Source organism: Telopea speciosissima, chromosome 1, assembly GCF_018873765.1.
Source record: "Telopea speciosissima isolate NSW1024214 ecotype Mountain lineage chromosome 1, Tspe_v1, whole genome shotgun sequence".
Classification (NCBI taxonomy): Eukaryota; Viridiplantae; Streptophyta; class Magnoliopsida; order Proteales; family Proteaceae; genus Telopea; species Telopea speciosissima.
Window position 1 is genome coordinate 83,574,275 of NC_057916.1, and position 72,089 is coordinate 83,646,363.

At 41.7% G+C, this 72,089-nt stretch overlaps 3 protein-coding genes, 1 long non-coding RNA gene and 1 pseudogene across 4 annotated transcripts in view; all 5 read left to right on the forward strand.

Annotated features, from left to right (window-relative positions):
• LOC122648615 (silicon efflux transporter LSI2) overlaps positions 1-15 on the forward strand; it is an 8,621-nt gene extending 8,606 nt beyond the window's left edge. The window contains exon 3 of the mRNA XM_043841826.1: positions 1-15. This exon is cut by the window's left edge and continues 264 nt beyond it. The gene's annotated coding sequence lies outside the window, so the exon portion shown is untranslated.
• Positions 16-8,242: 8,227 nt separating this feature from the next.
• On the forward strand, positions 8,243-20,571 carry LOC122646645 (cytochrome P450 86A2-like). Its single transcript, XM_043840241.1, has 2 exons — positions 8,243-9,792; positions 20,537-20,571. The coding sequence occupies exons 1-2, from the start codon at positions 8,243-8,245 to the stop codon at positions 20,553-20,555; spliced, it is 1,569 nt and encodes a 522-aa protein (XP_043696176.1). The 3' UTR covers positions 20,556-20,571.
• A 10,055-nt stretch (positions 20,572-30,626) lies between these two features.
• LOC122655750 (splicing regulatory glutamine/lysine-rich protein 1-like) lies at positions 30,627-31,265 on the forward strand. Its single transcript, XM_043850067.1, has one exon. The coding sequence runs from the start codon at positions 30,627-30,629 to the stop codon at positions 31,263-31,265; it is 639 nt and encodes a 212-aa protein (XP_043706002.1).
• Positions 31,266-34,610: 3,345 nt separating this feature from the next.
• Positions 34,611-50,395, forward strand: LOC122655766 (annotated as a pseudogene).
• A 3,100-nt stretch (positions 50,396-53,495) lies between these two features.
• Positions 53,496-53,799, forward strand: LOC122648085. The gene is made up of 2 exons (XR_006331021.1): positions 53,496-53,576; positions 53,761-53,799. It is a non-coding gene; the product is annotated as an uncharacterized LOC122648085 (long non-coding RNA).
• The last annotated feature ends 18,290 nt before the right edge of the window (positions 53,800-72,089 follow it).

Genomic DNA, 72,089 nt, shown 5'->3' on the forward strand with positions numbered 1-72,089 from the left:
GTCAGTAACTATTGGGGAAAATTTAATGTTATGCAGATGGTAACCGCAAGGTGAATCAATGATTTTCTGTCCAAAAGTCTATTAAGATAAATTCTGTAATTATTTCCACGATTCAATAAAAAAAAAAGCGGAAAATGTTTGTGTGTGGGGGGGGGGGGGGGGGAGAACAGGAGAAAGGCCCGCCCCATCCCCATGAAAGGCGGAGCTCCCCCTCGAGATGCCAGCGGGTGGCTCTCTCATTGGTTGCCGCACGTGCATTGGATTGGGTGGGTCAAATTCAGATGCTCATTGGTGGAATCCCGGCTATCCTTGTGAATTGGTTCCTAAGACATTGAAGAGGAGAGTGTAAGGAAACAGTGGTTGAGATCAAACAAAAGGGTTATGAAAAAGGACAGCTAAGAAGTTGGCCACTTAAATTAGCCACGAGAAGTTGGCAAGATCTTACTGTCCAAACCAGGGATTGTAAACTCGGAATCGGCCGAGGCCTTTCGATCTATTCGAAATGGCCTATCCATGAACAGATTTTAGGGTTATGGCAGATTAAGGCCGATAACTAACTGAGCTGATTCAGCCCAATTCTGAACTGAATCAGAATCAACTGGACCCAACCCAGAACTCAATTTCGGGTTTTTTTTATCCCTGGTCCAAACAAAGAGTATTTGGCTGTATGTACTGAAAAATATGGTTTCCCCGGCATCTTTTCCAGACATGATTTGTGAGCAGAGAAGGGCTCCGGATAATCTGTGATTGGTTGTCAATGGTGGGGTTTTTATCCTTTTTTGAGTGAAGCAATAGAGTCTATGTAATGATCATGATTTGAAAAAATGGGAACAGCAAAAAGGCGGAGTCTTACGGTATGGGTCTTAAACGGTAAAAAATTACAAGCGGACGGTCAATTAAAATGGTTAAAAAAATAGAACATGGTAAAAAATGGAAAGCAAACGGTGGTACGGGTTTTAAACGTTTATATTTCAAAAAAACAGTAAAAAAAAATGGCACTATTCTCATTTAAATTGAGGAATTTTTATTTGAAATACATGCTTCTATTTTCGGTATCTATGCATTGATCTACCTTGAGTTGAATGTGATATCATGAAAAATGTAGCCTTTCAAGTCATCTTTACGTCGGTGAAAGAATTAGGCCGATTAGATTTCAGGAAAGAGATATGGTCAGTTAAGTCCAAAGTCTAAAAAAAGGCAAAAAAAAAAAAAAAAAAAAGGAATGTATTTTAAACGCGTTTAAAACGGGAATGCTTGTCGTTTGCAGTTTGCCGTTTTTAACTGTATGTATTGTGGTAAAACACGTTTTTGCTCACTCTTCATGTTGTCTAAGGGGCATTAGTTCGTGGGTTTGGCCATTTGACTTAGGTCTATGTGTAATACAATGGGGTCTTTTTAAGCAGTGTGCTAATATGTCAATACAAAAGGTAGGTTTGGTTCACCGAAATATAAGTCTCTCTTTTCAAACGGGTTTCAATAACCTTCTCACAAAATTTCATAATATGACTTATTATCTTTATGCTTCTATAGTTATTACAACTTTGGATATTACATTCATTTTTGTAGATCAGAATTACAATGTTTTTCTTCCATTCATCTGGCATCTGTATTGTGTTCATAGTCCTATTAGACAGATTGATTAATCAATAAACCCCACAGCCTCCTAGAGCTTTCCACACTTCTACTGGAATCTCATCTAGGCTTTGTGTACGTCTTGCTTGATTTCATCTTTTTTACGGCTTTTTTAATTTTCACCTCATTAACCTTTTGTACGTATCTATGACGTGAGGTGTCTTGTTGAACTGAGGCTCTTTCCGTTTTTTTATGGGATGATGCCAATGGAAAGGTATTTTACAGAATGTAAACTCCTTGTAATTTTTTTTATTAAATTATAATATAATCTCCCTTTTACCCCCCCCCTCCCCCAAAAAAAAGGTGTCTTGTGGAATACTGCTCTCTCTCTCTCTCTCTCTCTCTCTCTCTCTCTCTCTCTCATAGTAGGAGAATCGATCAATTGCAATTAAAAACATATTCAATCATTTACCAAAAAATAACAAAAACATATTCAATCATAATTAACACAATGGTCGTCTAGTCACAGTCACACGTGCAAACACACACTGCTTATATGCAAAACTGAACCATCCAATGGAAATCCTCCACCTCCCTAACCAATTGTATAATTAAACTTCCTTAAAATTGTCAACATTGGCGGAAAAAAAACTTGTAAACAGTAGCAAATTAAATAGCCTCAATATCAGATTTTCTAAATCTTCAATTCTATGCCTGGTTGTCCTCACTCTTCATGTTGTCTAAGGGGTATTAGCGCATGGGTTTGGCCGTTTGAGTTAGGTGCATTTGAATATGTCAATACAAAGGGTAGGCCTATTAATTGCCCTCCCCGCCCCCCCCCTAAAAAAAAAAAAATAATAAATAAATAAAAATAAAACACACACAGTAGAAATCTGTTCAGGCCATCTATTATTACCTGCATGAAGGTATTAATCAAAACCAATCTTTTGTCATTGGATATTTAAAAAAATTAATTCATTTATATTTCACTATGATTATCATAAAAGTTACATTAATCTGAAAATTAATCTATTTCAAGATGATGATGTAAACTACATATCAATTAAATTTAATGTTAACCAAATTGGTAAGTTGATAACTGATCCAGTCACGTGGAATAGGGCACCTGTTAACAATCTCATTGAACAATAAGGGTGGGAGTTACCGATGAATCTAAAGTCCAATCATAATATCACATCACCATTGGTAAAGAAATCCTTATTGTTTTTTTAAACTTAAAGAGTTTCTTTTGCTCATTTTCTTTGGCAAAGCCTCCAAAAATTAATTTAGTGCCTACATGATAACACTTTTGTTTCTCTATTTCTCTGTTTTTTTTGTTCCTGGGAATAAAAAAACTAAGAGAAATCCGTTTGTTAATATTAGTTCATTTTTTTGATTCTGGGAATGAACCGAGACAAAAAAATTACTGAGAAATAGGAAAAATAAGCTCCAATTTGAAGCTTCTTTGTCCCATAAATTAAAGGAAGAAATAAGGGGGGAGAAGGGGAGTTGCTCTTTAATGAGCACATGCTTAATTTGATGGGCAAAACAGTAATTTCATGTTCAAAATAAAACACCACCTTCAATGCACCACCACCACCACCACCATTGATGCTGCCACCACCTCCACCATTGCCACCACCATCGCCACCAACACCACCTCCACCACTAGCTCCACCACTGCCACCTCCACTACCACCACCACCGCCACAGCCACCGCCGCCGCCACCACCACCACCACCACCACCACCACCACCATCACCATCGACGCCGCCACCACCTCCACCACTATAGATACCGCCACCACTACTACCACCTCTACCACCACCATCGGCACCACCTCCACAACCACCTCTGCCACTGCTACCACTACCTCCACCGCCACCGCCACCGTCGTTACGTCCACCACCACCAATTTTTTGGGTATTTAATGACATTTTTTAAATTTTATAGAAGTTCTAGAAACAGAAATGATTTTGCATAACAAACGCGTTTCTGTTTCTTTTCTGGCCAAGAAATAGAAATTATTATATGTTACCAAAAGAATTTTTTTGCTCAGAAATATGGCCCAATAACAGAAATACAGAAAGTCATTTTTGGAATAGAATCGTGTCCCAAAAACAGAAGTGTTATCATGCAGGCCCTTAGCAACTAGTTGAATGCATGGTTAACATTATTAAGGGTGTCAAAAATGAATCGGAACTAAAAATTGGATCCGAAACTAACTTTTTAAAATCGAAAGGAATCAATGCAAAAATAATCGGTTTGGTTTTGGGTTTTACTATTAAACTTCGATTCGGTTCAGTTTTGAACTAGAAAACTATCGGTTGTTTAGATTAACGAACCGATAAATCGAAAAGCAGTAAGCTAATAAACAGAATAAAAATCGAATCAAACCTTGGTTAGACCAATCCAAAACCATTACATCCGTAAAACTCTTTGATTTTGATGGTTTGGATTTATGGTGTGTTTATATGGTGTTGAACATGTTAATGATTTTGTTAATTTCATCAAAATGCTATTATAGAACTTATGGAATCGAACTCAAACTAAAACTGAATTTAAATCAGTAACAAAACCGAATAACCATAATCAAAATAGATAACTTCAACCGTATACAAACTAGATAAGTTGAACATTCAGTTTCAATTTGAAAAATTGGAACAACATAGTCTTCGGTTCGTTTTATACTTAATTCATCGTGAACCAAAGTGAAACAAACCATTTGATCCGAACCAAATCAATAAACACACTTAAACACGAGGGCTCGTTGGGGATTTGCTTTATCAGTTTTTAATGGGGTCGTTTGAGGTGTCGGTCTCCTCTCCATTGAGGAATCCGCCCAATGAGGCATCCGATGGCTGGGCTAACTGGCACTAAGGGTGTCAATCGGTGCGGTTCTGGTTATTTGGTTCAGTTGCGGTGTGGTTTACTTCTTGATAAGATGAAATTAAAACGGAACCGGATAGGAATCAGCCAAAATCAGAATCGTTTTGCATGTGGTCTGGTGTTACCGGTTTCTATTTGGTTTTCGTTATCTGATTCACAACCGGTTTACATGCGATTTGTGTGTCGGTTTTGAGAAACAATAATAAAGAAAACATCAGTTTTTAAGACCTTTATATTCTTGTGTTTCCCCATTCTCTCCCGGTGTCTTTCACTCATCATATTTCCTATGCCTATGTGATTAAAAAAAAACTTCTTATCTTCACCCGTTCTTCTTTTCCTTTGCTATTCTTTGTTTTATCATTTTTTTTTCTTCTCCGCTTTTATATGATAAACAAACTATTTCTTCTATTATAAAGTAGGGTTTTGTTAATCCATTTTAACATCATTTTCAATTAATATATGAACAAATATAATATATAGTTAACCCAAGACATTTTACTTATTTTATGTTTCAAGTATGATGCAATAATTGTTGTTTATTAAATTAACTATTATGTTATTAATTAATCCAACTGATGCATAGGCTAGTATTCGAGTAAGAGGTATCGTTTTCTATTCGGTTTAGAACCGTGGTTTGCGATGCAAATTGAAACCGAACAGGGAAAAGAACCTATAAAATCAAAATCAGATCATTTTTATACTTGTGCGGTTCAGTTTGATCATAAACGGTCGGTTCTGGTTCCGGTATCATTTTGACAGCCTTAACTGGTACATATCCCGGCAGTCAGCCCAACTGTTGGATGCCTCCTTGGGCACAACCTGGGCGGCAGGCTCATTAGAGAGGAGTTAGATCTTTGTTCGAGACTCAATCTGAACGAATTATTATCCTCCCAAGTGCAGTGCACTGCCTAGTGCACCTCATGCCGGGATGTGTGTCAGTCACCCAACCGTCAGATGCCTCATTGGGAACTCCCTGAGTGGCAGACTCATTGGATAGGAGCCGAATCCTCGTTTGAGACCCAATCTAAATAAGTTTTTATCCTCTCAAGTGCGATGCCCTGCCCACTGCACCTCACTTGTGTATCTGCCGGTGACCCAACTTGAACCCAAGTCGTTGTCTTTCCTTTTTTCCTTTTTCTGGGTGGAGGTTGAGGAAGACTTTACTGTGGTTGGTTGTTGGCTTTCCTTGCATTTAGATCAGGGTACTCCGTAGTTCAAAACTAGGGGGGGGGGGGGGGGGTTTTCCAGTTTGCCTTGTCTTTTGAGAATTAAACTCTCAAACTTGAAAGAAAATGAAAAACAATAACTGTTTTCATCAAATAAGACTGGATGGTCAATGGGTTTTTGGGCAGGATAGGATTTATATTATGTTATTTTTTTTTTCTTTTCTGTTCATAAATCTCTCTGTAATGTTCTTCTCACTTGCTATCTTTCAGGTTGACTCATTCTTCTTAATAAATTTTCTTAGTAGCGCTCAACTAATCAAGCTACGCGCACCTATCAATAATCATCCCATGAGTAGGTCTTTTTGAGTTTTTTTTTTTTTCTTAACACAAATCATGCTTTTGTGACTACAAAAGCCCTTAATAAACTGAAAGTTTAAGAAATGTGAATCATGGCGTGAAGAAAGTGAGAAACAGTTAACCCAAATATGGTTTTGTTTAAGGTTATCAATTTAGAATTGGAATTGACAATCGAAATCAAAATTAGTTGTTTAAAACCAAACTAAATCAAATAAAAAAAATTCGATTTGGTTAGTTGGAAAAACAGGTTTTCTGATTCAATTTGTCTTTCAGAAAAACTTGATGACTCAGTTTTGTCAAATCCGATCAAAATGAGTCATGTTTTTTTAATATAATAAATATGTATAAATTAATAAAAATAAAAAGATACATAAAATATATGGGAGAACACCCAAAAAAAAAAGAAGGGGGATCACGTATCCATTAATTTTGAGTTTATACGATTGAATCAGAGAAGGGAATCAAGGAGTTAAGGGTTTCTTATTGTGAGAATACGGATTTACTATTTTACTTAACTCAGATTCTAAGTGAACCGGTTTTGTAATTAAAAAACAAACGACTAAACTAGCCAAGTTTGTCATGACTTAGATAAAAATATTGAGTCTTATTTGACTCGGACGATTTATGACCTAGCCTCGTCATTTTTCAATCTGGCCTAATCTACATGACTCTTGACCAGATTTTCTAAAATTTTGACTCGATTCGAGTGACTCGCCCCAATCAAAACTCGGTTTTCTAACTATGACTACTTTTAGTATTGGAAATTGAAATTTCATTCGATTACGTATGGCTTAGACTAAAATCGGAGTTGGGCTCACGTTCACGTACGTGTGAGTGTAAGAGAACAACTCCTAACTATTCAGATGGAATCCATCTATATATGTGGGTTCCACAAAGTGGATTCCATCTGTACAGCTGAGAGTTGTTCTCGTACGCTCACGTACGTAAACGTGAGCTGGACTCATTGATTTGAAGAGACCAAATGAAGTACAATCCTAATAAATCTAAACCAAATGAAACCTAGCCACTGCAAGTTCTAGAGAGGGACATAATGCCCGCAGCCCTACCCTTGCTTTCATAGAGAAACTATTTCCAGACTCAAACCCGTGACTATTTGATCATAATGAAGCAACCTTACCGATGCACCAAGTAAAACATAATTGATTCGGTTTGATTTGAATTATTCGATTTCAGTTCGATTGGATTTATACATATTTTAAACTGAACCGAATCGATCGATATTAGTCTTAATTTGTGGATTCAAACTTGAGACATGAGTACATTAGAAGGCATAAAATATCTTGGAATAATTTACTTGAATTATAACTAATTAAGATTAGAACTTAGAAGGTGATTATTAGATACTTAACTAAATTCTTTTATCGTTGGTGGGTCGTTCACCGAACCGTAATCTGAAGACCTGATTGGTATTTGAACGAAATCATGCATATTCTGCAATACTTATTCTTTTCCCATTTTACTCATACTTTAATGGAATACTGGTGACCCATTTCATTCATTTATTTCCCTTTCTTCATTAAATGCGTGGATTTAAGATGACTTCCTTGTCCTGCAAAAATAGGTGAGCAAGCTTTCCACATGAAAGATGATGGAAAAGGGAAGGAGGGAGGGAGAAAGAAAGAAAGAGAATTAATTGTATGGTTTATAAAGTAAGGTTAAGAGCTTAAACCTTTTTCTTTTGTGGAGATCTTAGCAGCTGGTTTACCTTAAATTCTCAACAACCTCTGAAGGCATTTAATGGTGGGTCTCATCGATGGTTAGAAAACGAAAAGGAAAGAGAGTAGAAATATGGTGCAATCCAAGAACTTCCTGTCCTCATTAATTGTCTCTGCTTTCACCTATAAATCTCTCTATTTTCTGTACTACTCTCAGTCTCAGATTTCCCATTTCCATCTTACGTTTCCTTATAACAATATTCCTCACCCCTTACCCAGTACCCACCTGGGTTCTTTCTTCTTCTAGCTATCACCCTTGTCTGCAACAACTCATTTGCACCTAAATTAAACTTAATTCATTATCTGGGTTTTCATCTTGAGCGGAAGCTGAAAAGCTTGAAAGCTTCTTCTTTCAAGTTCGAAGATCTTAAAGTTATGGGTAGATTTCGACATTGAAGACCCAGTTAAGGAATTCGATCTCCATCTCCTCCACTGTAGATCAATCAAGCTTTCCGGGGAGGGGAAGACGGAAGAAGTTTTGAGTTTTGGTTGTGTGGGATCCACTTTTTTTCTGATCACCCAATGGAGACATCAACAGCTCTACTACTACTCTTGCTTTCCATTGCCGCGTATTTCCTGTGGTTCATCTTCATCTCGCGTTCGTTGAGGGGCCCACGCGTGTGGCCTTTATTAGGTAGTCTGCCGGGGCTGATTGAGAACTGCGACCGCATGCACGATTGGATCGCCGATAATCTCCGCGCTTGTGGTGGCACGTACCAAACCTGCACTTGCCCTATCCCTTTCCTGGCGCGAAAACAAGGTTTGGTCACTGTCACGTGTGATCCCAAGAATCTTGAGCACATATTAAAGACACGCTTCGACAATTACCCAAAGGGCCCCACCTGGCAAGCTGCGTTCCATGATCTACTTGGCGAAGGCATCTTTAACTCCGATGGCGACACGTGGCTATTTCAGAGGAAGACCGCCGCGCTTGAGTTCACCACCCGAACACTACGACAAGCCATGGGTCGGTGGGTGAACCGAGCCATCAAGCTCCGGTTCTGCCCAATCCTTAAAACGGCCCAAGTGGAATCGAAGACCGTGGATCTTCAAGACCTACTCCTCCGATTAACCTTCGATAACATATGCGGACTAGCTTTCGGTAAGGACCCTCAGACCCTGTCACCCGGTCTACCCGAGAACCGGTTCGCATCGGCATTCGATGGAGCCACCGAGGCCACCTTGCAGCGGTTCATCTTGCCCCGAGTCATATGGAAGATGAAGAAATGGCTTCGGTTGGGCCAGGAAGTCATCCTGAGCCAGAGTTTACAACACGTGGACAGGTACCTATTCGATGTCATCGAGACACGTAAGCTGGAGCTGCAGCAGAATCTCGGGACCGGAGGGAAGGGTAACCCACACGACGACCTGCTGTCCAGGTTCATGAAGAAGAAAGAATCCTACTCGGACACTTTTCTCCAACACGTGGCACTCAACTTCATCCTAGCTGGACGAGACACATCATCAGTGGCACTGAGCTGGTTCTTCTGGTTGCTGACGATGAACCCGAAAGTGGAGGAGAAGATCTTGCGTGAGATCTGCACGGTTCTGATGGAGACACGTGGCGATGACACGTCGAAGTGGTTGGAGGACCCGTTGGTGTTCGACGAGGTTGACCGGCTTGTTTACCTGAAAGCAGCGTTGTCGGAAACCCTCCGGTTGTACCCGTCGGTCCCCCAAGACTCGAAGCACGTGGTTAAAGACGACGTGTTACCGGACGGCACATTCGTACCGGCTGGTTCGGCGATCACTTACTCGATATACGCTGTGGGGAGAATGGAGTGGACGTGGGGCGAAGACTGCATGGAATTCCGACCGGAGAGGTGGTTGTCGCCGGACGAGAAGAGTTACGAAGCGAAGGATCAGTTCAAGTACGTGTCATTCAATGCGGGACCCAGGATCTGTTTAGGGAAGGACTTGGCTTATCTTCAAATGAAGTCCATCGCTTCCGCGGTGTTGCTCAGGCACCGGCTCACGTTAGCACCAGGGCACCGTGTAGAGCAGAAGATGTCGTTAACTCTGTTCATGAAGAAAGGGTTGATGGTAAACGTGCACCATAGGGATCTCATGGCCATTGCAGCTGCAATTCGAAAGGAGAGGGAAGGAGCACCTGCCGTGGTCGTTGCCGATGCTTACTTATAACTTGAGAGGGAGGGAGGGAGAAACGCTGACTTCCCCATATAAAGTGTATTGCTAGACTTAATACCCTTTTTTCTGTATTGGTTCATCAGTCAATAAACAACATGAGAGAGAGAGAGAGAGAGATGGGTGATGGTGTTTTCAATTGGAATTTGAACTGGGTAGGTGCAGAGGAGGAACTTTGGGAGTATTATTTGATGGTTGTATTCCGTTCAAGCTGAAGGTGAACTTTTATGGATTTAAGACCAGCACTGCTTTTCGGAGCTCAATGTTAGGAGATGAAAAAAAAACATAAGGGAGGAAGCGGGCATGGAAGAAGAAGAAGCCGTTGAGGAGGGGGAGGAGGAAGAAGCATCGTCTTCAAATTCTGTACTGCTAAAACCCTGACTGGAAAAAATCCTTAAGATTCGCTCCCCTCTATACTCGCCTAACCGCTCTCCCCTCCGAATTGCGAGAAGACCAAACCCTTTTTCGCTTCCATCATCAATGTCACTTCAACTCCTTCGAAGCTGAGGAGGTGGTTCTTCTCATCCATCAACGAAAGCCCTCATCCTGTTCCCGAGACCAGGTTAACCCAACCACTGTTAATATTCAACTTCGAAGCCTTCGAAGTTGAATTTTAGGTTTAACCACATCTTTATTCTCATTTGAAATTCTCTCATTTCATGTTTATACATCTCTGTAACCGATTTATTCCCCCTCCAAATATTTCTTCCTTATCTGAATCTTATAATATTTGTTTATTTTTACTCCAATTTTGGTTGATTCTAGCTGCTGTCATTCGACATCTGGATCACAAAAAAGTTGCACATGATCCCCAAATTAAATCTGATATTGTTCGGATTGCTAACCCTTTGGCTCGACAACTCAGAACACGAGCCGTAGTCTCTGAAATTGGGATTATCAGTGATCTATGCAGGCATTTGAGGAAGTCTATTCAGGGAATCGTTATCACCTCCAATTCCTGCCCGCTCCAATTCCCTCCAATCCCTCACATAGGAGCAATAATGACCACCTTACCCACTGCCCAAGGTGGGGTAGGGTGGTCATTTCTGCTCCTATGTGGGGATTGGAGGGAATTGGAGGTGATAAAAATTCCTATTCTGGTAATAGTTGAATACAGCAAGAGCCAAACTTGAACATTTCACTCCCGACCTTCATTGAAGACCGCTTATTGGAAATTGCTAAATGAATAAGTGCTATGCATATTCATTGCATGTTGTGACCAAAATAAGGCTGGAGCTGTGTCCGTATAACAATGATTAACATCTATTTAGCTAGAATAATGAAGAAGCTTAATTCTATTAATGTGGTAAGCTAGGGTGCTTCTAACAATGTTTTGGGCTGGAGGTCATGGGTAAGAGATTCCTTGACAATATGTAACATTTTAGAGAAACCAGGGGGGTAGATGGCTGCATCAAGTGTATCATTCTTGGGATTCCCAACTTCCACTAATGATTCGGTGGACTCCCTAGGCAAGGATGGATTTTTTATTATTTATTATTATTGTTATTATGATCCGAGTTTTCATCGTTATTCCTATAAGAAAAACTGCTGTTATCAGTCTGTTTCCTCTTCTTTAATAAACTCACTAGTACTTTAAAGCAACAGCCGATCACTGGTTTACTCAGTATTCTTTTTCTTATTAAAAGAATTATATGCCATATGTTTGCCTATTGTATTAGGTCTCAATAGCAGCTCTATGTGAAATTTTATTTTCCAATGCTCTCTATAAGCTCTGAAGCATGATGGAACTTTTCAATTCTTTCTTTCTAATATTAATTCTGTGTTATAGTTCTCTTTATGTATGTCCATAAATAAAGATTGGTGAAAGTTTGCTGCTCAAGGATGATACCCAATCTAACTGTTATAGTTCTCTTTATAATTATGAGCAGAACTCTCAACGAAGAACGACGGTACGACTCCTACCATAGAAGATGATTGTGACCGCCCCCTTCCTTGCTTCATGAAATTATTTCTTTTGTTTTTGTGTTTGTTTGTTTTTGTCTTTTTAGGTAGTTACTACTGATTGCTGGATGCACTGTTCTGCCGTATATTGCTGATTTCTGGTACACTCCTTCCTTTATCCATGTTTTTATTCTTTTGCATGCATTGAGGACACTGCATACTTTAAGTGTGTGTGTGTGGGGGGGGGGTGTGAGACCGATTGACATATTTTTATTTTTTGGCTTTTGGTAAGTGTTACATGTCTCTCTATTACTTTGATGCGAAACGTGGGAGAAAGAGACTTAGGAACCCTAATTTGAAGTAATGAAAACCCTGTTGGGAAGACAGTAGCTAGTATGTACCCTAAGGTGGCTTTTGGTAAGTGTTACATGTCTCTCTGTTACTTTGATGCGAAACGTGGGAGAAAGAGACTTAGGAACCCTAATCTAAAGTAATGAAAACCCTGTTGAGAAGACAGTAGCTAGTATGTATCCTAAGGTGGGTTTTGACTCAGACAACCCATCTTATCGAAGGGACAGACCACTTGGTTGTCTTGTGTTTCTTTGAGCTTTTGGTTAGGAGTTGAGACCAAGTTTAGTTTTGGCGTGACATAAAAAAAAAACAAAAATAAAATAAAATAAAAGTAAGAGTTGAAATCCATAGAGCTAGACAGGGCACTCAGCCTCAGGAAGCGAGGTGACTTGATCGACACTCCCTGGGGTGAAACCTCTGAAAAAATAAAATAAAAGTAAGAGTTGAATTCCTTGGAGCTAGACAGGGCACTCCGCCTCAGGAAGCGAGGTGACTTGATCGACACTCCTTGGGGTGAAACCTCTGAAAAAGAGCTCTAGCATCACTATCCATGTGGATATATGTAAGAAACAAAGCTACCAAGTAGCTCGGGTGTCTTGTGTAGTGACCCTGTATAGCATTTGAGGAACAGTAGTGGAGTAACAAAAGGGAGTTCATTGTTATGAAAAATAGAAGTAAGAGTTGAATTCCTTGGAGCTAGACAGGGCACTCCGCCTCAGGAAGCGAGGTGACTTGATCGACACTCCTTGGGGTGAAACCTTTGAAAAAGAGCTCTAGCATCACTATCCATGTGGATATATGTAAGAAACAAAGCTACCAAGTAGCTCGGGTGTCTTGTGTAGTGACCCTGCATGGCATTTGAGGAACAGTAGTGGAGTAACAAATGGAGTTCATTTAAAAAAAAAAAAAAAAAAAAAAGGAAGAAATGTCATTGCCTTGGTACAATTGTATGGTAAAAAATGCTCCGAAGCCTCAAGTCCTTGGTGCCCTCGACGTCATGAGTGGTCTTACCTCAAGTAAGGTGGTGTTTGGAAGATATGGGGAGATTCCCTAATTAGGATGTATACCTGTTGCTAGAATCAATATTGGGTACTAATTGCTTAAGTGTGGGGGTACCTTTGTCTTTTTGATCCTAAGTAGAACATCTTAGTTTCGGGTTTGTTGTGTGTTTCTAACCCATTGTCAAAATTTAAACTTGCAATCATGAATTTTGTGTGTATATTCCCTGCGAACACTCACGAGACAAAACTCGTCCACTAGGGGTAACCTAATGGTTTAAAAGCTTGTTGCGCATGCTAAGTGAAAACCGTGATTCCTACGAAAGTGAGTTAGGATTTTTGTTTTCTTTATTTTCTTTTTGCTCGAGGACTAGCAAAATCTAAGTGTGGGGGTATTTGATGAGCACATTTATGTGTGAAATTATCCCATTTAATTCTGCATTTTTATCTGCTTAAAATGGAGCTATTCGGGTACTTTTCTGTAATTTCAAGGTACAAGAGTATTTTCAGCATATGGGAAGAAGTTTCACTGAAGACCCAAGGGATGGCCTAACTGTAATTTTTGAAAATTGGGAAATTTTCAGAAGATATCCGATATTGGGCTCATATCGTCCGGAATATTAATTGAAGCAACTTTAATTCTCATATTGGTTCCATCCGGGGCCAGGATGGAGAGATATGTTTAAAACGAGAATTTGGATCAAATTTGGTATTTAGATTAAATTCTCTTTCTTTCTCTCTTCCTCTCTCATCCCACTTCGGTTTCTAATCCTTCCTAAATCCCATCTCTTTTAAAAATCCCTCTCTTAAATTTTGGTGCCGTTGCCGGGGAACCGAAGCACGGTTGCTAAGATTGATTGAGTTGTTTTGTGTTACTTTGTTTTACCTTTAATTTCATAATTCCAGAATTTTTATTTTTAAGTACTTTATTAGGTTAATTTGAGTATACCTAACGTTCTCTTTGTTTGTGCAAGAAGCCAAGTAGATCGAGCAGGACAAGCTGTCCATTTGGTTTACTTCTAATTCCTAAACTTTATGTAATTAGGGTTATTTTATATAATTTTTTTTTATTCCAGCATTAGATTGGGTGTTTAGGTTTAATTTTAATTCCCGCAGCTCTTAAGATCATATGTGTAACCGTTCATCGGGGGCAGCACGTGGAATTGCGCAACCGCCAACACCAAGTAAGTATTTTTGTTAGTTTTAAATAAGTTAATTGTTTACTTTTTAGTTCTGATTTTTACTGTTTTTTTATTTATTGAGTTATTAAGTTTTAATTTTTGTTTAATTTGCACGTTCAACTTGTGTTGTATTTTATGCATGGTCGGCGTTCTTTGCACCCGAACCTGACTTCCCTTGACCTAGAAATAGAGCGATCTGTGGATTTTATTATTGTTATTATTATTATTATGATTCGAGTTTTCATTGTTATTCCTATCAGAAAAACTGTTGTTATCAGTCTGTTTCCTCTTCTTTAATAAACTTTCTAGTACTTTAAAGTAACAGCCGATCACTGGTTTATTCAGTATTCTTTTTCTTTTTAAAAGAATTTTATGCCATACGTTTGCCTATTATATTAGGTCTCAATAGCAGCTTTATGTGAAATTTTATTTTCCAATGCTCTCTATAAGCTCTGAAGCATGATGGAACTGTTCAATTCTTTCTTTCTAATATTAATTATGTACTCTATCAGGTATCTCGAACAAAGGTGCTCAAAAGAGTTGGCTTCTTCTAAATTGGTAATGCTCGACCACTGTTTGATTTGATGGCATTGACACTGGAGAAGCTTCCATCCATGGGTTCTGTTGCGAAAGCAACTGTTGGGTCATTGTAGATTCTGGCGCGTGTAATTTCTTTATCATCTGTGACCTTGCATTCACAACAGTTATGAATTTGATCACCTTTTTTATTTTCGTCTTAATTTGGTGTGTTTTATTTCGGCCGACTCACAATGAATTTCTCTTTGATAACAATATTTTTTTAAACTGAACTGGGTGCTGGACCATTTTGTTTTGGGGGTTTGCAGTCCTGGTCAATTAAGAAGGGATAGAATTTTGCTAGATACAAGAGTCCTTATGAACAGTATTTATAAGCAAATTGTCTTTTAGATCTACTAATATTTTGAGGAACCAAGTTGATTGCATCTTTTGCAACCAATAAATTATTATATTCTATAACTCATCAAATTTTGGGGATTTTCTTCTGAAATATATGCTACAAGAAAGAATTTCTGCGTGTGTTGAGGGGCGGCATGGTTGCTCATATCTTGTGTCTAGGGCTGGCATTCCAAGACTTCACACTCTTGTTAGATTTTTGACATGTTTACTCATATTGATGCACATTTGAGGTAGTGTGGGTGTGTATGCGGACTGTATTTAGTTCTAGGAGATCATTGAGTTTGATATGTGTCCAACTGCTAACATTTTCTGTGTCTAACGCACGCGAACACATGTAATGGTAGTTACATAGGATCAACAGTTTGTAAACCCTTAGCAAGTTATGATGAAAGCATACACATTCATTTATATTTGCTAGTCTGATAATCAAGTCTCTCTACTTGTGGATATACTTCCAATTTAAGCTTCTGTTTGTACCTGTCAAAATTTTGGCTATATTAAATTTAATTGGGTTCCTCAATCATGAATTTCTTTTGATTGAAGTATTTATACTTTGTGCAGATTGTGCATGCCACATTGGATAACTGCGAGCCAGTTATAAATCTTGTAGATGATGGTGAAAGGGGGAGCCAGATCACAATTGGGTTGATGAAGTAATTAGATGTGAAGCAAGGGGTGGTGTGGGTGTTGGCAGTGATCTCAGCCTGAGCTACCATAGGCGGGCTCCTCAAACATGTATTTCTTTTGATTGAAGGATTTATACTTTGCGCGGATTGTGCATGCCACACTGGATAATTGCGAACCAGATATAAATTTTGTAGATGATGGTGAAAGGGGGAGCCAGATCACAATTCACAATTGGGTTGATGAAGTAGTTAGATGTGAAGTAAGGGGTGGTGTGGGTGTTGGCAGTGATCTCAGCCTGAGCTACCTTAGGCTAAGACGAGAAAAAAAAGATTGCACTCTTTTGACTCGGTAATAATGAGCAACCATACATGTTTAACTCCAAAAATGAGGTCCTTCAGTATCATATTCTTGATTTATTATGCATTTTTCTGATGGAACTTTTTCTTTCCATTCCTCCAAAGATAAAAAAAAATAATGTAGTCGGCTGTCGTTAATACATTAGTTTACTTGCACAACAGAGAAGAGATTGAAAATAAAAAAATATGGGCTCAAATTATTGTCCAGAAAATAGTAGAATTGGCCAAGGAGTGTACGACAATGCACCAGGTTTGAGATCCAATGTTTGCTTACTTTGATAATGGGAAGCACTGGGTTCCTCGGTAGGCGTTAGCTATGGTTGTTTTGTCTGATATGTGCTACTTTGTGGATACTGCAGGTATTTTGGTGCCATTTCTATTCTCTCTCTCTCGCTAAAACTGCTTTTTAATTATACTTGATGTGAGATATTGATGTTTTTTTGCCAGTTGGATTATGTAGCTAGAAGCTGAATTCTATTAATGTGGTCAGCTAGGGTGCTTCTAGCAGTGTTTTAGGCCGGAGGTCATGGGTAAGAGATTCCTGACAATATGTAACATTTTAGAGAAACCGGGGGGGGGGGGGGGAGTAGACGGCTGCATCAAGTGTATCATTCTTAGGATTCCCAACTTCCACTAATGATTCGGTGGACTCCCTAGGCAAGGATGGATTTTTTTATTTATTATTATTGTTATTATGATCCGAGTTTTCATTGTTATTCCTATCAGAAAAACTGTTGTTATCAGTATGTTTCCTCTTCTTTAATAAACTCACTAGTACTGTAAAGCAACAGCCGATCACTGGTTTACTCAGTATTCTTTTTCTTATTAAAAGAATAATATGCCATATGTTTGCCTATTATATTAGGTCTCAATAGCAGCTCTATGTGAAATTTTATTTTCCAATGCTCTCTATAACCTTTGAAGCATGATGGAACTTTTCAATTCTTTCTTTCTAATATTAATTCTGTGTGTTATAGTTCTCTTTATGTATGTGCATAAATAAAGATTGGTGAAAGTTTGCTGCTCAAGGATGATACCCAATCTAACTGTTATAGTTCTCTTTACAATTCTGAGCAGAACTCTCAACGAAGAACGACGGCACGACTCCAACCATAGAAGATGATCGTGACCGCCCCCTTCCTTGCTTCATGAAATTATTTCTTTTGTTTTTGTGTTTGTTTGTTTTTGTCTTTTTAGGTAGCTGCTACTGATTGCTGGATGCACTGTTCTGCCGTATATTGCTGATTTCTTGTACACTCCTTCCCTTATCCTTGTTTTTATTCTTTTGCATGCATTGAGGACACTGCATACTTTAAGTGTGGGGAGGTGTGAGACCGATTGACAGATTTTTATTTGTTGGCTTTTGGTAAGTGTTACATGTCTCTCTGTTACTTTAATGCGAAACGCGGGAGAAAGAGACTTAGGAACCCTAATCTGAAGTAATGAAAGCCCTGTTGAGAGGACAGTAGCTAGTATGTATCCTAAGGTGGGTTTTGACTCAGACAATAAGAGCCCCATCTTGACGAAGGGACAGACCACTTGGCTGTCTTGTGTTTCTTTGAGCTTTTGGTTAGGAGCTGAGACCAAGTTTAGTTTTGGCGTGACATAAAAAAAATAAAAATAAAAATAAAATAAAATAAAATAAAATAAAAGTAAGAGTTGAATTCTTTGGAGCTAGACAAGGTACTCCGCCTCAGGAAGCGAGGTGACTTGATCGACACTCCTTGGGGTGAAACCTCTGGAAAAAAAAATAAAAGTAAGAGTTGAATTCCTTGGAGCTAGGCAGGGCACTCCGCCTCAGGAAGCAAGGTGACTTGATCGACACTCCTTGGGGTGAAACCTCTGAAAAAGAGCTCTGGCATCACTATCCATGTGGATATATGTAAGAAACAAAGCTACCAAGTAGCTCTGGTGTCTTGTGTAGTGACCCTGCATGGCATTTGAGGAACAGTAGTGGAGTAACAAATGGAGTTCATTGTTTTGAAAAATAGAAGTAAGAGTTGAATTCCTTGGAGCTAGACAGGGCACTCCGCCTCAGGAAGCGAGGTGACTTGATCGACACTCCTTGGGGTGAAACCTTTGAAAAAGAGCTCTAGCATCACTATCCATGTGGATATATGTAAGAAACAAAGCTACCAAGTAGCTCGGGTGTCTTGTGTAGTGACCCTGCATGGCATTTGAGGAACAGTAGTGGAGTAATAAATGGAGTTCATTGTTTTGAAAAATAAAAGTAAGAGTTGAAGTCCTTGCAGCTAGACAGGGCACTCCGCCTCAGGAAGCGAGGTGACTTGATCGATACTCCTTGGGGTGAAACCTCTGAAAAAAAAAATAAAAGTAAGAGTTGAATTCTTTGGGGCTAGACAGGGCACTCCGCCTCAGGAAGCGAGGTGACTTGATCGACACTCCTTGGGGTGAAACCTCTGGAAAAAAAAAATAAAAGTAAGAGTTGAGTTCCTTGGGGCTAGACAGGGCACTCCGCCTCAGGAAGCGAGGTGACTTGATCGACACTTCTTGGGGTGAAACCTCTGAAAAAGAGCTCTAGCACCACTATCCATGTGGATATATGTAAGAAACAAAGCTACCAAGTAGCTCGGGTGTCTTGTGTAGTGACCCTGCATGGCATTTGAGGAACAGTAGTGGAGTAACAATTGGAGTTCATTGTTTTGAAAAATAAAAGTAAGAGTTGAATTCCTTGGAGCTAGACAGGGCACTCCGCCTCAGGAAGCGAGGTGACTTGATCGACACTCCTTGGGGTGAAACCTCTGAAAAAAATAAATAAAAGTAAGAGTTGAATTCCTTGGGGCTAGACAGGGCACTCCGCCTCAGGAAGCGAGGTGACTTGAGCGACACTCCTTAGGGTGAAACCTCTGGAAAAAAAAAATAAAAGTAAGAGTTGAATTCCTTGGGGCTAGACAGGGCACTCCGCCTCAGGAAGCGAGGTGACTTGATCGACACTCCTTAGGGTGAAACCTCTGGAAAAAAAAAATTAAAAGTAAGAGTTGAATTCCTTGAGGCTAGACAGGGCACTCCGGCTCAGGAAGCGAGGTGACTTGATCGACACTCCTTGGGGTGAAACCTCTGAAAAAGAGCTCTAGCATCACTATCCATGTGGATATATGTAAGAAACAAAGCTACCAAGAGGCTCGGGTGTCTTGTGTAGTGACCCTGCATGGCATTTAAGGAACAGTAGTGGAGTAACAAATGGAGTTCATTGTTTTGAAAAAAAAAAAAAAAAGAAGGAAGAAATGTCATATCCTTGGTACAATTGTATTGTAAAAAATGCTCCGAAGCCTAAAGTCCTTGGTGCCCTTGACGTCATGAGTGGTGTTACCTTAAGTATGGCGGTGTTTGGAAGATATGGGAAGATTCCCTAATTAGGATGTATACCTGTTGCTAGAATTAATATTGGGTACTAAGAGCTTAAGTGGGGGGGTACCTTTGTCTTCTTGAACCTAAGTAGAAATCTTAGTTTCGGGTTTGATGTGCTTCTTACCCATTGTCAAAATTTAAACTTGCAATCATGAATTGTGTGTATATTCCCTGCAAACACTCACGAGACAAAACTCGTCCACTCGGGGTAACCTAAGGGTTTAAAAGCTTGTTGCACATGCTAAGTGAAAACCGTGATTCCTACGAAAGTGAGTTAGGATTTTTGTTTTCTTTATTTTCTTTTTGCTCGAGGACTAGCAAAATCTAAGTGTGGGGGTATTTGATGAGCACATTTATGTGTGAAATTATCAAATTTAATTCTGCATTTTTATCTGCTTAGAATGGAGCTATTCGGGTACTTTTCTGTATTTTCAGGGTACAAGGGCATTTTCGACATATGGGAAGAAGTTTCACTGAAGACCCAAGGGCATAACTATAATTTCACAAAATTGGAAAATTTTCAGAAGATATCCGATATTAGGCTCATGTCGTCCGGAATATTAATTGGAGCAACTTTAATTCTCATATTGGGTCCATTCGAGGCCAGGATGGAGAGATATGTTTAAAACGAGAATTTGGATCAAATTTGATATTTTAATTAAATTCTCTTTCTTTCTCTCTTCCTCTCTCATCCCACTACGGTTTCTGATCCTTCCTAAATCCCATCTCTTTTAAAAATCCCTCTCTTAAATTTTGGGGTCGTTGCCGGGGAACCGAGGCACAGTTGCTAAGATTGATTGAGTTGTTTTGTGTTACTTTGTTTTAGCTTTAATTTCATAATTCCGGAATTTTTATTTTTAAGTACTTTATTAGGTTAATTTGAGTATACCTAACGTTCTCTTTGTTTGTGCAGGAAGCCGAGTAGATCGAGCAGGACAAGCTGTCCGTTTGGTTTACTTCTACTTCCTAGACTTTATGTAATTAGGGTTATTTTATGTAATTTTTTTTTTATTCCAGCATTAGATTTGGTGTTTAAGTTTAATTTTAATTCCCCCAGCCCCTTAAGGTCATATGTGTAACCGTTCATCGGGGGCAGCATGTGGAATTGCGCAACCTCCTACACCAGGTAGGTATTTTCGATAGTTATAAATTAGTTAATTGTTTACTTTTTAGTTCTGATTTTTACTTTTTTTGTTTTTATTGAGTTATTACGTTTTAATTTCTGTTTAATTAGCATGTTCAACTTGTGTTGTGTTTTATGCGTGGTCGGCGTTCTTTGCACCCCAACTTGACTTCCCTTGACCTAGAAATAGAGTGATCTGTGGATTTTATTATTGTTATTATTATTATTATGATCCGAGTTTTCATTGTTATTCCCATCAGAAAAACTGATGTTATCAGTCTGTTTCCTCTTCTTTAATAAACTTACTAGTACTTTAAAGTAACAGCCGATCACTGGTTTACTCAGTATTCTTTTTCTTATTAAAAGAATTTTATGCCATACGTTTGCCTATTATATTAGGTCTCAATAGCAGCTTTATGTGAAATTTTATTTTCCAATGCTCTCCATAAGCTCTGATGGATGATGGAACTGTTCAATTCTTTCTTTCTAATATTAATTATGTGTTGTAGTTTTCTTTATGTATGATTTGAGAGCAAGTTAAGAGCAAATTATTCTATATTTTTGCAATTGACAGGTTGGAACAGCTGTGTTCTAAAGGGTGCAGTTATTGCTTGTGAAAATTTCAGAGCTTGAAGCCAGGTAGATCATATTGTGAATTAAGTAACTGGGTTGAACCTTCTGTAGGACTTCGTGTTTGCTTGGCCAAATGGACCAAGAATCCGAATTATATTGTTGCTTTCCTTTTCCTTTGTTGTAGGATGATTAATCCAATTGATGAGGTAGCCGAGGTAAGGTTGAAATATATGCAGGTAAGTGCCTGAGTAAGGTTAGTTCTGAGCTCTTCTGAATTGAAAGGTACCACATGATTTTGTGATAGAAATACTGACTTTACCAGATAATAAAGAGAGAGAGAGTATATACGTTTTCCTATCTATTTTGTAGGGTTGTCAATTTGGATGTCTTGTATCCTTCTTTGAGATAGACGCATCTATCTTCTTGTTATATGATGTTATAAAATCAGAGTAGTCCTACTTATCTAATTAACATCCAGGATAATGATGTCTTGCTGTGTAATTTTGTAGAAGGGTGCTCCAAATGAACAGAAAATTGTTAAATTGTGTGAATATGCTGCCAAGAACCCCTCTGAATTCCGAAGGTACTCCCTTCTTTCTACCTAATTTAACCTTCTTTCGTTATTTGCGTAACAATGGCTTCTAGTTGGTGGTTATTTTGGTTTCCTTTTCTTTGCTGTAGATTGCCAGGTATCTCGAACAAAGGTGCTCAAAAGAGTTGGCTTCTTATAAATTGGTAATGCTCGACCACTGTTTGATTTGATGGCAATGACACTGGAGAAGCTTCCATCTATGGGTTCTATTGTGAAGGCAATTGTTGTGTCATTGTAGATTCTGGCGCATGTAATTTCTTTATCATCTGTGACCTTGCATTCACAATAGGTATGAATTTGATCACCTTTTTTATTTTCGTCTTAATTTGGTGTGCTTTATTTCGGCCGACTCACAATGAATTTCTCTTTGATAACAATATTTTTTTAAACTGAACTGGGTGCTGGACCATTTTGTTCTGGTGGTTTGCAGTCTTGGTCAATTAAGAAGGGATAGAATTTTGCTACATACAAGAGTCCTTAAGAAAAATATTTTATAAGCAAATTATCTCTTAGATCTACTAATATTTTGAGGAACCAAGTTGGTTGCATCTTTTGCAACCAATAAATTATTATATTCTATAACTCATCAAATTTTGGGGATTTTCTTCTGAAATATATGCTACAAGAAAGAATTTCTGCGTGTGTTGAGGGGCGGCATGGTTGCTCATATCTTGTGTCTAGGGCTGGCATTCCAAGACTTCACACTCTTGTTAGATTTTTGACATGTTTACTCATATTGATGCACATTTGACATAGTGTGGGTGTGTCTGCGGACTGTATTTAGTTCTAGGAGATCATTGAGTTTGATATGTGTCCATCTACTAACATTATCTGTGTCTAACGCACTCGAACACATGTAATGGTAGTTACATAGGATCAACAGTTTGGGTTATATTAAATTTAATTGGGTTCCTCAATCATGAATTTCTTTTGATTGAAGTATTTATACATTGTGCAGATTGTGCATGCCACACTGGATAACTGCGAGGCAGTTGTAAATCTTGTAGATGATGGTGAAAGGGGGAGCCAGATCACAATTGGGTTGATGAAGTAGTTAGATGTGAAGCAAGGGGTGGTGTGGATGTTGGCAGTGATCTCAGCCTGAGCTACCTTAGGCTAAGACGAGAAAAAAAAGATTGCACTCTATTGACTCGGTAATAATGAGCAACCATACATGTTTAACTCCAAAAATGAGGTCCTTCAGTATCATATTCTTGATTTATTATGCATTTTTCTGATGGAACTTTTTTCTTTCCATTCCTCCAAAGATAAAAAAAAATAATGTAGTCGACTGTCGTTAATACATTGGTTTACTTGCACAACAGAGAAGAGATTGAAAATAAAAAAATATGGGCTCAAATTTGTGTCCAGAAAATAGTAGAATTGGCCAAGGAGAGTACGACAATGCACCAGGTTTGAGATCCAATGTTCGCTTACTTTTATAATGGGAAGCATTGGGTTCCTCGGTAGGCGTTAGCTATGGTTGTTTTGTCTGATCTGTGCTACTCTGTGGACACTGCAGGTATTTTGGTGCCGTTTCTATTCTCTCTCTCGCTAAAGCTGCTTTTTCATTATACTTGATGTGAGATATTGATGTTTTTTTACCAGTTGGATGATGTAGCTAGAAGCTTAATTCTATTAATGTGGTAAGCTAGGGTGCTTCTAACAATATTTTAGGCTGGAGGTCCATGGGTAAGAGATTCCTTGACAATATGTAACATTTTAGAGAAACCAGGGGGGTAGATGGCTGCATCAAGTGTATCATTCTTGGGATTCCCAACTTCCACTAATGATTCGGTGGACTCCCTAGGCAAGGATGGATTTTTTATTATTTATAATTATTGTTATTATGATCCAAGTTTTCATCGTTATTCCTATCAGAAAAACTGTTGTTATCAGTCTGTTTCCTCTTTGTTAATAAACTCACTAGTACTTTAAAGCAACAACCGATCACTGGTTTACTCAGTATTTTTTTTCTTATTAAAAGAATTGTATGCCATATGTTTGCCTATTATATTAGGTCCCAATAGTAGCTCTATGTGAAATTTTATTTTCCAATGCTCTCTATAAGCTCTGAAGCATGATGGAACTTTTCAATTCTTTCTTTCTAATATTAATTTAGTGTTATAGTTCTCTTTATGTATGTCCATAAATAAAGATTGGTGAATGATTGGTGAAAGTTTGCTGCTCAAGGATGATACCCAATCTAACAATTATAGTTCTCTTTATAGTTCTCTTTATAATTCTGAGTAGAACTCTCAACGAAGAACGACGGCACGACCCCAACCATAGAAGATGATCGTGACCGCCCCCTTCCTTGCTTCATGAAATTATTTCTTTTGTTTGTGTGTTTGTTTGTTTTTCGTCTTTTTAGGTAGATGCTACTGATTGCTGCATGCACTGTTCTACCGTATATTGCTGATTTCTGGTACACTCCTTCCCTTATCCCTGTTTTTATTCTTTTGCATGCATTGAGGACACTGCATACTTTAAGTGTGGGGGGGTGTGTGAGACCGCTTGACATATTTTTATTTTTTGGCTTTTGGTAAGTGTTACATGTCTCTCTGTTAGTTTGATGCGAAACGTGGGAGAAAGAGACTTAGGAATCCTAATCTGAAGTAATGAAAACCCTGTTGAGAGGACAGTAGCTAGTATGTATCCTAAGGTGGGTTTTGACTCAGACAATAGGAGCCCCATCTTGTCGAAGGGACAGACCACTTGACTGTCTTGTGTTTCTTTGAGCTTTTTGTTAGGAGCTGAGACCAAGTTTAGTTTTGGCGTGACATGAAAAAAAATAAAATAAAATAAAATAAAAGTAAGAGTTGAATTCCTTGGAGCTAGACAGGGCACTCCGCCTCAGGAAGTGAGGTGAGTTGATCGACACTCCTTGGGGTGAAACCTCTAAAAAACAAAATAAAAGTAAGAGTTGAATTCCTTGGAGCTAGACAAGGCACTCCGCCTCAGGAAGCGAGGTGACTTGATCGACACTCCTTGGGGTGAAACCTCCGGAAAAAAAAAAAAGTAGGAGTTGAATTCCTTGGAGCTAGACAGGGCACTCCGCCTCAGGAAGCGAGGTGACTTGATCTACACTCCTTGGGGTAAAACCTCTGGAAAAAAAAAAAACAAGTAAGTGTTGAATTCCTTGGGGCTAGACAGGGTACTACGCCTCAGGAAGCGAGGTGACTTGATCGACACTCCTTGGGGTGAAACCTTTGATAAAGAGCTCTAGCATCACTATCCATGTGGATATATGTAGGAAACAAAGCTACCAAGTAGCTCGGGTGTCTTATGTAGTGACCCTGCATAGCATTTGAGGAACAGTAGTGGAGTCACAAATGGAGTTCATTGTTTTGAAAAAAAAAAGAGGAAAAAATGTCATTGCCTTGGTGCAATTGTATGGTAACAAATGCTCTGTAGCCTAAAGTCCTTGGTGCCCTCGACGTCATAAGTGGTCTTACCTTAAGTAAGGTGGTGTTTGGAAGATATGGGGAGATTCCCTAATTAGGATGTATACCTGTTGCTAGAATCAATATTGGGTACTATGAGCTTAAGTGTGGGGGTACCTTTGTCTTCTTGATCCTAAGTAGAACATCTTAGTTTCGGGTTTGGTGTGTGCTTTTTACCCATTGTCAAAATTTAAACTTGCAATAATGAATTTTGTGTGCATATTCCCTGCAAACACTCACGAGACAAAACTCGTCCACTAGGGGTAACCTAAGGGTTTAAAAGTTTGTTGCACATGCTAAGTGCAACCGTGGTTCCTACGAATGTGAATTAGGATTTTTGTTTTCTTTATTTTCATTTTGCTCGAGGACTTGCGAAATCTAAGTGTGGGGGTATTTGATGAGCAAATTTATGTGTGAAAGTATCCCATTTAATTCTGCATTTTTATCTGCTTAGGATGGAGCGATTCCGGTACTTTTCTGTATTTTCAGGGTACAACGGTATTTTCGGCATATGGGAAGAAGTTTCATTGAAGACCCAAGGGCATAACTGTAATTTCAGATAATTGGGAAATTTTCCAAAGATATCCGATATTGGGCTCATATCGTCCGGAATATTAATTGGAGCAACTTTAATTCTCAGATTGGGTCATCCGGTGCTAAGATGGCAAGATATGTTTAAAACGAAAATTTGGATCAAATTTGGTATTTAGATTAAATTCTCTTTCTTTCTCTCTTCTTCTCTCTTCCCACTACGGTTTCTAATCCTTCCTAAATCCCATCTCTTTTAAAAATCCCTCTCTTAAATTTTTGGGCCATTGCCGGCGAATCGAAGCATGGGTGCTAAGATTGATTGAGTTGTTTTGTGTTACTTTGTTTTAGCTTTATTTTCATAATTCCAGAATTTTTATTTTTAAGTACTTTGTTAGGTTAATTTGAGTATACCTAACGTTCTCTTTGTTTGTGCAGGAAGCCGAGTAGATCGAGCAGGACAAGCTGTCCGTTTGGTTTACTTCTAATTCCTAGACTTTATGTAATTAGGGTTATTTTATGTAAGTTTTTTTTTTATTCCAGCATTAGATTGGGTGTTTAGGTTTAGTTTTAATTCCCCAAGCCCTTTTAAGGTCATATGTGTAACCGTTCATCGGGGGCTGCACGTGGAATTGCGCAACAGCCAACACCAGGTAAGTATTTTCGTTAGTTTTAAATTAGTTAATTGTTTACTTTTTAGTTCTGATTTTTTATTTTTAATTTTTTTATTGAGTCATTGCGTTTTAATTTCTGTTTAATTAGCACGTTCAACTTGTGTTGTGTTTTATGCATGGTCGGCGTTCTTTGCACCCCAACCTGACTTCCCTTGACCTAGAAATAGAGCGATCTGTGGATTTTATTATTGTTATTATTATTATTATGATCTGAGTTTTCATTGTTATTCCTTTCAGAAAAACTGTTGTTATCAGTCTGTTTCCTCTTCTTTAATAAACTTACTAGTACTTTAAAGTAACAGCCGATCATTGGTTTACTCAGTATTCTTTTTCTTATTAAAAGAATTTTATGCCATACATTTGCCTATTATATTAGGTCTCAATGGCAGCTTTATGTGAAATTTTATTTTCCAATGCTCTCTATAAGCTCTGAAGCATGATGGAACTGTTCAATTCGTTCTTTCTAATATTAATTCGGTGTTGTAGTTCTCCTTATGTATGATTTGAGAGCAAGTTTAGTGCAAATTATTCTATATTTTCGCAATTGACAGGTTGAAAGAGCTGTATTCTAAAGGGAGCAGTTATTGCTTGTGAAAATTTCAGAGCTTGAAGCCAGGTAGATCATATTGTGAATTAAGTAACTGGGTTGAACCTTCTGTAGGACTTCTTGTTTGCTTGGCCAAATGGACCAAGAATCTGAATTATATTTTTAATTTCCTTTTCCTTTGATGTAGGATGATTAATCCAACTGATGAGGTAGGCGTGGCAAAGTTGAAATATCTGCAGGTAAGTGCCTGAGTAAGGTTCCTTCTGAGCTCTTCTGAATTGAAAGGTACCACATAATTTTGTGATAGAAACACTGACTTTACCAGATTATAGAGAGAGAGTATATGCGTTTTCCTATCTATTTTGTTGGGTTGTCAATTTGGATGTCTTGTATCCTTCTTTAAGATAGACGCATCTATCTTCTTGTTATATGATGTTATAAAATCAGAGTAGTCCTGCTTATCTATTTAACATCCAGGATAATGATGTCTTGCTGTGTAATTTTGTAGAAGGGTGCTCCAAATGAACAGAAAATTGTTAAATTGTGTGAATATGCTGCCAAGAACCCCTCCGAATTCCGAAGGTACTCCCTTCTTTCAACCTAATTTGACCTTCTTTCGTTATTTGCATTTCAATGGCTTCTAGTTGGAGGTTATTTTGGTTTCCTATTCTTTGCTGTAGATTGCCAAGTATCTTGAACAAAGGTGCTCAAAAGAGTTGGCTTCTTCTAAATTGGTAATGCTCAACCACTGTTTGATTTGATGGCAATGACACTGGAGAAGCTTCCATCTATGGGTTCTGTTGCGAAGGCAACTGTTGTGTCATTGTAGATTCTGGCGCATGTAATTTCTTTATCATCTGTGACCTTGCATTCACAACAGGTATGAATTTGATCACCTTTTTTATTTATTCTTAATTTGGTGTGCTTTATTTCGGCTGACTCAATGAATTTCTCTTTGATAACAATATTTTTTTAAACTGAGTTGGGTGCTGGACCATTTTGTTCTGGTGGTTTGCAGTCCTGGTCAATTTAGAAGGGATGGAATTTTGCTACATACAAGAGTCCTTATGAACAATATTTTATAAGCAAATTATCTATTAGATCTACTAATATTTTGAGGAACCAAGTTGGTTGCATCTTTTGCAACCAATAAATTATTATATTCTATAACTCTGATGAGTCATGGAATCACCAACCAACCAGAAAATGCCACGTGGATATGTTGAGGCCGAACCTGCGGGCCGAGCCGAGCCTTTTAGCGCCGAGTCGAACCGGTCACCCGGAAGAATAACATCACCTTAATCCCTGCTTGGCCAAGCACCAAGGCCGAGTAACTATTCCGCCGAGAACCGGGCCTAGCACCCAGTGCACGGCGCTACACTAAATACAGAATAAAGAAGGCAATCTCTCCAGTGTGGCCGGGTTCCATGGCCGAGCATCAGGACAGCTGAGCCCTACATGACCGGGGCCAATTCCCATGCCACATGTGCCTAGGCCGAGGCCGAGCACTAACACCACGGCCACCCGAGGCCATGCCCTCCCTAGAGACAGCAATAACGGCTCACCGGGGGTCACAGAGCCACGTCACCACAGTCCGAGAATCGCGGGATAAGGATCGAGCCATATTCCCACGCGATACTAAATCACACTTCCACGAGGACTCTTACCTCTTTAGGAGTCCAGCTCTTATCATAACTCTCCACTTTGCCTCGTTGGAAGAGCCCTACCAATTGAGAACTCTTCCCAAACAAGGACTCCTTCCACAGCCTCATCTCAGCCTATAAATACCCAGGTATGGAGCTCAAACGCTCATCTCACTTTTACTACGCAGTTATGCTGTTGCATTGGAGACCTGACTTGAGCGTCGGAGAGTCCTAGGCCGGAGCCACACCGGCTCTCTTGCGCTTACCCGGTTTTTGCAGGCTCATCCACGGGCGAACCGGGTGCAGGAGGTTTTCACACGCAATAGATTTGGCGACGTCTGTGGGAACGACTTCAGCTAGCTATCGTCGTTTCTACCAATTAACAGAGCGAAGGCAATGGTTGTGCAGACAAGATCGGGACAACACGGCTCTGCCTCTCATGGGGATGAGCCGCAGCCCGATGGGCAGGTGAGGCGCTCTCCGCCGCCCCCTGAAAAGTCGCGGCAAGGTGCAGCCAAAAGTCCCCCACGAGGGGGTGTAACTCAGCGTAGTGCGGGCGTTACCGCCAATCAGATCCCACCGCCGGAGGGAGAAAATGGTGGAAGTGTGTTGGAAACAGCGGCAGTGGATCGGACTCAAGCCGAGCCGAACGGGCTGAACTTGCCACTGCTACCGTCCTTACCGGAGAGTTTGGATCACGAGGCTCGGGCGAACAATCGTTAAGTTATGGATCTTCAGCTACAAGTGCTTCGCACTAATGAGATGTTGCGAACTCTCATGGGACAGATGGCCTAGGGTGGGTTGCTGGACCAGCCGCCGGCAGCACCCCCTTGGCCTCAGCACTCTTTGAAGAGAATTTGTAGCTGAATGGGGGCCGGCATTGGGCCGAGCCGAGCCGGGCAACATCGTCTCATCCACCCCGACAGAGAACTCCTCCCCCGCACCCCAATAGAAGCGCTCAGCGGGATGAGCTGGAGCATCTTCAGAGCCCAAGAGCGGGGCGAGAGATTGAACCAGCGGCGTCGACCGCGAAAAGATCGGTATTTTTCGGCCGGCTCAGGGAGGACGGACAGCCGAGGGGAAGCCGAGAACAAGGGGAACAGCTCCGTGGGAGACAGGACGCGAGGAATGGAGAACGATCTCGCCATAGCCCCCGGCGTCGAAGCCTGCCTCTCCAAGAAGAGCAGCAGAGAAGCCCCCGCGGGTCCAACTTCCAAGTAGAAAGAAGAGCAAGGAGTGAGGCTAACCGAGCCGAGCACAATGGCCGACCTCGGCCGGATGAGCAGGATAACTTGCACCGATCGGACGAGCCGAACGGCCGAGCACCTGGAATCGAAGTAGAAAGAAGGCTGCGAGAGTTGGCCGAGCAGGTTGAGGGACTGAAGAAGCAGGCGACCCCGGACCCCTACTCCCTGGTCGGGCGGCACCCTTATCCTCCCGAAATCATGACTGCACCCCTACCAGCCTGGTTCAAATCGCCTCCCTTCGACCGGTATGACGGCACCACTGACCCGACAGACCACATCAACTACTTCAATGTGATGATGACCATGTACGGAGGATCTGAAGTTGTATCTTGCCGAGCTTTCCCGTTATCCCTTAAGGGCGCGGCGACCTCATGGTTCTAGTGACCCGCTTCCAGAGTAGCATGAAGCACAAGAAGACGACCGTCAACCTCCTTAGCGTGAAGCAAAGGCCCGACGAGTCAATTGGAGCTTTCGTTTCCCGATTTAAGAAAGAATCCTTAGACATCAAGGATTTGGACGAGGCCACGGTGCACAAGGCGATGAGCAACGGACTCACAGATATGGACCTCATCAAGGACTCGGCCAAGAAGCCAACTAAAAACATGGCCGAGCTCTTGGAAAGGTGCAACGAGTTCGCAAACATGGCAGAGGTGCTCTAAGCGCAGAAGATGAGCGCAAGCAAGACGGAGAAGAAGAGGTCAGCAACCGATGACCGGAAAGACGAGAAGAGGACCAGGACTGACCGCCGAGCAGAGAGGTCAGACCGAGCTCGGAGTCCCGAATACACCCCCTTGAATACGTCGCGGAAGGAGATCTTGATGCAAATTCAAGATGATGGACACATCTGCCGACCTCGGCCGATGCAAGCCAAATCATCCCGGAACCCCAACAAATACTGTTTATTCCACAAAGACACTGGACATGACACGGAAGACTGTTATCAGCTGAAAAGAGAAATTGAAGAGTTGATCAAGGCAGGGCACTTGAAGCGGTACATCAAGGGGAGCCGGGAAGAGCGTGGAAGTCGACGGTCCGAAGACCGCGACCAGAAGAAAGCCGAGCCAAGGTCCGAGAGTCAAATGGCCGAGCGTGATGAGGAGAAGGCCGAGCCGAAAAGAAAGATGACAGATCCGGGCCGAGTAATGACAAAGGAGCTCCCATATACACTATCCTTGGAGGGCCCGACCAAGAATCCACCTGGAAGGCTAAGGCAAATACGCGGTTCGTTGGGGTCGCGGAGATGCAGAGCAAGAGGCCGAAGTCCGAGGCGACTATCTCCTTCTCCGAGGCTGACCTCGAAGGTATAAGTTTACCTCACGATGACGCTTTAGTGGTGCAGGTAGAGATTGCGAGGAGACCCGTTCATTGGGTGTTGGTCGATACGGGGGCGTCCGTAGATCTCATGTCACTTGACGCATATTGACAGTTCGACTTCGGTGATAACGCACTTAAGCTGGAAGGAACCTCCGTCCATGGATTCTCAGGGGCCGCCGCCACCACCAAGGGCTCGATCGACCTACTGGTCACGTTCGAACAAGCTCCATGCCAAACGACGGTCCAAGTCAAATTCGTGGTGGTACGGTCGGTGGTGGCTTTCAACGCCATACTCGGCCGCCCATTACTGACCGCCCTCCAGGCCATCATCTCGCTGGTGCATTTGTAGATGAAGTTCCCCACGGAAAATGGCATCGGAGAAATCCGTGGTGATCAAAAGAGGCTCGAGAATGCTACGCCGCCTTTATCAAGCAAATTAAGGAGAATGTCTGAGGAATGGCGATGTGTGCTGAGCACCTCCTTAAGGATCAGCGGGATGAGCTCACCGAAAGGCGCCGAAGGCCCTTTGAAGACCTCATCCCATTCTCCCTCAGCGATGAAGATCCAATGAAGATAGTGCAGCTCGGACCGTCGCTGAGCGAGGAACAAAGAAATCTGCTCGAAAACTTCTTGAAGGCGAATGCCGACGTCTTTGCTTGGTCGGCTGCCAACATGTCCGGTATACCGAGGCACCTAGCCTAGCACAGACTCCATGTGGATCCGAGCCAAAAGCCGATTCAGCAGAAGAGAAGAAACTATGCCCTTGATCGACAAGCCGCGATCAAGGAAGAGGTGGAGAAGCTTCGCCGATCAGGGTTCATCCGAGAAGAGAAATTCCCGACGTGGTTGGCGAATGTCATCATGGTTCCCAAACCAAACGGGAAGTGGAGAATGTGTGTCGATTATACCAACCTCAACAAGGCGTGCCAGAAGGATGAGTACCCACTGCCTCGGATCGACCTCTCAATAGACGCCACGGTTGGGCATGAGATGCTGAGCTTTATGGACGCATATTCCGGCTACAATCAAATCCTAATGCGCGAAGAAGATGAGTCCTACACAGCATTCCGAACCGACCAAGAGAATTTTTGCTACAAAGTCATGCCGTTCGGATTGAAAAACGCCGGGGCGACGTACCAGCGATTGGTGAACCATATATTCCGCGAGCAAATCGGCAGAAATATGGAAGTCTACGTCGACGACATGCTGGTGAAGAGCTTGAAGGCCGAGCATCACTTAGCCAACCTAGAAGAGGCCTTCGGCGTGTTGAGGAAGAACCAAATGAAGCTGGACCCCGCCAAATGCACCTTCGGCGTAACTTCGGGAAAATTCCTCGGCTTTATGGTCTCCATTCGGGGCATCGAGGCCAACTCGACGAAGATCAAGGCCATCCAAGAGATGAGCCCTCTAAGGACGATCTGACAGGTACAAAGACTGACCGAAAGAGTTGCGGCGTTGGCACGGTTCATGTCGAGATCAGGCGACAAATGTCTCCCATTCTTCAAAACTTCGAAGAACATTCGAAGCCCAAAGGATTTCAAATGGACCGACGAGTACCAGCCTAAAGAAGAACTCCAAATTTACCTCGCCCGGAGTCGCGGTCAGCGCGGTACTGATCAGGGAGGAGGGCCGAGCACAAAAGCCCATATACTACATCAGCCATGTTCTCATTGATGCCGAGACAAGATACTCCAAGTTTGAGAAGGTAGCGTTTGCCCTTGTCACGGTCGCAAGGAAGTTGAGGCCATATTTTCAGGCTCATCCAATCATGGTATTAACCGATCAACCCCTCAAGAAGATACTACACAAACCGGATGTGTCGGGTCCGTTGATCGCGTGGGCAGTGGAGCTGAGTGAATACGATGTAAGCTACCACCCTAGGACGGCGATAAAAGGACAAACGTTGGCGGATTTTATCGCGGAATGTACTATACCCGACCCCGAGTTGCGGGATGTCGAATCAACGGGAGACACCAAAGCTGAGCTCGAGGCCGAACAATCATGGGTTATGAACGTTGACGGCTCGAGCAATTCCGGCGGGTATGGAGCTGGGCTGATCTTAGTCAGCCCCGAGGGTTTTCGCATACAATATGCCTTGAGATTTAGGTTTCTAGCCTCCAACAACGAAGCTGAGTATGAAGCCCTCCTAGCCGGACTCCGAGTCAGCAAAGCCATAGGGGTCGACCGACTGAAAGTACGGAGCGACTCGCAACTTGTGGTCAACCAAGTCAACGGTGAGTACGAGGCCAAGAATGAAAGAACTATAGCACACCTGAGCCGAGCCCGAGCATTGATCTCCGAGCTCGAGCACTTTGAGATGGTCTGAGTACCGAGGCAAGAGAATGCAGTAGCTGACTCACTCTCACGGCTAGCCGAAGCCAACCTCCCAAATCTGAGCCGATCAGTCTACGTTGAGATACTAGAAAAGCCATCCTTGCAAGAAGAAAGTGTGAAGCACATTGAAGAAGACGGGCCGACCTGGATGGACCCGATCGTCAACTACTTGGAAAACGATCAACTCCAGGAGAATCGAGACGAAGCAAGAAAAGTTAAGATTTCTAGCGCCAAAGTATACAATGATCGACGGAGTATTGTACAAGAGAGCCATCTCTGCTCCCCTCCTTCGGTGCCACGGACCGAAAGGGGCCGAGTACGCCTTGGCCGAAGTATACGAAGGAATATGCGGAAGCCACATGGGGGGCTGAGCATTGGCATACAAGATACTTCGGCAAGGGTTCTATTGGCCGAGAATGCAAGAAGAAGCTATGAAGTATGTGAACACATGCGAAAAGTGTCAGCTCCTTGTGCCAGTTCCGAGCCGACCTGCGACAAAGCTGACATCGATGCTGAGCCCGATTCCTTTCGCCATGTGGGGGATGGATATACTCGGAGACTTTACCCCGGCGTCCGAAAATCGGAAGCACTTGGTTGTTGCCATCAACTACTTCACTAAGTGGGTCGAGGCCGAGCCCTTGACCACCATCACCGAGAAGAATATGGAAAAATTCTTCCGAGACAAAGTCATCTATCGGTTCGGGCTCCCAAAAGTTCTCATCGAGGACAATGGTGTGCAATTCAACAACCCGAGCTTCCGGGAATTCTGTAAGCACTTCTATATAGATTTTCGCCCGGTAGCAGTAGCTTATCCACAAGCCAACAGGCAAGTGGAAGTGTCGAACCGAACACTACTTGCGGGAATCAAAAGAAGATTAGATGAAGCCAAAGGAAGGTGGGTGGAAGAGCTCCCAAACTTCCTTTGGGCCTATCGGACAACGGTGAGAACACCCACGAAAGAAAGCCCGTTTCGGCTAGCATACGGAACTGAAGCCCTCAGCTCCATGGAGGTCAAGGCCTCGTCGTATGGAGTGCTCAACTTTGACGAGAAGACGTATGAAGATGGACTGAGGGCTAACCTCAACTTCCTCGATGAAGTAAGGGAGAATGCTCTACTCCAGAATACCGCATATCAGCAAAAGACAGCAAGATACTACGACTCAAGGGTGAAGGAACGACACTTTCGCCAAGGAGACCTCGTCCTCAGAAAGCTCAGAGCATCTCAACCAAGGCAGCAAGGAAAGTTAGCATCAAATTGGGAAGGGCCGTATATAGTCTCCAAGCAAATCCGCCTAGGGACGTATCGCTTGCAGACTCTGGGGGGCAAAAAGGTACCGACACCTTGGAACTCAGAAAATTTGAAGAAATTTTTTCAATGAAGTATTCTGTTCAGCTCGGCTTTGGACAAGTACCTATGTACTCGGCTTTGGACGAGTACCTATGTACTCGACCTCGGCCTTAACTTTTATGATTCAGCTCAGATGTTCTTTCCTGTTTGGAAGTCAATAAATTGAGATTCTCCTCCATTCTTTAGTTTATTTTGAGTCTAAAACATGCCGAGTCATAAGATCAGTCCTCATAGACTGGCTGACGTCAAAGACCGACCCTCATAGGTCGGCGCCAAAGTCATAAGACCAGTCCTCATAGACTGGCTGATGTCAAAGACCAACCCTCATAAGTCGGCACAAAGGTCATAAGATCGATCCTCATAGATTGGCCGACAACAAAGACTGACCGTCATAGGTCGGCAACAAGGTCGTAAGACCAGTCCTCATAGATTGGCCTACGACAAAGACCGACCCTCATAGGTCGGCAACAAGTTTGTAAGACCAGTCCTCATAGGCTAGCTGATACCTAATACTACTCAAGAAATAGCCACCTCAGCGCCGAGCAAGCGGCTCGGAACCTCGGCAGAATGAACGGCTCAGCGCCGCAGTCTAACGCTAATATGACACACGACCGAGCCGAGCTTAAACCCTTGCTAATGAATTAGCTAAGGCATTAATCTCGGCCGAGAGCTCTGCCACGGCCCAGCACCTTGAGACACGCCCAAGCGCCAAAGCCGAACCGGCAGCCCAGGCTAAAAGAATTGAAAATTGCCAAGGCACAAACCTCGGCAGAACACTCTGACTGGATGCTCGGCCTTGGTTCTCAATCATAAGAAGAGCGTTAATGAAGAAGCGAAAAAAGGACTACCGAGCTTAAACACTTAGACAAAATTCAAGAAAAAGTTTCGTTTCATTCATTCAGGGCCGAAAAGCTCGGCACGGTACAAAAAGAGCCTTTCAGCTCGATACATACAAAAGAAAAAAAAGAAAAAAAAGAAAAAAAAAAGAGAGAAAATAAAAGGCTGATAGCTTGGCCCAGTACAAAAGAAAAAGAAAATTTATCAAACCCCGAGCATGGGGACATGTACATCACAGGCAAGAAGGAAAAAAACTTCAGAGGGCAGAGATCTCCACGGGGTCCTTGTTGGCGTCCTCGGCAGTATGCTCGGCAGGGAGGTCCTCGGGGTCCTCGGCAGTGACGGAAGGGTCGGCCAAGGGGGTGACCTCGGTTGGAAGGGTCTGCACAACCTCTACCCCCTCCTCGTCTCCCAACTCCTCGACTACAGTGGTCGCGTCGTCGTCGAACTGAGAAAGGTTGAGGTCAGGGTAGGCAGCCTTGAGCTCGGTGAGGAGGTCGGCTCGACCCTCGTTGTACCTGGATTCGTATGAGGGCTTTCGCAAACTATGGCACAGCTCCTCATACTCCTTCAACCTGAGTTGCTCAACCACCGCCTCGGCACGAGCATCAGCCAGATCGGCCTCGGCATTTTTCTTCGCCAGCTCCAGCTTGGTCTTCAAGGTCTGTACCTCCTTCTGGTGCCGAGCTCGGAGAAGGGCCACCTCCTCCTGAAGGGCCTTAAGGTCGGACTCGGCCTCTTGAGCTTCACCTCGGCATCTCGGCAGGCCTTAATGGCCTCCTTCCCAGCCTGTTTGGTCTGAGCCTCGAGAGAAGCATTCTCGTTAAGGATCCGCTCGAATCGAAGGACGGTCTCCACCACCTTAGAAAACCCCTGAAAATGCCATCCGAGCATAAGTGGGGCCGAGCCCAAATAAGAGTGTTACTTTGCGAAAGACGAGTAGAGACTTACCATGGTAAAATCTTGGAAGAGCGTGGAGACGAGCTCGGGGTTAGTCAGCCCCTCCAGCATCTCCTTATCTTTGGGCAGCCGACTCGCATCGAGCCACTCTTTGGCTTGGGCGGCCGAAGTTAAGGCCGAGTCCCCGGGGAAGAGGCGTCAGCTCAGCTGGATTGGAACGTTGTTGGCCGAGACCCTCCCCAGGGCCAGCCGAGCAATCTCCGGGGGCGAAGCGACTCCAGGAAGGTTGCCTCCCGTAAGGTTGATGGAAATTTTGGGCGGCTTCGGGTCCCTTGGCAGGCTCGTCTCGCCCTTCTCCCTTTGGCCCTTCCCTTTCCTCGGAGGGTCCTTGCCCTTCTCGGCCTCAAGGCCAACCATAGTGTCCTTCGGGCTCGGCTCGGCAATACGGCCTTGCCCTTCGCCGACTTGGAGGCCTCAGCTCTAGCCTTCTTCTCGGCGGCCTTCCTTCTTCTCTCTTCAAGGAGCTTGGCCTTGAGCCGAGCCTGGTCCATTTGAGGCACGTTGCCAACCACTGTGCAAGGAAAGAAAGAGAGAAGTCAGAGCATACGCAAGGAAAAAACACAAGTAGCGAGCTCGGCTCGGAGTCCCTACCCGGGGTCAGATTCCACCTCTATAAAAACTCCTCGTTCAGGAGCTATTGGACGTCAAAAAGAGGGTGCTGACGAATCAAGTTGTACGAGGTCTGCTTGTACTCGTTCAACAGCAACACCCGGTTGACATACTTGAGCTTTATTTCCTTTCACTCGGCTCGGAAGGGACAGTCCGGGATGGAGGCAAAGAAGAACCGAGGCTTCCAATATTTGTTGGAGGTCGGCACTCGGTCCAAGTAGTTGTAGGTGTTCAGCACCGAGCATTGTTGCTTTCGGCGAGTGAAGTAATACCACCCCTTCTCGGTGGATTTCTTCAAGTACCAGAGCCTGGAGAAGAGATTCACGCTCGCGGCTCGTTCCATCAGGCGAAAAAGACGTGGAAGCCGTACATCAGCAACCACGCGTTCGGCGTCAGCTAACCTGGGGACAGGTGGAAACGGTCCAAAATCTGGTCCACCAGCGGAAGCACGGGGAATCGAAAAGCGTACCTAAAGGCGATCTCGTACAGCGCAACCTTGCCGGGCCGAATGAAACAGGCCATCTCCCCAGGGTTGGGAGCTTGGAGCCCAATGACCTCGGGAATGGCATAAACGGCCCTCAGACGTTCGAGGTCAGCCTCGGTGACTGTTCTCTCCACCGTGCCGACACTTCCCTCCTCAGGCTCGGGGAAGTCGGTGGCCAAATCGCCCGAGCAGACCCTATCCTCGGAAGATCTCTCTCCGTCTGACTCTTCATCATCTGATAAGGACGATCCCGAGCTCTCGGCTCGGTCTTCAGAAATTGGCTGGGCCTCATGGCCGAACTCCTGGGGCAGGGGGACCTCTGCAACATCGGCCTAGCGGGGATCTACCGCAGTGGGCTCATCCGAGGTCGAGCCCAACAAGTCTATAATAGGAGAGGGGGTGGGAAGCTCTCGGCTCGGACTCATGCCCCCACCCACTCTGGCGAGCACTTCGCCTTCGTGACCACTACCAACTGACATGCTGAGAAGAGAGGACTTACTGGTTGAAAGAAGCTTTGGGGACGAGCTGAACGGCGGACGAGCTGAAAGAAGCAGAAAGCCGAGCGCTTGACGAACCAAAGACTCTGAGCTAGCCAAGCACTCCAAAGATTTGAAATAGAGAAGAATAAGGGTAGACTCTTCACCTATTTATAGCCACTGAATGGCCCAGACCCAACGGCCGAGAAGAACCCAAGAAATGGGATCCAACGGATTAAATCCACCAACGGTTCGAATTCCTGAGTACCAAAATGGTGCCGAGTGACGTGGCACTGACACCCCAACTGTCAGTCCGTACAACATCAAATCGTCGAGGAAAAAGAGCTCCGACTTGGCCTCAGGATGGAACAGTCGGCAAGCAGAGAGAGTGTACTCATCAAGGCCAAGCCGATCCTTGATGAGTGGGGGCTTGTGATGAGTCATGGAATCACCAACCAACCAGAAAGTGCCACGTGGATATGCTGAGGCCAAACCTGCAGGCCGAGCCGAGCCATTTGCGCCGAGCCGAACTGGTCACCCGGAAGAATAACATCACCTTAATCCCTGTTTGGCTGAGCACCAAGGCCGAATAACTATTCCGTCGAGAACCGGGCCGAGCACCCAGTGCACAGCGCTACACCAAATACAGAACAAAGAAGGCGATCTCTCCAATGTCGCCGGGTTCCATGGCCGAGCATCAGGACAGCCGAGCCCGCTCGGATCGGCCATAGACAGAGCGCCACGGCACAGCTGAGCTCCCACATGACCGGGGGCAATTCCCATGCCACATGTGCCGAGGCCGAGGCCGAGCACTGAGACCACGGCCGCCCGAGGCTGAGCCCTCCCTAGAGACAGCAATAACGGCTCACCGGTGGTCACGGAGCCACGTCACCACAATCCGAGAATCGCGGGATAAGGATCTAGCCATATTCCCACGCGATACTGAATCACACTCCCACAAGGACTCTTACCTCTTTAGGAGTCCGGCTCCTAAAATAACTCTCCACTTTACCCCGTTGGAAGAGCCCTACCAATAGAGAACTGTTACCAAACAAGGATTCCTCCCACCGCCTCATCTCAGCCTATAAATACCCAGGTATGGAGCTCAAATGCTCATCTCACTTTTACTACGCAGTTACGCTGTTGCATTGGAGACTTGACTTGAGCGTCGGAGAGTCCTAGGCCGGAGCCACACCGGCCCTCTTGCGCTTACCCGGTTTTTGCAGGCTCATCCGTGGGCGAACCGGGTGCCGGAGGTTTTCACACGTAACAAACTCATCAAATTTTGGGGATTTTCTTCTGAAATATATGCTACAAGAAAGAATTTCTGCGTGTGTTGAGGGGCGGCATGGTTGCTCAGATCTTGTGTCTAGGGCTGGCATTCCAAGACTTCACACTCTTGTTAGATTTTTGACATGTTTACTCATATTGATGCACATTTGACGTAGTGTGGGTGTGTCTACGGACTGTATTTAGTTCTAGGAGATCATTGAGTTTGATATGTGTCCATCTACTAACATTATCTGTGTCTAATGCACGCGAACACATGTAATGGTAGTTACATAGGATCAACAGTTTGTAAACCCTTAGCAAGTTATGATTAAAGCATGCACATTCATTTGTATTTGCTAGTCTGATAATCAAGTCTCTCTACTTGTGGATATACTTCCAATTTAAGCTTCTGTTTGTACATGTCAAAATTTTGGCTATATTAAATTTAATTGGGTTCCTCAATCATGAATTTCTTTCGATTGAAGTATTTATACTTTATGCTGATTGTGCATGCCACACTGGATAACTGCGAGCCAGTTATAAATCTTGTAGATGATGGTGAAAGGGGGAGCCAGATCACAATTGGGTTGATGAAGTAGTTAGATGTGAAGCAAGGGGTGGTGTGGGTGTTGGCAGTGATCTCAGCCTGAGCTGCCATAGGCGGGCTCCTCAATCATGAATTTCTTTTGATTGAAGGATTTATACTTTGCGCGGATTGTGCATGCCACACTGGATAACTGCGAACCAGATATAAATCTTGTAGATGATGGTGAAAGGGGGAGCCAGATCACAATTCACAATTGGGTTGATGAAGTAGTTAGATGTGAAGCAAGGGATGGTGTGGGTGTTGGCAGTGATCTCAGCCTGGGCTACCTTAGGCTAAGACGAGAAAAAAAAGATTGCACTCTATTGACTCGGTAATAATGAGCAACCATACATGTTTAACTCCAAAAATGAGGTCCTTCAGTATCATATTCTTGATTTATTATGCATTTTTCTGATGGAACTTTTTTCTTTCCATTCCTCCAAAGATAAAAAAAAATAATGTAGTCGACTGTCGTTAATACATTGGTTTACTTGCACAACAGAGAAGTGATTGAAAATAAAAAAATATGGGCTCAAATTTGTCCAGAAAATAGTAGAATTGGCCAAGGAGAGTACAACAATGCACCAGGTTTGAGATCCAATGTTCGCTTACTTTGATAATGGGAAGCACTGGGTTCCTCGGTAGGCGTTAGCTATGGTTGTTTTGTCTGATATGTGCTACTTTGTGGACACTGCAGGTATTTTGGTGCCATTTCTATTCTCTCTCTCGCTAAAACTGCTTTTTCATTATACTTGATGTGAGATATTGATGTTTTTTTGCCAGTTGGATGATGTAGGAATTATAGAGATTTGTAATTAGGCTTCTGATATGAAACTCTTCACGATTTGCAGGAAGCTGCTTATTGACAATATTAACTTTTAATTTCATGTTTTATTTCTCTCTTTCTCTCCCATGCATTCCCTTTTTTTTTATAAATAAAAAAAAAAATTTGTTAGAAGAGAGACAAGCTATGCAGACATAAAGTAACTTTGAATCTTCTCTTTAATTGCTATGGAAAATTTTTCTTAAGTCATTAACCACTATGTAGATAGTTTTTGGACCTCATCACTGCCACAACTTTTTCTTTTGGCCACACAGAGGAATTCCATTTATTTGAGTTACCGTTTCAGAAGCTCATGTGAGACAGTTTTAATAATCTTATCCAAACTTCTGTACCTTCTCTTTTATTCATTAGTTATAATTACTTACAAATAATGTGGCCCAAATATATAATTATCTACCTACTGTTCATTTCTTATGTATTTTTTACGTCATTTATTTATTTATTTGGGTTTTTTTACAATTACCATCCCAAAATCTTTCATATTTACTATTACCCCCCCCCCAAAACTTTGAAACAACTGTTACCCTCCCCTGTTGCATACTAATAACTAACTGGCCCCCACCGTTACAGACCCGTAACGGAGGGGGTTAGTCGTGAGAGTGCCGTTGTCACCGATTTTTTAGGACCAAAATGCCCTTTTTGGGGTGGTAATTGTAAAAAACTCCCACCCCATCACCGTCCCTTCTCCTCCTCCTCCTTTTTCTCCTTCTTCTGCTCCTCCTTCTTCTCCTTCTTCTCCTTCTTCTTCTTCCTCCTCTGCAACCCCAACCGCCCCGATCGATGACGCCATCACCACCTGACGTACTCCGGCTTCCTTCGTCTCATTCACTAGTCATGACAAAGCTATAGATACTACAGCAATTAATGGAGATGGATCATCCAAAGGTGAATTTTACTTTGAAGTTGTTCTTCCTTTCTCTGTTCCTTTCTTTATAAACTAGATTAAAAAGTTATTTTTTTTCAAAAATTAAAAATTCATCTTTTGTACCCATTTAGTAACCTTTCAAATTTTTTGAAAATCAAGAATTGGGATTAACTAACGTACATGTAAAACTGAATCAATTGTACAGAAAATGGTGGTTATAGCACAACTGAGAAGTCAATTACGGTTCCAACGATGAACCCAGTAGCAGAAGCCATGAACAAACAACAAACACAGGTGATGATGATGATGATGAACAGTGAAGGTAGATGGAACAGTAATAGTATTAATAGAAGACACAGTGGGAAGCGGCCACTGGCTTCACTCTTCGGTCAAAGGACGGTTCTTGTCTTCTTCGCCACCTTGTAAGTGTAGATGAATGGAATATAAGATATCTCTTAATTCTCTATTCTCGTCTGTATTGTGTTCAATTAATGGCGATGGCCCACTGACCCCACTTAAAATCCAATCCCAAAAACCAAAGTGTCCCAGTTGCAGACCCAACCAACCACTATGACCAACCAACCCAACTGTTCTCAAACTCTCATCATTTTAATTTCTTAAAATCCTATCTCTGATTCTGTCTCTTGGCTGCCATTCGAGCATGAGAAAGGGTCAATGAAGTGATGAACCTGTGGGCCAATGTTGCCAATTACTCCCATGCGAGAGGTTATGTTTAGTCATTCAGAATTGTTCAAACCCAAGTGCAACTCTTAAAAGCTAGTCAGTCATTAAGAGAAGGTTGTTGTTTCCTCGCACCTCAGAATTAGCGCAAGAAGGCATCATAATGAATGAGTTTTTTAATTTTACAAAGGGGTGGGGCAATAATTTTTTCCACACGACTAAGCTGCGTGCTTTTTCTCAAATTTTTACGGCGAACTACTCACATCTGATGTGGGATAATTGCTTTCGTATCGAACCCAATAAGAATAATCCTCTTTCTAATTGAAAGTTTTATTATTTTGATCATGCTGAAGAAAACGATTTACTGATTTACTGAGGGTTTTTTTTTTTTTTCTTTCTCCTCAAAGGTCAAGCATGGGAACGATATTGCTGATATACTTCACGCTCTCCATAAGCAAACTCAGCGGGGAAGATCTCTCAGGAGCCCAGTTACAGTAGACTTGCAACTGACAACCATCACCAAGAAAGAGAAGCCTTACCCTTCATTTTTTTCTTTTTCTATTTTCTTTTTCTAGATTTTTCTCTGGGGAGATTGTAGTCTTGTAGGGCATGTAAGATAGGTAGGTAAGGAACTTATCTGAGAAAGAAAAGAGAACATAGTGGAAAAACCCAAAAGGCAAAAATTAATCTCACAGCATTTCTTTGCTTCAGTTTTTCTTTCTCTTATGACTTTCTTTGATTGTCTTAAATGGAGTATTTAATATAGACTATAAAGAGAGCATATGATGTGTTCACTCATAGTAACCATTTTGGGGAATACTATCAGACAAGAGACAAAGCTGCATGGAGGGTCACAAACCTTTTTTGTGCGCCTGCCTAACAGCCCACTTCCTTTTCACAAGTGTCTTTCTTTTCATTAATTTATCTTTCTTTTGCAGCCCAAACCCCCTCAGCCACCCCTTTTTGTTCTTTGTGGTTTTCATGTGAGCAAGGAATCAAAGTAAGTGCCCAGGCATCTCATCTCATCTCATCTCAACTGAGACGAAGGAAGCCGGAGTACGTCAGGTGGTGATGGCGTCATCGATTGGGGCGGTTGGGGTTGCAGAGGAGGAAGAAGAAGAAGGAGAAGAAGGAGGAGGAGAAGAAGAACGAAAAGGAGGAGGAGAAGGGACGGTGATGGGGTGGGAGTTTTTTACAATTACCACCCCAAAAAGGGCATTTTGGTCCTAAAAAACCCGTGATAACGGCACACTCTCACGACTAACCCCCTCCATTACGGGTCTATAACGGTGGGGGCCAGTTAGTTATTAGTATGCAACAGGGGAGGGTAACAGTTGTTTCAAAGTTTTTTTGGGGGGGGGGGTAATAGTAAATATGAAAGATTTTGGGGGGGGGGGGGTAATTGAAAAAAACCCTATTTATTTTTATCTTTATTGTTGCCCAGTGATCATGCAGTAGGGTTGAGCATTAGGCTTCCTGGTTCTATTTGGTCTGGTTCCTTGTGAGTCTTATATTTTAATTTCTAAGCATTGATTTTTAGGTTTAACCTCATCTTTATTCTCATTTGAAATTCTCACATTTCATGTTTATACATCTTTGTGTCCGACTTATTCCCCTCCAAATATTTCTTTCTTATCTAAATCTTATAATATTTGTTTATTTTTACTCCAAACAATTTTGGTTCTCTCCATTGCTTGCATACAGGAATTGAACAGTTGATTCTAGCTGCTGTCATTCAACATCTGGATCACAAAAATGTTACACATGATCCGCAAAATTAAATCTTATAATGTTCAGATTACTAACGCTTTAGCTCGACAACTCAGAACACGAGTCGTAGTCTCTGAAATTGGGATTATCAGTGCTCTATGCAGGCATTTGAGGAAGTCTCTTCAGGCAACAGTTGAATTGGTAGGACAGCAAGAGTCAAACTTAAACATTTCAGTCCCAACCTTCATTGAAGATTGCTTATTGGAAATTGCTAAAGGAGTAAATGCATATTCATTGCAAGTTGTTTTTGTGGGTACTCCTAATTTTTCTTTCTGGGGTTTTTGTTGTGCCAAATAATCTATTTTTGAGTTGGCATTTTCTAGATTGGTGATGCTCGACCACTGTTTGATTTGATGGCAATGACACTAGAGAAGATTCCATCCTTAGGTTCTGTTGCGAAGGCAACTGTTGGGTCATTGTTGATTCTGGCTCATGTAATTTCTTTAGCATCTGTGACCTTGCATTCACAGCAGGTATGAATTTGAAATCCTTTTTTATTTTCATCTTAATTTGGTGAGCTTCATTTCTTCTGATTCAAAATGAATTTCTCTTTGATAACAATATTTTTTTAAACTGAACTGGGTGCTGGACCATTTTGTTCTGGTAGTTTGCAGTCCTGGTCATTTAAGAAGGGATAGAATTTTGCTACATACAAGAGTCCTTATGAGCAATATTCTATAAGCAAATTATCTATTAGATCTAATGATATTTTGAGGAACCAAGTTGGTTGCATCTTTTGCAACCAATAAATTATTATATTCTATAACTCATCAAATTTTGGGGATTTTCTTCTGAAATATATGCTATAAGAGAGAATTTCTGCGTGTGTTGTGGGGGGCATGCTGCATCATCCCTTATCCCTTTCTCGATTGTCTTGTACTGGTTAGGAGGGCATAGCAAGTATCTTTTTTAGTATGTTAATTTGGCATGCTTTTGTTCATTGCATCAGCCTAACCTTCTTTTTCTTGAATGGGTGGCACAAATTAGTGGAGAAAATGGATATTCCAAAGAAGAAATTTATGGGAGATATTTATTATTAAATAGAGAAGGTGTGGCGCCAAAGATACGCACCAGTCTCTACCATTATTTCGTTCCCTCTCTTTCAAATCAATTCTAAATGCTTTCAATTTTCCCTCTCTCAGTCGCAGGTAAGCACTCCGCACCTGTACAAATTTTGAACTGCTAAAACCTTGACCGGAAAAAATCCTAGAGTCATGTGACAAACTCTGTTAAGAATTGCTTCCCTCTATACTTGCCGCAACTTGCTCTCCCCTCCGAATTGCAGAAGACCAAACCCTTTTTTGGCTTCCATCCTCAACGAAAGCCCTCCTATTTTCGAGACCAGGTTAACCCAACCAGAGAAGAAGATAGAAGTTCCGCTCAATTTCGAGAACATCAGAACAGAAGGTAGAAGAAATTGATTCCGAAAAACAGGCCTGTCCTACGCATCTTCTTCTACCCCCACTCCCTCCTTTACTATAGCAGCCATCACAGTGGTTTCTTCTTTGTTTAACTGCTTGCAATTTAATCATCTTTGTTCTTTCCTATGGCGCAGAGTTCAAAGTTCTTGTTTCAGTCCCGAGGGAAATTACTTCGTCACTACTTCTTGGGACAACCAGGTTTTTTGATCGTCGCCTCAATTGAATTTCTTCCTTCTTCCTCTTTTCTCTTCGTTTCTTACTCGTTTAGGTTGTTTTCTGATTTTTTTTTTTGAATTTTTAACAGGCCTAAGCCCAACCTTAAAGGTCCGGCTCCAGCTAGTGCACTTCACCTTATCCAACCATTCAAAGCTCAAACCTGCAGCCCTGCACTGCAAAAAAATTTTGAGACGGAGAAGCCGTCATCGTCGTCGTCGAAACACTGAGGATTTCTTGTTGAGGTTCTCTACTTTACTCAGAGCTGCATCACTAGCCACCGCCATTTTCATTTCATTCAAGACTGCTTCACTATAACTCGAACTCATCACTATTTTCTTATTTGTTTTTAATTTTTTGGTATTCTTTTTGTTTCCTTTTCGACGGTTGACACCTCATAACCGCTGCTCAAATTTTCTCTTATCATATAGGACATAACTATGATATCTGGTTTTGTTTCATGATCTTCATCCTCGTTTACTGCAACGCCATCTCTGGTGGGTAATCCATTTTTTTCCTTCTTTCTCTGTTTTCTGTTGTTTACAGGAGGGCATATTAACCCAGCAGTGACGTTTGGGCTTTTTCTTAGCCCGTAAAGTGTCACTAATCCGTGTTGTGATGTAAATCGTGGCAGAATGCTTGGGTGCAATGTATGATGTAGAGCTAGTAAAGGCCTTCCAAAAGTTTTACTTTGTGCAGTATGGTGGTGGGGCGAACAAGATCGTCAATGGCTACGGAAAAGGTGTGGGTTTGGCAGCTCAAATTATTGGTACCTTCGTCCTTGTCTACACTGTTTTCTCTTCAATTGATCCCAAGAGAAGTGCCAAAGACCCCCATGTCCCTGTAGGTTCACTTGTTTTATTTGGAAAACAGAGTATTATTAGAAGAGATATAGAAATCATTCTCAATTCTCTTGTTAACCCACGTGGAAAGTGTTCTCATTGAGAACTTTTGCTTTAGATTGACAGGTATCCACTTCCAATTGTGTTTGCAGGTTTGTTCCCCCCCTTTGGTGGTTAGGACAATCAGGTTTTTTTGTCACCTCCACAATTGAATTTCTTCCTTCTTCCTCTTTTCTCTTCTTTATTTTTTAGTCATTCCCTCGCAGTGCATATTCTAGTTTGCGCTATTTTGAAGTGAACATCGTAATCTAATCTATACGCATTTCGTTATATGTGTGAAACTTGATAGGGTGTTTAGAACCAATTCAAGATTAAAATCCTTAGTTGGCATGGCAAGATGTATGTAAAATTGTGCGTGGTGATTAAGCAGCTTACGTACACAAGTCGTACTAAACTACAGTTGGCTTGTATCTCTGATGTCACCTCCTCTATATAAATATTTTCCATTGACCGTTTTTGGTTTGCTCTCTTTCACATCAACTCTATTTCTCTTCTCCCTTCTCTTTCTTTGTTCATCAGAAGCAATATAGGAAGGATCAGATTTTTGAAATATCATTTTTGAACGTGTAGAAAGGGCTGAAAAAAGATGAGAGTTCTTTATAGCCATTACTCTTTTCCAAAGCAAATGTAACCTAAATAAAGTTGGAGCTTTATCCGTATAACAATGATTACATCTATTTAGCTAGAATAATGATGAAGCTTAATTCTATTCATGTGGTAAGCTAGGGTGATTCTAACAATGTTTTAGGCTGGAGGTCATGGGTAAGAGATTCCTTGACAATATGTGACGTTTTAGAGAAACCAGGGGGGTAGAAGGCTGCATCAAGTGCATCATTCTTGGATTTCCCAACTTTCGCTCATGATTCGGTGGACTCCCTAGGCAAGGATGGATTTTTTTTATTATTATTATTGTTATGATCCGAGTTTTCATTGTTATTCCTATAAGAAAAACTGTTGTTATCAGCCTGTTTCCTCTTCTTTAATAAACTCACTAGCACTTTAAAGCAATAGCCGATCACTGGTTTACTCTGTATTCTTTTTCTTATAAAAAAGAATTATATGCCATATGTTTGCTTATTATATTAGGTCTCAATAATTAGGTCTCAATAAGCTATTAGGTCTCAATAATCATTCTTTCTCTATGTGAAATTTTATTTTCCAATGCTCTCTATAAGCTCGAAGCATGATGGAACTGTTCAATTCTTTCTTTCTAATATTAATTCTGTGCTATAGTTCTCTTTATGTATGTCTCATTTGAGGGCAAGTTAAGTGCAAATTGTTCTATATTTTCTCAATTGACAGGTTGAAACAGCTGCGTCTGAAAGGGAGCAATTATTGCTTGTGAAAATTTCAGAGCTTGAAGCCAGGTAGATCATATTGTGGATCAAGTAACTGGGTTGAACCTTCTGTAGGACTTCGTGTTTGCTTGGCCAAATGGACCAAGTATCTGAATTAATACAAGACATAAAAGTGATTCTGATGTCTTTTTACAAAAGAAAAAGGAATCTCTGTTTCCTCTTATATGTTTACTTTCTTTTTCCTTGGATGTAGGATGATTAATCCAACTGATGTGGTAGCTGAGGCAAGGTTGAATTATTTGCAGGTAACTAGCTGAGGAATGTTCCTCATGCGACTTAGTATCCATGTTAGGAGCATGCTTACTTAGGACATTCATTATGGACTATTGTGATATGTTTGCATGCATTTCCTTACTGGGCTCAATGTAACATAGTTCTTCTATATATATGTAGATATATATATATCATAGTTCAGCTTTAGTCTTCTTTTATTGCTGCCTTATTTATGTATTTAATTGTTTCCGCTGCATTTAATTCTGTATTTTTGGATATGATTGCGAATAGAGTACAGCACTTGCGATCCTGGTGGGTTGGTTAGATGTGAGAGACATCCAGTCACACTTGGCCCTTATAAACCGGGCCGGGGTGTGACACTGATAAGTTGAGATCGATTGAGTATGGGAGCTGGAATGGTTAATGAAAACTGGAGAAAGAAAAAAAGGGGAAAGACGACAGTGGAATAGGGTAGAAAGGTGCTGAAAAAGGGTGCATGGGAGTCTCCAACAATGGAGGATCAGCCTTCATTATTGATAAAAATCAGATCTCCAAAAAATTCTGGAAAGCTCCAATATCGCAGGTATGGCTCAAGCAGATTTCGAACAGAATTTTTAATAAAAAAAAAGGTAGTTAGGAAGGAGGGCAGCAACTAAATCATTGGATGCTTTGATTACCTCATTAGTGCTGCCCCCTTACAAGGATGAGAAGAAGAAAAAACAGAAGAAGAAGCCGAGAAAGAGAGAAAAAGGGAGAAGTCAATTTAAGAGGAGGAGGGTTTTTTCTTTCTTTCTAACCTAGATCAGACCTGCTCTGATACCATGTTGGTTGAATCGTAAGTTAGAAAGAGGGAAAGAGAGAATGGAATAATAATATTTCATTGATAGGTAAGCCCCTCTATTTATAATAGAGGGGAAAATACAAAGGGACTGAAATAGGCGATGTGGGACTAAAAACCCACATAGCCGACTGTAGACATAACTACCCCTAATTAACTGTCTTTATATGAGCAGTGACTTAAACCTAATAACATAGGAATTAAACTACCCCAAAAGGACCAGAATACCCCCACAGTATTCTGGATTACATATTCCAACATGTACAGATGTGTTTTCCTATCTAGTTTGTAGGGTTGTCATGTTGGATGTCTTGTATCCTTGTTTGAGATAGACGCATCTATCTTCTTGTTAGTTGTTACATGCGGTTATAAAATCAGAGTAGTCCTACTTGTCTTTTTAACATTCAGGATAATGATGTCTTGCTGTGTAATTTTGTAGAAGGGCGCTCCAAATGAACAGAAAATTGTTAAATTGTGTGACTATGCTGCCAAGAACCCCCTCCGAATTCCGAAGGTACTCCCTTCTTTCAACATAATTTAACCTTCTTTCGTTATTTGCGTATCAATGCCTTCTACTTGGAGGTTATTTTGGTTTCCTTTTCTTTGGTATAGATTGCCAAGTATCTTAAACAAAGGTGCTCAAAAGAGTTGACTTCTTCTAAATTGTGATGCTTGACCACTGTTTGATTTGATGGCAATGACACTGGAGAAGCTTCCATCTATGGGTTCTGTTGCGAAGGCAACTGTTGGGTCATTGTTGATTCTGGCTCATGTAATTTCTTTAGCATATGTGACCTTGCATTCACAACAGGTATGAATTTGATCACCTTTTTTATTTTCATCTTAATTTGATGTGCTTGATTTCTGCTGACTCAAAATGAATTTCTCTTTGATAACAATATTTTTTAAAACTGAACTGGGTGCTGGACCATTTTGTTCTAGTAGTTTGCAGTCCTGGTCAATTAAGAAGGGATAGAATTTTGCTACACACAAGAGTCCTTATGAACAATATTTTTTAAGCAAATTATCTCTTAGATCTAATGATATTTTGAGGAACCAAATTGGTTGCATCTTTTGCAACCAATAAATTATTATACTCTATAACTCATCAAATTTTGAGGATTTTCTTCTGAAATATATGCTATAAGAGAGAATTTCTGCGTGTGGGGGGGGGGGGGGGGGCATGCTTGCATCATCCCTTATCCCTTTCTCGATTGTCTTATACTAGTTAGGAGGGCATAGCAAGTATCTTTTTTAGTATGTTAATTTGGCATGCTTTTGTTCATTGCATCGGCCTAACCTTCTTTTTCTTGAATGAGTGGCACAAAATAGTGGAGAAAATGGATATTCCAAAGAAGAAATTTATGGGAGATATTTATTATTAAATAGAGAAGGTGTGGCGCCAAAGATACGCACCAGTCTCTACCGTTATTTCGTTCCCTCTCTTTCAAATCAATTCTAAATGCTTTCAATTTTCCCTCTCTCAGTCGCAGGTAAGCACTCCGCGCTTGTACAAATTCTGAACTGCTAAAACCTTGACCGGAAAAAATCCTAGAGTCATGTGACAAACTCTGTTAAGATTTGCTTCCCTCTATACTTGCCGCAACCTGCTCTCCCCTCCGAATTGCGGAAGACCAAACCCTTTTTTGGCTTCCATTAGCAATGTCACTTCAACTCCTTCGAAGCTGAGGAGGTGGTTTCTCATCCACTAACGAAAGCCCTCCTCCTATTTCCGAGACCAGGTTAACCCAACCACAGAAGAAGAAAGAAGTTCCACTCAATTTCGAACAAATCAAAACCGAAGGTAGAAGAAATTGATTCAGGAAAACAGGCCTGTCCTATGCATCTTCTTCTACTTCCATTCCCTCCCTTACTATAGCAGCCATCTCAGTGGTTTCTTCTATGTTTAACTGCATGCAATTTAATAATTTTTGTTCTTTCCTATGGCGCAGAGTTCAAAGCTCTTGTTTCAATCCCAAGGGAAATTACTTCGTCGCTACTTCTTGGGACAACCAGGTTTTTTGATCGCCGCCTCAATTGAATTTCTTCCTTCTTCCTCTTTTCTCTTCGTTTCTTACTCGTTTAGGTTGTTTTCTGATGTTATTTTTTGTTGAATTTTTAACAGGCCTAAGCCCAACCCTAAAGGTCCGGCTCTAGCTAGTGCACTTTATCTTATTCAACCAATCAAAGCTCAAACCTGCAGCCCTGCACTGCAAAAAAAATTTGAGACGAAGAAGCCATCATCGTCGTTGTCGAAACACTGAGGTTTTCTTGTTGAGGTTCTCTACTTCACTCGGACCTGCATCACTAGCCACCGCCATTTTCTTTTCATTCAAGACTGCTTCACTGTAACTCAAACTCATCACTATTTTCTTATTTGTTTTTAATTTTTTGGTATTTTTTTATTTCCTTCTAGACGCTTGGCACCTCATGACCGTTGCTCAAATTTTGTCTTATCATCTAGGACATAACTATGATATCTGGCTTTGTTTCATGATCTTCATCCTCGTTTACTGCTCCGCCATCTCTGGTGGGTAATCCATTTTTTTGCTTCTTTCTCTGTTTTCTGTTGTTAAAAATTTGATTATAAACAGTTGTGTGTGTTTGTGTTTACAGGAGGGCATTTTAACCGGCAATGACGTTTGGGCTTTTCTTAGCCCGTAAAATGTCACTAATCCGTGCTGTGATGTACATCGTGGCAGAATGCTTGGGTGCAATGTGTGGTGTAGGGCTAGTAAAGGCCTTCCAAAAGTCTTACTATGTGCAGTATGGTGGTGGGGCGAATGAGATCACCGATGGCTACAGAAAAGGTGTGGGTTTGGCAGCTCAAATTATTGGCACCTTCGTCCTTGTCTGCACTGTTTTCTCTGCTACTGATCCCAAAAGAAGTGCCAGAGACTCCCATGTCCCTGTAAGTTCACCTGTTTTACTTGGAAAACAGAGTATTATTAGAAGCGATATAGAAATCATTCTCAATTCTCTTGTTAACCAACATGAAAACGTTCTAATTAAGAAGTTTTGCTTTGGATTTACAGGTATCCACTTCCAATTGGGTTTGCAGTTTTGTTCCCCCCCTTTGGTGGGTGGGTCTACCAGGTTTTTTGATCGCCTCCACAATTGAATTTCTTCCTTTTTCCTCTTTTCTATACTTTATTTTTTAGTCATTCCCTCGCAGTGCACGTTCTAATTTGAGCTATTTTAAAGTGAAGATCATATTCTAATATTTATGCATTTCATTATATGTGTGAAACTTGATAGGGTTTTAAGAACCAATTCGAGATTAAAATCCTTAGTTGGCTTGGCAAGATGTATGTAAAATTGTGCGTGGTGATTATGCAGCTTACGTACACGAATCGTACGAAACTACAGTTGGCATGTATCTCTGATGTCACCTCCTCTATACAAATATTTTCCAATGACCCTTTTTTGGTTTGCTCCCTTTCAAATCAACTCTATTTTATCTTCTCCCTCTCTTTCTTTCTTCATCAGAAGCAATATAGGAAGGATCAGATTTTGAAATTTCATTTTTGAAGGTGTTGAAAGGGCTGAAAAAATATGAGTTCTTTATAGCCATTACTCTTTTCCAAGGCAAATGTGACCAAAATAAGGCTGGAGCTGTGTCCGTCTAACAATGATTAACATCTATTTAGCTAGAATAATGAAGAAGCTTAATTCTATTCATGTGGTAAGCTAGGGTGATTCTAACAATGTTTTAGGCTGGAGGTCATGGGTAAGAGATTCCTTAACAATATGTGACATTTTAGAGAAACCGGGGGGGTAGACGGCTGCATCAAGTGCATCATTCTTGGGTTTCCCAACTTCCACTAATCATTCGGTGGACTTCCTAGGCAAGGACGGATTTTTTTTATTATTATTTTTGTTATGATCCGAGTTTTCATCGTTATTCCTATAAGAAAAACTGTTGTTAGCAGCCTGTTTCCTCTTCTTTAATAAACTCACTAGTACTTTAAAGCAACAGCCGATCACTGGTTTACTCAGTATTCTTTTTCTTATTAAAAGAATTATATGCCATATGCCTATTATATTAGGTCTCAATAGCAGCTCTATGTGAAATTTTATTTTTCAATGCTCTCTTTAACCTCTGAAGCATGATGGAACTGTTCAATTCTTTCTTTCTAATATTAATTATGTGTTATAGTTCTCTTTATGTATGTCTCATTTGAGGTCAAGTTAAGTACAAATTTATCTATATTTTCTCAATTGACAGGTTGAAACAGCTGCGTCTGAAAGGGAGCAGTTATTGCTTATGAAAATTTCAGAGCTTGAAGCCAGGTTGATCATATTGTGGATCAAGTAACTGGGTTGAACCTTCTATAGGACTTCTTGTTTGCTTGGCCAAATGGACCAAGAATCTGAACTAATACAGGACATAAAAGTGATTCTGACATCCGTTTACAAAAGAAACAGGAATCTCTGTTTCCTCTTATATTTTTACTTTCCTTTTCCTTGGATGTAGGATGATTAATCTTACTAATGAGGTAGCTGAGGCAAGGTCGAAATATCTGCAGGTGGCTGTGGAAGGTTCCTTTTGAGCTCTTCTGAATTGAAAGGTACCACATGATTTTGCTCGAGCACACCAGATATTTGCTATTATCCTTGTTCCATCATCTAACAATCCTCGACATGACTTAGCATCTTAAGGATCTGAGAGTTTGTATGAACCAAGGAAGTTGATAGCCAAAACTGAATCGGCGTTTGCCTCCACTGCTGCTCTACTTGAAAAGCATTGCGGGGAGAAGGGCAATGCAATAGTAGAGAAGCATGGGAATAATACTGAAGATGATTCTAAAGATAGAGAATCAGGTGATGAGAAACAGGGTTGGGCCCGTAAAAACTCGCCTAACTTTTACAAAATAAGTTGTTCTGTAATTGATAGAGCAACTGGACCAGCATGCTTAACAGAGGCAGTAAGTGCTGGAATTCATGCATTTTCTAATTATAATTTCAAGGAGTACATAGTGATAATTGGGATGTTGCGCACTTGTTTTCTTCCATATCAAGCAATAACCATTATTTCTTTCCACTTTTCTAATATGCAGGAGCCAATAATTACTAAACTAAGTGAGGACCAAACATCCCAGTGGCTTTGTGTTTTATGGATACAAGCCAATATTTCTGATAACTTGCCTTCAAATTTTGAAGCTATAGCTTATTCTTTCGGCTTAACTCTTATTGCTTCACGCTTTAAGGTGAGAACCCACTAGAATTTAGAAGTGCGACATGTGTGCTGAAATCTGTCTTGAAGTATTTAACAAGATTAATTCATTTTTTCAGTATTACTGTAATGAAAACCATTGCATTGCATTCTAATGTTTTCTAAGTATCTACAACTGAGCACTTTCCTCTATACCAGGTTTTCTTGCTTAAACTTGTGATGTTGCAAAACACCAATCAAAACATTGTTGGATTCTTTCAGCTTCCAATTTCTCTCACAAATATATCTCTGGATCCTTTTAATGGTATTGTAATTGAAAAATCCGTAAAACACGAAAGAATGACCTCTTGAACTTTAAAGAGTTGGATTTACATGTTCTTTGACTTCTTTCTGTGATCTAATTGACAGAAACGTTGCTGCCATCATGCCAGAGGTTACTTTTTGTGTTAGCAACGGCAATGTTGATGTTTGCAGCAAAGACATATAATGTTCCGGATCCTAATGATTTGCTTATGTCTGTGGTTTCTAATCATGTAAGTTTTCTTGTCCTGGTTGGCTTTACTATAAATATAATTTAACAAGGAGCATGATATAACACATTCCTTATACACCTAAAGTAAAATTTTCTCATTGGGAATAGAAGGATTTTATTAATTGAAGCCAAAAAAGTACTAGTGTAGCAAAATGTAAAAGATGTGTTTGGGGGCATGTTGGCCACAGTAAAACCATGCAAGTATACCCACTAAATCAGGGGGTGAGGACCACTATACAGGGCTGTCTATGGATAACTTTGTTTGGCTAAATCATCCACATGAGATTTTGCCTAGGCATCCGACTTCCTTTAAGATGTTCCATGAGACAGTTATTGAACAGTTATGAATAAATAATCTTGGATTTGTTGAAAATCTAATTTGTATTAAAGGAGTTATGTTCGATACCATGTCCAAGAACAATTTGCACTATCAAACTTGGGTTAAAACCAAAAGTATTATTTTGAGTGTTTTCTATGTGAAACTAATGCATGGATTAGGTTCAAAATGTTAAAAATAGGCAGCACAACAAGAATCAAGGCAAAAAAACAACTTCTTGTTAGAAGTCGTGTAATAAGGGTAGTTTGGGTAATCGTCTTATTACTAGTTACCTTATTATGTAATTCTGTATTTTCATCTTTTTTATCTTGTAACTCCCTAGGGAGGTGGTTGTAATTCTCTCATTAATATCATTGAAGTAATATAAATGTGTGGAGAAGTCTCCCCAACACAACCGATTATAACCCAAAACATTCTCTTCTCTCTTCTCTCTTCTCTTGCCATCTTCTTCCTCCTCCAACTTCTTCCTTCTCTCTTACTTACCTTCTTAACCTAAAATCTAACTTGGTATCAAAGCCTTAGGGTTTGAGAGTCAAATCTATCTTCTTGCTTCCATTCTTTCCTTCTCTTTGAAACCCTAGGGAACAAAGGGTTTCAAGGAGAAGCTCCCTATGTAAGAAATCTGTTGAAAGGAGCATGAAATAGGTTTAATATAACCTATCCTTGTGTTTGCAACTGCTGTTTGAGCTCAGATGAAGCTCTCTTGATGATTTGAAGCCTCTCTATCCACTGCTAGAGTTATCGCCAGCTCCAGCTTGAAGTTTCTGTATCTCTCTCTCTCTCGGCGTGGGTTTGAGGCTTCGAATGGAGCAGTAGAATCGCCCAAGGGTGCTTGTCAAGGTCCATGTGTCCCTTCTTGCTGCTTGAAGGCTCTATGTGAGCACAACTCTTTTTTTCGTGGAGTTTGTTTTCTGCCCAGGTACAGCCGAGAATGTCTGAGCTCTGTTTTTTTTGGACTTATTGTTGAGTATACAGCCTTTGTGAAGTTTTTGAACTTGTTTATGATTGATGATACCTCTTGGAGAGTATTAGGGTGAAGTATTCTCAAGCTGTCTCTGTTCTTTTCTTGTCTTTGGTTCCTTTTTTGGGTTGAGTGTGTACTCCCCACTTGGATTGGTACCCTAGTATATGGTCAAGTGCCATTTTCCTTAGAAGATAGCTGGTACAGAAAACTCTGAGCTTGGTTCGGCTGATTCACAGCCCCCTTTAACAACCGTCCCTCAGTTGGTTTATGAGAGCACACACCTCCAAATTTCATTTGTGAAGCTTGATGAGACTAATTATTTGGATTGGTCACACTCTGTGAGGCTTTCCCTCAGGAGCAAAGGGAAACTTGGATATATCACAGGTACTATCAAAGCACCAGCACCTGGTTCACCTACTTATGATAAATGGGAGACTGAGAATTCTATAGTCATGACATGGTTGATCTTCTCAATGAAGCCCGAAATTGGGAGAAGGTTTATCAGAAAAGAGACTGCCAAGGCAATCTGGGATAGTGTTGCTAAGACCTTTGATAGAGTGGGTGACTCTGCCAAGGTCTATCAGCTTCACCAAAAAATTCACTCAATGAAGCAGGGTGACAGAACCATTTCTGAGTACTACAGTGTGCCTTCCTTAGTCTTTTGGAGGAGTATGACCATTATAGAGATCTTCATTGGACCAACCCAGAGGATGAAGCAAAGGTGTATCGGACTCTTGAAATGGAGCGTGTCTTCTCTCTACTTGGTGGTCTGAACTCTGACTATGAGCCAGTCAGACTCCAGCTTTTAGGCCGGTTTCCCCTTCCATATCTTAGTGAGGTCTGTAGTTATTTACAGAGTGAGGAGACTCGGCGTGTTACTATGTCACCAACACCAGTATCATCTCATGAGAGGTCAGCCCTTAACTCCAGTTTGTTTCGGGACACCCGTGGAGGTGGTAGAGGCCAAGGGCCTAACCGTGAGGAAGCTAGTGCTGTGGAGACAGTTGGTGCTAGTGGAATCGGGAGAGACAGGTTTAAATGTGAACATTGTGGGAGAACTGGCCACACCAAGGATAGGTGTTGGTCTCTCATACGTGGTCGTGGTGGCCGTTGAGGGGGAGCTTGAGCTCATTCAGTGATGACTGAGACAGATGCTACATAAGAGGACTCCACCTTTATGGATGCAGTGGTTCGCCGGGTTATGTCTCAGCTGAGTACATCTTCTACACCTATCAGTGTAAAATCCGCAATAAATTTAAATTTTTGGAACTTGTGTGATTTCAGGTTCTAGTTCTATGTCGATGCTTGCTTCGATGTTATGGGCTGCATCGGTCAAGGTATTAGACCAATCATCTGATACACCTATGGAGGATTCCGGGGAGTCTTCTTCTCAACCTGCCCTTCTAGAGTCAGAGAACCCTAGTGGAGTCCCGCATCTAAGCTACCTTTGTCAGATCTGCTACCTGGAGGGGATGCGGAACCTTTCCCTTAACTAACCCATTGTAAGTATGAACTTATCTGTGTATTTATATGCCGATTGTATGACCAATTAGACTTATAGGGGTATTCTGGTTATTTTATCCCAGTGGGACCCACATCCCTAGTGGAGAATCCAATTCCCAGCAATTACCCGTACCCAGTTTACCCATAATGTCATATGACATCATCCTATAGTTAGATTAAGGTATAAGTACAGAAATTCTGGTTAAAAACAATTTTAGAAATTAGTTTTAAAACTGATTTTTACATTAAAAGACCAAACAGGCCTTAAATAACTTAACCACTATAAATAGAAACCAACTTCACTATTCATTAGTCTAAGAAGCTGGAAATCAGTTTTAGAAATATTTATGACTCAAATTACTGTCCTACCTACCCCTTAGTGCTTAAGTGTTATATATATATAACCCCTTTCCTATTTCTACTTCACCATTCTTACCTAAACATAAGAAGAATCGAGAATTCAGTCTTAAGAGAGTTTGGGGAGAAAATAGAGAAAGGAAGAAAGGAAAAGAGAACCAGTCTTGGGAAGCATTGAAATTGGTCTTGGTTTGAAGCTGGAAATCCTCTTTTGCAAGGTTTGGAGCTGAAATTGAAGGCTGCACTTCCAATCCTTGCTGCTACATAGGTAAGTCTTGATTCTTGCAGTCCCCATCTCTTCTTACCTATTTCTTCCCTAATTTCCTCAAGATTGCAACCTATATGTTGCTTCCATTAAAGCTTGCTGAGTTAAGCTTATACCATAGGAAATTTCGTCTACATAAACCTGAATTGAGTCAAATCTTACTCAATTAAAATCGAATTTCTTGGCAGCTCACCTGACTTCATCTAAATCTGGTTCTAGATATCAGAATTGTGAACCCTAGCCCATTAATTTGGAGAATAAACGACCAAAATCCCTAGTTTATTAATTAAATTCAAAATTTAACAAATTGGAGAAATGACCCACCTTAATTATGATCTGAAACCAGAAATTAGGACTGTGCATGTTAAGATCTGCCCATTTAAAGTAAAACCCCCAATTCTGCCCCTTGAATCGGACAACCGGTTCAGCCAATTGTGACCAAAATGCCCCTGATGCCTTTGACTGACCTCTGGCCATTCTCTAACCCCCAAACATTGGTGATTTTCTGCTGTTAGGGACTGATTCCAGTCTGTTTTTTGCGGGTTTTGTTTGTTTTGCTGGGCTATTTGGAGGGTAATCGTTTTGACCTTAGTTACAGATACAGGTAAGGGAATTCTGCCTTTAATTTTGGAGTGTTTATCATTTTAATTTGTTTTTGTTCTGATTGCCATGTCATACATCATCAAAATTATCCTGTTCATATAGTTTATTAGCTTTTATTTACTGCATTAGAATCTGCATATGATTTAGGTTGCATTGGCATCTTGCATTTGCATTGATATCTACTTGTTACTGATGACTATTATTGGAAAAGTATTGTTCTATTAAATTCAATTATACATACATGTGCTATCATGCATAGATTGCATTGGGCTAGGCTGTTTTATCATAACCCAGTACTACACCCCTTACCAACAGGGGGTAAGGTGTTGGACAACCCGTGGTACAGCCGAAGGGTATGCCGGGGTACCATTCACTGTCCCATGTTAGCGTGTGTACTCCACTGTGGGAATAAACAGTAGGGTTGGTCATTGAGGGTTTGTTGGGTTAGCTGCCTGGTGATATGCTTTCCTGGCGGGTCCTCATCGTGGTAGAATGGTTTCGCTCGGGTAACCGATGTCTGGAGCTACCTGGTGTCATGCTTTCCGATTGGTCATTGGGGGTCTGTTGAGTTAGCTGCCTTGTGTCATGCTTCCCTGACAGGTTCTCTTCGAGGTTAGCATCTACTACAGTAGTACTTATACCCCATGTGACTTAGTGTCCATGTTAGCACATGCTACTTAGAACATTCATCATAATTGCTGCGATATGTTTGCATGCATTCCCTTATTGGGCTCAGTTGAGAGCTCATCCCTCGTGATCACTCTATTTTTTTTCAGATGAGGCTTCTATCGCTACTGCTTGTGTTCCTGTGGGGACTCCTGCTGTTCAGGATTCTCCTGTTGATCACGGAGCTGATACTTATGTACTGGTGGAGCACGATGCTTCGTGCTCCTGCGACGACTGCTCGTTCTCCTGATCTCCCAGACTGATCAGGCTCTTCCCTTCCTTTTGTTTATATTACTTTTTGTAGTACTTATGAATATAACCTTTTGGAGTTAGAGTTATACCTTTTGTGAAGCAACACTGTAACCCTGATGTAAATGAATGTTCATATATATATAAATACAACTGTTATCATTAGTTTCTTTTAAATACTGTCTTATTTCTTATTAAATTGCTTCCGCTACACTTTGATTTTATTATATTGTGAATGAAACTGCGAATAGAGAATTGCATTGTGATCCTGGTTGGATGTCTGGGACATCCTGTCTCACTTGGCCCTTATTAACCGGGCCCGAGTGTGACATATTGTGGCCAGCTCATCATCATCTTCAGCCTTACAGGTCTCCACCTCAGCCCCTACTGCAGCCCAGTCTTGGGTCATTGACTCTGGTGCCACTGACCACATGACTGGTACGTCCCATTATTATCATTCCTATACCATTTGTTCTGGGAAGGATAAGGTTAGGGTTGTCGATGGATCCCTTTCCTCCATCTCTGGTAAGGGTAACATTCCTGTGACATCATCTATTTCCCTCACTTCTGTGCTTCATGTCCCTAACCTAACGCTGAATCTTTTATCTGTGAGTCATTTGACTAAGTCTCTAAACTGTTGTGTCACATTTTTTTCCTTCTCACTGTCTTTTTCAGGATTTGGTGACGAAGAGGATTATTGGTAGTGGACGTGAGGAGCGAGGCCTTTACATTTTTTACCCTTTTTTGCCCACAGCTCACTCATAAGTGTGCGGACGTAATGATAGTAGTTCTGTGGATTGTGTTATGTTATGGCATCGTCGTCTTGGACATCCATCTTTTGTTGTAATGAGGAAATAATTGCCTTAATTATTTTCTTCTATTGCTTCTTCCTATATTTTTCAATATGAACCATGTATGTTTGCCAAACACTGTCATTCTTCATATCCATATCATGGTAATAGAACTGTTGCCCCTTTCCATATTGTGCATACTGATGTTTGGGGACCTTCCCCTACTACCTCTTTATTTGGCTATCGTTACTTTATGTCATTTGTTGATGATTTTTCTCATGCTACATGGACTGTTCTTCTGAAACATAAAAGTGATGTTTGTGATGCATTTCAGAACTTTTATCAGATGATCCTTACTCAGTTTGAGACTCGGATCAAAATTGTTCGGTCTGATAAAGGGAGAGAATACATGTTTGGTGGCCCTCCAAACCTTCTTTACTAATCATGGCATTATCCATCAACTAGCGTTTGTTGACACACCCCCAACAAAATGGGGTTGCTAAAAGGAAAAATCGTCATTTATTGGAGGTCACCCGTAGTCTCTTGTTTGGCATGCATGTCCCCAAGACCTTCTGCTTTGCAGCCCTTCTCACTTCCTCTTTCTCATCAAGCACATGCCTACCAAACTTCTTGGCTACAAATCTCCCTTGGACATCTTATCTCCCAAGGTCTCCGCTTCTCTCTTCCTCCTAAAGTCTTTAGCTGTGTTTGTTATGTGTATGTTAACAAATCACATCGCACTAAACTTGATCCTAAAGCTCTCAAGTGTCTCTTTCTTGGGTACTCTTCCACTACCAAAGGTTACAAGTACTATCATCCATCTTCGAAGATGTGACTTTCCTTGAGTCTGTCCCTTTCTTTGCACCCTCTCAATATCCTCTTCAGGGGGAGAAGTGTGGAAGTAAACAGGCTGCTGATCTCCTTCATTATCCTCTACCTATCTCTCCCTTTATACTTGACATTGGAAAGCACAAGGCTGTGGATGTGGATGTGAATACAGATTTGGCTATTGACAATGGTTCTGGTAAGGAGAAGGATTACCATATTACCCACCAGAGAGGTGAAGGCTTGCATAATGAAGGAAAGAAGAAGACCTACCAAGAGTCCTCTTTGGATCCAGATCTACATCCTGAGATTCATTCTCTTCAATCAGGTGATATCCTTTCTCCCCATCTGATTTAGACCTTCCCATTGCTGTTAGAAAAGGAAAAGAGCTTGTACTAATCCTATAGCCTAGTTTGTTTCCTATGATGCTCTTTCTCCTACAGATCTTACCTTTATTGCTACTCTCTCTACTGTTTCTATTCCCAGGAATGTTACTGATGCTATGTCTGACCCAAAGTGGAGACAAGCTATGTCTGAGGAGATGATGGCTCTTGAAAAGAATGGTACTTGGCAATTGGTGGATCTTCCCAGGAGACGTGTCCCAGTTGGATGCAGATTACATAATAAGGCAACTAGTAATGAGACTAGTTCCTAAACGACCCCTATTACACGACTTCTAACAGGCTGAGGATGGAGGAGGTGGCATATGAGGTTGTGCATGGTTAGTAGGAAGTGTTATGATAAGGTGAAGTCACATAACATCATGGCTTGAGGTGTCATAAGGTGCTGAGTTAAGATTTAACTAAGGTTTGACTATGATTAACATTAGGTTAATTGGGTTATTAGTATTAGATATTTCACATGGGTTTAATGGGAGTTGGTAAGTATTAGACTAGTCCTAACTCCTAATCAGGATTTATTAGGACGTATACATGTGAAGGTGAGATTAGAAGTTAACTATTATATTCCCAGCAAGATAGAAACCGATTCTGCAGCTTGGGAGGAAGAAAAAGAAGAAGATAAGAAGCTGAAGTTCAGAAGTGTGTTGGAACTACGTTATTGGCTGACTCATGGACTCAAACCATGTTTTGGGATGAAGTTTTATTGCTGAACTAAAAGGAATTAGAAAGAGATGAAGAGGATAGAGCTGTTGCTGGTTAACTCAGTTGGGTTCATAGGAAGTCTGGTTTGACAAAGGTCAATCTAGTTTAGCCTTTTTGGTTTATGATCCTTGATGTAGGATGAGCCTTTGATTGGATATTTGATTGAGTTATTCCCTATTTTACATAGGGGATTAAAGGATTTGATTGCTGGAATTCTGATTTGAAGGAGGAATTGAAAGAACAGTTGACTATTGAAGGGATTTTAGAGTTTGGTCTGGAATCTTTTTAAGGTGAGTTATTGAATTCAAAATATAGATTGTTGGGTTCAATTGGGATTTGAAATGAACTATTAGTGAGGATTCTGGAATGGGGTTTAATACCCAATTGAATGAGTTGATGGAACAGGTATCAATTCCCATTGAAAACCCTAGTGAATAGAGGAAAAACTATGTCCTCAGACAGACAGATTTGACATTTAGGGGTTAGATTTGACATTTAGGGGTTTTGGGACTTAAAACCATATTACCTTGGATTATACCTATTGTTTTGTATCTAATGAGATTTTTATGATTATAGGAGAGCTTCTATACACGTGATGTTAAATACGGACACATACTTTATTTAGACTTGGTGAGGGAATCATGAATTGGTTTTATGATACAGTGTGTGTGTGTGTGTGTGTGTGTGTGTGTGTGCATGCAAGATGTTGGTAGTGTATGGATGTGGTAAAAATGATTAATTATGATCAAGTTTTTATTAATTTTAATGCTTAATACATCAGTACTTGGATAATGATTGTTAAGTGATATGAAGTGCATGTATGAAATGTGATGAAGTATATAGTTAATGAATGTGGAACGATATATGGAATGTATAATGTGATGGTTAGAATGATGGTATGATTATATGCATGTAAAAGAAAGAAATGTAAATGCTATGAGAGAGTAAGAAAAGAAGAAGTGAAGTATGAGAAAGAATGTAACGCATGTGCATATTAATTGTGGTTCATATAAGCATTTTGCCTCTGAGTGACAGTTGTAGCTGCTGTTCCCTTACTTGCTTAGGAAAACAAATTCAAATTCTCTTGCAGTATTACAGTGGATATACCTCATCATCCTTGCCATGCGAATGAAAATCTCTCTACTTTCTTTAATGCATTCAAATTCTCTTACAGTATTATAGTGGATATACCTCATCATCCTTGCCATGCAAAAGAAAGTCTTTCTCTACTTTCTCTAATGCAAGGCATATTATCAACAACTTCTCCGATGTATACAATCTTGACTTCATTCCAATGTTCTAAAATCAATCTAGAGGCTGAGTTGTTTCTGGCTTGCTGTTCATGGTCTAATTATCTGTTTGATCCTAACAGATTGATGTAAGGCTATGATGAATTTAGTAATGTGTTTTTAAAATAAATGAGGAGAGAATAAAAGTGATTAAGGAGGAAGCTGGACATGGACAAGAATCTGCCATACTGGAAAATTCCACATGCAATGATTACTCAAGTGAAGATAGAAGAACCCTTCATTTTGGACCTTCCACTGTTGATTTGCCTTATCTTGGTGTGAGGGGGAACATCTTCTGCAATGCATAGAGTCAATACGATTGTGCTATTTAAGTTAAGTGTCCTCTTCTACTTTAGTTTCCATTTTAAATTCTTGAATTTTTTTTTGAAATTTGTTTTCTCTTCTTGTTAGATCAGTCTGAGTCTGTCACAATAAGCACAGGTTTTACCCTTCTTACGATTAAAATTTTGTTTTTTTTTCTCTATTTGGTGCCCCCACAAGCCCTTAATTCTTTTCTTTTTGGGTGCTGAAGTTTTACTTTTAAAATCTAGAAGCATAAGCTAGTTTTCAGGAAAATCCATTTGTTATAGTATCAATTGCTACCTCCTATGACATTCGGATGCACATCTCCTTCGCTTCTCTTCTTCTTTTCTCACCTCCTACCTTCTCCTCTCCTCTCTTGAATCGATCTTTACCCCATTTCCAACTGGATTCACCACCTTGGGTGCCACTTGCTTCACCACAAGGGCTACTCTCAGCATCAACACTGAAGAGAAGACATTCAATTGATCAAAAGCCAAAATCGTGGGCTAGTGTGCCCAATCTCCTTATTTATAATAACCAATAAACTGGTTACGACCCACTCTCTTGTGAGATCAACTAGTGGCCTTTAGAAGATGGGTCAAGTCCCTTCTCCGGCGAACACCTCTTGCTCCGATAGCTACCATCTGTGCAAATAACTTCTTGACTTTGAAATGTCAGATACTTCTCCTACCCCTTCTCCCTCCCCTCCTTTGCTTGTCCCTTCCTCCACCCCTGCTTCTGCTGGTACCGTGCCTCACCCCCCCCCACCTGCTTCTACCTGGGCATCTCTTTTAAACTCTGCAAATTCTCCTTTGTCTGAGGGTTTGCCCCTTCACTTTGTCGCTCCGGCTTTGGATTGCAGCTCCAAGGTGGCCCTCTGCCCTCCGGAAGTGCTTGAATTTGAATCAAAGCTCTAGGAGAACTCCTTGGTAGGCAATTTTTTGGGCTCTCGCCCTCCCTTCCCGATGGTAAAAGCGTCTCTTTCAAAGCAATGGAGAACTCAGGCCTCGCTGGATGTCTCCCTTCTGGATAATGGGTTCTTCCTTTTCAAGTTCTCCTCGCCTCCGACAAGACCCGAGTCTTAGAAGGAGGTCCGTGGCTTGTTGGGAAAAAGCCTATTTTCCTCCCAGCGATGGCATCGACATCGCAGCTCAGCGTAATGATCTCTCTTCGATCCCGCTGTGGGTTACCCTGCCGGGGCTCCCGCTACACTACTGGTGCACGGATGGACTTAGTTCTCTGGGCTCTGTCCTGGGAAAACCTCTCTTCTCCGACATAAGGACCAGACGCAAAGATCGACTTGCCTTTGCAAGGATCTGTGTGGAAGTTTCTGCGCACGAGGCCCTTCCTACCTTCATCAAGGTTGTGGAAGATAACGATTACTCCTTCGAACAGGAAATTCATTACGACTGGAAGCCTCCCCAATGTACTATCTGCAACATCTTTGGCCATGACTCCAGTCTTTGCGCTACTTCGAAGGATGTCTCAGATGACCACCACCCCCCTGCTTGGGGTGATGAAGTGGCTGAGGTCCTCCCTCCGAATGCAGGCAACAAGAGCTCTTCAGGTACTGTGCAGAGTGACTCTTCTGGCTGGCGTCAACGCTCCAGGGGTCGGAGAAGACAAAGATCTCGCTACGGCAATCTTCCTCCGGCTTCAAAGCCTCCGGCGACAGGCAACCGGAACCCTCTGTGGGCTGCGAGACCTGTACCCTTGTGTCAGAACAATTTCTCGCCTCTGGAAGACCTTGAAGGGGACGCTGCAGGTCCTTTCACGGCAGGTGATGCTGAAGAAAACCAGCTTTTGGACACTTGCCCCGAGAAATTACACTTCGATGTTATGCCTCGCTGCAGGTCACGTATGTCGGAGGATACTGCGATGGAAGTCTCCATTCCTAGCTCTGTTGCCGCTGCAACATTGGAAAGCTACTCAATGTCACCTTCGGTTTGCTACGCATTTGTCTGAGCCTCCTGCCTTAAAGGTCTGCTGGAAATCAACGCTAACTCGGGGTTCTTAAGCGAAAGGCCTGGGGCCCACTTCGTAGATAACTCAAATACGTCGATAGCTCCACTTCTCCGACTGGCTTGGGCCAAGATGAACCAATTACCGGTTCACTTATTGCTGGTTCTCCTTGCCCTTCGCTTAAGGCGGTTCACCCATCTCCGTCCGGGTCGGGTCCCCATCTGGTGCTTACCCAAACCCATATTCAAGTTGGGCCTTCTTCTCCGCCCGATCCCTCTGCCTCTCGTCTGAGACCCCCTGGCTATGCAAAACTCAGCTCTTCTCGCCACAGTTCCTACCACCGAAGGCATCGAAGTGAAACCAGGTCTCCAGCAGTTTTGACTCGCCTTTTGGAGTCTTCGTTGCCCCTCCTCCCCCTTCCTCAATGATTCGCGGCCTTCTGTGGAATTCTCGAGGCCTCAATTCTGTCTCGAAGCAAGCTTCTGTCAGATCCAAAATTCGTGCCTCTCATGCTGCTTTTTGTTGTCTTCTTGAAACTCACATCAAGGAGCCTAATGCTGGAAAAATTCTCATGTCCTTAGCTCCTGGCTGGTCCTTTTTATCCAACTACTCCTCCCACCCAAATGGCCGAATCTGGTTCATCTGGGACCCCCGAAAACTCTCCATTGCTCTGCTTTCCTCTTCCGATCAGTTTATCCATCTCAGCTTTTCGGATTGCCTAGGCCAGTCTACCTATTTCTTTTCAGTCATCTATGCTCACAATTGCCCTGTTCAAAGGTCTCTCCTTTGGACTGATCTGCGTTCCATCGCCAACAGTATAGGGACTCTCCCTTGGGGTTTGGGGGGAGATTTCAATGTTATCAGGTACTCCTCTGAGAAACAAGGAGGTTCGCACCTTGATGTGGAGGCTATGGACAGTTTCAATGAGTGTCTCGATGATATAGGGGCAAATGACCTTCGTGGACTGGTTTCCCTCTAACTTGGTGCAACAAGAGAGCAGGAAGTCGGCGCACCTCTTGTAAGTCGGATGAATTTTGGTCAATGAAGCTTGGCTCTCCTCTTTCCCTTCCTCTCTCGGCTACCTTTGAGAACCCCGACATCTCTCGATCACTCTCCTATAATTCTTACCATTCAGCCTTACACTTCTTTCGGCCCAAAACCCTTCAAGCATTTTGATATGTGGTCCTCTCATCCTTCCTTCTTGCCCACTGTTACTGAGGCCTGGGCAAAACCTGTTCCAGCCTTCTCCTCCCCTCTTGTGGCTTTTGCTAGAAAGCTTCGCATTGTAAAGGAGTCCCTTAAGAGCTGGAACAAGACTACTTTTGGTGATATTTCAATTCAAGTTGCTGATTGCAAGGAGAGGCTCCTATCGTTCGGTGCAAGTTGCAACCGATATGCTGAATATTTCTCTGGCCAAATCTGAAAAAGATCTCACTGTGGAGCTCAATACTTTGCTCTCTAGGGAAGAGAGCTTCTTAAAGCAGAAATCAAGAATCAAATGGCTTGACTTAGGCGACTCAAACAATGCTTACTTCCATCGGTCTGTCAAGGCAAATGTCAATGTTAACTCCATCATCCAGCTCACTTCCCATGATGGCTCTATAGCAACCACTGTCAAGGATATAAAGGGGCTGGCTGTTAAACACTTCAGTGATATTTTCAATGTTCCTCTCCCGGATCATGTTCCTCTGCAAAGTCAACTGCTAAACAAGTTTATTCCTGCCATCCACTTGGAAGCTTTGAGTTCTATCCCCAAAGAAGAGGAGATTTTAGATGCAATTCACTCTCTCAAGGTCTCGGGGGCTCCAGGGCCGGATGGGTTCAGCATGGGCTTCTTTCTTGCTGCTTGGGATATCATAAAGGAAGACCTAATAGCAGCCATTGTCAGCTTCTTCTTTAACCCCAGTCAGATTAAAGGGGTCAATCACACTTTCCTTTGTCTTATCCCGAAGAAGGAGGGTGCATCCTTGATGAATGACTATAGGCCCATTGCTCTCTGCAATATCATCTACAAGTTTATTGCAAAGATCTTAGCCAGAAGACTCAAGAGTGTTGTTGATCTGCTGGTCAGTGCAAACCAATCAGCTTTCATCCCAGGCAGGAACATCTCTGACAACATCCTCCTTTGCAATGACTTAGTGAGAGGGTTTGACAGGAAAAATCACTCGCCCTCTATTCTCTTGAAGATTGACATTCACAAGGCTTTTGACTCTCTCAGATGGGATTTCATTTCTCAAGTTATGCTCAAGATGGGGTTCCCTATGCCTTTTGTCAATCTGGATTACTCACTGCCTCTCCTCTCCCAAGTTCTCTGTTCTCCTCAATGGCAGCCCGGCAGTTACTTTGGTGCTATCAGAGGCATCCGGCAGGGGTGCCCTTTATCTCCTTACTTGTTCACCTTGGCTCTGGAAGTCCTCTCTAGACATTTGCAGTCTTGTACTGATCAGCAGCTCATTACTCCTATGCCCAAGTGCAAAGCTTTAAAGCTTACCCACCTTGCTTTTGCAGATGACTTGATGATTTTCTCCAAAGCCTCCATAGCCTCGCTCGAGTGTATATTGCTTTGTCTTCGTCAATTCCATGCCACTTCAGGGCTCCGCATCAATCCTAACAAATCCCTCATCTTCTTTGCTGGTATTCCAGAATTGGACAAAAGGGAGTTTCTTGACAGCTCTGGTTTCCTTGAAGGCCATCTACCAGTCAAGTATCTGGGTCTCCCTTTGATCCCAGCCAGGCTCTCTGCTCATCACTGCACTCCCATGTTGGATCTCATCAGGAAAAGGCTTCAGTTATGGAAAGCCAAGCTCCTCTCCTATGCTGGTAGACTGGTCCTCATCAGATCTGTCCTACAAGCTTCTATTGTTAGAATCCTTGTTAGCTGCTTACCTCTGGAAAGGCTCTGACACGCCTAGGTTTCTCCACCCTCTCAAATGGGCTTCAGAAGGATCAAAGAAGCTAACCGGGCTGGTATTATCAAGCTCATTTGGAAGATAGCCTCTAAGAAAAAGAGCATTTGGGTTGACTGGGTTTACTCGAGACTCCTCCGCCACGACTCTATTTGGACTGTTACTGTCTCCTCTGAGGCTTCTTGGGTTTGGCGCAAGATCCTAGAAGCTCGTCATCTTGTTCAAAGTCATATCCACAATCACATTGGAGATGGACTCTCCACCTCTCTGTGGCTGGACAACTGGCACCCTAAAGGAATATTACTCCATCTTGTCACCCCTAGGGTTATCTATGCTTCGGGTCTTCATAGGAAGGCTCGGGTGGCTGATATTATCCATCTTGATGACTGGGCTCCCCCCCCAACCTCCTCTCCGCAGTTATCTCTTATCTGGAGTGAGCTTCAGTCTATCAGCAGAAGGTTGCCTACTAGGGGAGATAGTGTCTCTTGGAATGCTAACAGCTCTCCTGCATTCTCCTCTAAAGGAGCTTGGAACCTTATCCGACAGAAAGGTTCGATGGCTATTTGGAGGAAGCTTCTGTGGTTCAGGCATCACATCCCTAGGCACTGCTTCACTGCTTGGAGGGTCTTCACTGAATGTCTTCCTACGCAAGCCTTCCTTCGCAGACGGCACATCCAAGTGTCCAGTTCTTGCTGCCTTTGTTGGAGCAACTCGGAAGACTCGGCTCATCTGTACTTTGATTGCCCAGTCTCCAAGGCCATATGGAAAGGCATCCTCTCCAAATGCTGGCCTGCCCAAAGAAGGATTCTCAGTTTCTCTAGAGAATGGATTTGGGTTGACATGACCTATGGAGGAACTTCTGTGTGTGATTCAGTGGGAAAGATGGCTTTCTGTGCTGCTATTAGTCACATTTGGATGGAGAGGAATATTAGAAAATGGACCTCCAAATCACGTACCTTTCAGCAGATATGGGATTCCATTTCCTTTGAAATCTCCTCAAAGCTGCTATCTGCCCCTCCCTCTTTTTGTAAGGACACCCCTAGGAACAGGCTTATTGTTGTCTCCTGGGGTCTCTCTAATGTTTCTCTTCTAGCTCCTCTTAGCTAATGCTCTCCTAGCCTTGGGCTCTTGTATTCCCTCTTTGGGGGCCTTTCCTTTTTTCTTTAGTAATTATATTCTTTATTCACCCAAAAAAAAAAATTGCTACCTCCTATCTTGAATAGATTCAAACTAGTTCCCTTCTCTCTCTATGCTTTTTTGTTGGATGAACCTTGTGGTTTTGGACGGTGATATTATGTTCATCTAGTGTGCCTTCCAACTCCTTTGAAATGTATGCTCATTTGGTGAAAATAGTGGTTTAGAATCTGAGTGATGGCTTGGAATATTGTGTTATTGATTGGGACAAAGTCTCATTGTATAAATAGGATCTGTTGAAGGCAAGTTGGGTGTGTTCCTTTGAACTGTTTGTGGTTGAGCTGTGCCAATGGTATGTCACCTCGTTGTTCATCAAAGTTCTGGTGTTGATTGATCTCTTACTCGTGACCAGTGAATTATGCTTGCAGCTTTTCTCATTGTCTTTAACTTTGTCCTTTTCCACTAACAAATTTGCTTATATTTTTCAAGGGGGAAAGTTTTCTGTCCGGGAGCATGGCCCCTGTGCCAACATGAAGGCCAATGGGAACATGTACAGAAGCATCAACAAGGGCAGGATTTCTGCCTTTCATGGGATCGGGCGGTCATTTCACGGTGGCCTGTGTTTGGGCATAGGAGCCACGCTCCCAGATAGGTTCCTTTTTTCCCATTTCTTAATTAACTCGTCAATGATTCGTTATAATTTTTGTGTAGTTGGTTTTTATTTTTCTAAGAAAGATAATGCATCAATGTAACTACGAGGATGATTTCTACCAAAGCCAAAAAAAAAAAAAAGAAACCACAGGGGTGATGTGTTTTTCAGTGAGCATCCAACGGCTGGGCTGGCTGGATGCGTGCAGGCACACATCCCAATGTGAGAGCCAAGGCCGATCCCAAAATAAGCTCTTATGCGACGGTTATTTCCGACTTAAAAGATCCTTGGAGACACAACTCCATCCCAATTTTGAGAAAGCTAATCCTTGATTCATCAACTGGATCAAAGAATAGTTATGTTTGCGGCAATAGTTTATAGAAATTGCTTCATATGAATTCTCTCCTTTCTAATTTTTAAGAATGTACGAGGAAATCCATCAGAATCCTTAAAAGCTATCACTTTTTTTAAAAAGAAGCTTTGTTGATTTAAAGGAGTGCATATTATCCTACAAGACTTTATTCTTCTTTATCTATTTCGAACTCCTTAAATGTATTTAATCTATTCTTATGTATGTGATAAAGTTTAGTTGTCTTGATTGATAATCTCTCTGTCAACACTTTACGCTTCCTTGTCAAGTAATCCTCCCAAACCTTTACGTTACAAATAAAATACGGAATTATTAACAATGGAATGAACTAGAACAGATGATTGGAGCATGGTTCTAGGTTTCGTTCTTGTGTATCGGCCGCTGAAGCTCGATTCTGATATGGATCAGGTGCATCGGCCAAGAAGTGGATTGTGTAGCTGAAATGGTAGTGGATTGGCCTAATACGGCCCGGTACCATCGAAGGTCATCAATCGGTTCAATTCTAACTTTTCTATTCGATTAATGATACAATATATACAAATCGAAACTGAATATTTTCATAACCTCGAAACAGAAACAGAGTTGAATCGATTTGATTCGTACTCGGTTTTATTCAATTCGATTTAAATCAAAGTAACCTACCGAAACAAATAAAGCTAGCAAGTAAATTACATCCTCATAAAGAGAGTCCAACAAATTATATCCTTAATGAAGATAAGAGTCCCAAAATGTCAAATCTGGTATATTTTCACCTTTTTTACACAACTAAACAAAGAAACTGGTAGTAGGCTATTTCACGCAACCCAACAAAAACACATGATT

Coding starts and splice junctions, on each gene's coding strand:
- LOC122655750 (XM_043850067.1), top strand. CDS start 30,627: ATGAGCGCAAGCAAGACGGAGAAGAAGAGGTCAGCAACCGATGACCGG.
- LOC122646645 (XM_043840241.1), top strand. CDS start 8,243: ATGGAGACATCAACAGCTCTACTACTACTCTTGCTTTCCATTGCCGCG.